General features: G+C 42.3%; 3 protein-coding genes across 6 annotated transcripts in view; 1 reads left to right on the forward strand and 2 right to left on the reverse strand.

Moving 5' to 3' along the window:
- LOC121924044 (protein phosphatase 1E-like) overlaps positions 1-1,871 on the reverse strand; it is a 14,420-nt gene extending 12,549 nt beyond the window's left edge. The window contains exon 1 of the mRNA XM_042455096.1: positions 1,837-1,871. Within this exon, the coding sequence (XP_042311030.1) occupies positions 1,837-1,856 (20 nt within the window). The 5' untranslated portion in view covers positions 1,857-1,871. The remainder of the gene's footprint in view (positions 1-1,836) is intronic.
- A 10,627-nt stretch (positions 1,872-12,498) lies between these two features.
- Positions 12,499-42,390, forward strand: ANP32B (acidic nuclear phosphoprotein 32 family member B). Of its 3 annotated transcripts, none has more exons than XM_042451732.1 (7): positions 12,499-12,805; positions 24,376-24,525; positions 30,510-30,632; positions 31,834-32,020; positions 34,235-34,347; positions 34,715-34,748; positions 41,643-42,390. In XM_042451732.1, exons 1-7 carry the CDS (start codon positions 12,752-12,754, stop codon positions 41,714-41,716), a joined length of 735 nt encoding a protein of 244 aa, XP_042307666.1. In that variant the 5' UTR covers positions 12,499-12,751; the 3' UTR covers positions 41,717-42,390. The 3 variants fall into 3 exon arrangements, with proteins under 3 accessions (XP_042307666.1, XP_042307664.1, XP_042307665.1); XM_042451731.1 differs by having other exon boundaries at positions 12,500-12,805; positions 34,232-34,347; positions 34,688-34,748; XM_042451730.1 differs by lacking the exons at positions 34,715-34,748; positions 41,643-42,390 and having other exon boundaries at positions 34,235-34,371.
- Positions 42,391-50,308: 7,918 nt separating this feature from the next.
- The window catches only part of CORO2A (coronin 2A), a 73,856-nt gene continuing 64,616 nt past the window's right edge, over positions 50,309-59,548 (reverse strand). For both annotated transcript variants that reach the window (XM_042454935.1, XM_042454936.1), the window contains exons 7-12: positions 58,029-58,133; positions 56,528-56,624; positions 54,655-54,767; positions 54,458-54,548; positions 53,262-53,515; positions 50,309-51,788 (exon numbers count right to left, since the gene is read on the reverse strand). In XM_042454935.1, the coding sequence (XP_042310869.1) occupies positions 51,657-51,788; positions 53,262-53,515; positions 54,458-54,548; positions 54,655-54,767; positions 56,528-56,624; positions 58,029-58,133 (792 nt within the window). In that variant the 3' untranslated portion in view covers positions 50,309-51,656. The remainder of the gene's footprint in view (positions 51,789-53,261; positions 53,516-54,457; positions 54,549-54,654; positions 54,768-56,527; positions 56,625-58,028; positions 58,134-59,548) is intronic.

Here is a 59,548-nt window from a genome sequence, read left to right on the forward strand (position 1 = left end):
CTCGGCCTGGGAGCCGGCCTGGGCTCCCTCCCAGGCCGGGAGGAGGAGGGGGACGACAAGGTTTAAAAATCTAGGACTTTTTTTTTTAATTTCCTAGCCAGGAAATTTTTTAAAAAATGTCCTACATTTTCAAACCTTGTCCTACATTTGTCCCGGTTTCGAGGTCCTCCATTATGGCAACCCTAGTGCAGACAGGCAGAAAGTTCTAAGTGGAAGAGGCTGAAAAAGCTGTATTTATTTCACTATGGAGTTTATCACATGGGAGAAATCCTGTATAAAACTGAGGGTTTAAATTGGGGGGAAAACAACCCAAAAAGCAGGTTGATTTTCACACAACATTGTTGTTAAACTAATGTTAACCCAACATGGAAAGAAAGTAGACAAAAGCCACTTCTTTTTACTTTCAGAAAATCTTGAAAGTAAAATGGAGCAACTTTTGTTTACTTTCTGGTTGGGTTAACATCAGTTTAACAACAACATGTGTGAAAAGCAACCCGCTTTTGTGGGTTTTTTCTAGCTTTTAAATCCTGTTTTTGCATGGGATTTCCCCTGTGTGACAAACTCCTATGATTATATCCCACCTTTCTTCCAGTAAGCTTCTCTCCCCACTCATGTAAGTTGTCCTCTCGCCAACCCTGTGTTGCCCAAGAGGGAGCAATTGGCCCAAGGTAACCCAGAAGCCATTCAGAAGTCACTTTTTTTAGTGCAATGATGCAAATCATCTCATTTATGCATTCCAGGTTTGCTATTGACACTATGGAACTGCATTGATGCACGTCTCTGCAAGTTCCATCGCTCACACATGCAAGCATTCAATTAAAGATGGAGTCGACGATGTGAAGGCATTTGAAACATGTTCAAGGCATGGAGAGTTTTAACCTGGGTCTATTTGCATTGCTTATTGACACTACTAACAATGCAGATCTGTTAAAACAAACCTCAGGGGGAAACCCAATACAGTATTGATTATTCCAGATTGAGTGGGGGGGGGGGGGTTTGGCAGCCACCCCCCAACTTAATTGGGTGCATTCAGGATGCGTGCAAACAACGGAGATTCAACCCAGCTTCATCTAGATTATTTTCACAGTTAGTGTGAATAAGCCCTCAGTGTGGTTGAGTGGAGATGTAAACTGGGGGCTCCTTAGTCCCACTGCAGAAACAGGGAAATTTTAAAGGTGGCAGAAAGGACATGACTATACATGCTTTCTGCCTCCCCCCCCCCCTTAAAATGTCATTTCTATCCTCATCCTTAGTATGCTGGTGCCTGAAGAATCCTGCTGCAGGTACACCAACTATGGAAAAGGTATCCACAACATTTCCCTTCAAAGGTGAATTATGAACAGAGTTTTACCAAGCTTGAGTGCTAGAAAGCAGGGAGAACTGAAGTGCATACAGTTCTAGCAAAACTATGGGCCCACATTAAAAGTTCCCCTTCCCAGCATAAAAATTATTACCTGGAACTGCATACTCCTCAGCCATGGCTGCTGGCTGCTGTAGATCTCCAGAATACGAATGGTCCTTTTCTAGGCTTGCCATTTGCAATAGTTTATTTTACATTTATATATAAAAAGGAGCTTTTCCCTCATCTGGCTCATCTAAGGCTTTAGTGCAAAATGAGTGTTTCCAAAAAGAAAGAAAGAAAAGAAAGAAGCTACCCGCCCAAAGCATCTTATCTACTGTGGACACTGGTATGTTAATACTACATTTCCTTATCGTTTTGCAAAGGTGTTTAAATTCATGTTCCCAGAGAGGCATGTCCCTGCCCAAATATGAACATGTTATTTCTCTTTGGCAGCAAAGACTCCCTCACAAAAAAAAGGACAGACCATTTCCCACCGTTTTGAGCTTGGGACCATCTGCTAAATTTTATCAGCTTCACTGATCTACGCAGCAGCTTCCGAGGCAGGAGTCCAAAGTTCTTCTTCAGTTATGTCCATTGACCCCTCTCCCTTCTCTTTAGTTTAAGTTGCATAGCCTTGCCTAAAACTCGTGACAGCATTTACTTTACAGAACCGATGGAACAGTAATAGAAACTAAGAGGAATCTTCCCAACAGCATCTAAAGCACTTGAACTGAAATAAAAGTGCCTTTAGAACCAAAAGGACATGAACAGAAAATGGGAAATGGAAATAAATCATTTCAAATAACAGCATCACCACTTCTCAAAGAGCTTCTCTAGTTAACAATAGATGGGGAAGAGACAACCAGGGTTCCCATTTCCATAATATTTGTGGGTGACATCATAATGAGAAGGTTCAGAAAACGTCTGTTCACAGTGTGTGTCTGTGAAACTCTGCTTGCTTGGTGTAATCCCTGCTATTAGGTGGTGTGAAGTGGATTCCTTCAGTAGCAGATACTAGATAGCATGTAAGGGCAGTGACTTACATGACTAGAAACAATTATTAAGGAAGGTCAAAGAAGCAACTGCAAACACAGGCTTGCTGCTGAACAGAAAGAAAACAAAAATAATGACCAAGGAGGATCAACATCTATTCTGCCTAGACAATGTGGAAATTGGAATAGATCAGAACGGAGACTTCAGTCAAGAAATCAGAAGAATAGGAATGGGAAGGGCAGACATGAAAGATCTAGAAAAGAAGCTAAAGAGTAATTATATACAACTGAGTACAAAAGTTAGAACCATTCAAGCCATTGTATTCTCTGTCACCATGTACGGATGCAAGAGCCAGACAGTGAAGAAAGCTGACAGAAAGAAAAGCAATTCATTTGAGAAGTGGATCTGGAGAAGAATGCTGAGGAGACCATAGACAGCCCAAAAGACGGACAAATTAATCCTTGAACAGATCAAGCCTGAAATTTCCCTGGAAGCCAAGATGATCAAATTGAGACTGTCATACTTGGGTCACATCATGAGAAAACATGACTCTTGGAAAAGACAATAATGCTTGGAAAGGTGGAGGGCAGTAGAAAGATAGGAAGACCCTATGCTAGATGGATAGACTCCATTAGTGAGGTCATGGGTATGAATTTGTAGAACCTGGAGGACGGAGGGGGGGGGGCCTTGGGAATGTCTCATCCACAGAGTCGCCATGAATTGGGATTGAGCTGAGGGCAGTTTTTAAAAAACCTTTTCCTTATTATATCTTTATTTCCAGTAATAGGGGACAGAGTGCTTGCAGGATTTTTCAGCTTCACACATCAAAATAACCTATGGCCGGAGCAAACAGGCAGGAAAAAGCAGTTCAATCCTCTTTGTCCAAAAGCGGGTCAAAACCCCGCTATCCACATAGCCCATTCCCAAGGTGAGCCAAATACCCACAAGCAGACTGCACAGCATGGCATCAAGCCATTGCACTGGGTAATATTTTTGTTGCCTCTACAACATGCATGCACACCATCACACAAACACACCACCTGGAACCTCCAGTTACCTCCCATGCCCTGCCTCGATGTCATCACATTGCATGGCCGCTCCTTTGATTGCCCCCACAGCCACACATGTGATGCTCTGCTGGTACAGGCATTGGGGCATCAGTGTGCCAGTGATACAATCATGGAGGACCCCCTTCACCCCATGTCTCTCTATTCAACTGTCTGGTTTGTGTACATTGTAATTATATCCATTGGACTTGTTTCACTTGCATTTTTTTGTGCTTTGCCGCAGCCCCAAACTGGCGCCAGGCAGTTTATATGCAAGTGCAAAGATGCACATTTTCTGAGCCAAGCTAGAAAATCCTGGCATCTTTTTGCTCCGGCTTTTAGCCCTGTAGTGTGGCTTTGTTTCAGTTTCTATCAGCTTTTGAACCGTGCATCATATAAATGCCCCCCTCTTTATTTTGCCCGTATCTTTCACCCCATAGCTGTCCTTGAATAGTATTATCCACCTTGAGTTGAGTAGATATGGGTAAAAGCCTATAAGGCAACTTGTTGCTACTCCTGAGGCAGCAAAAGTCCTTCCCTGGTTGCTTAAAATGAGTCAAAAGGCTGAGCCTGACATCCTGAATGGAATTTCCAGATGGTGAAATGGGGTGAAATGGTTTCCTCCATTTTGCCTCTACATGATGAGATTTATCTCCCAGGCGACAACCTGTAGCATTTTACAAACATTCATGTTTATCACATGAAAATGACTTTACAAGAATGTAAAAATTACAGGGAAAATGTGAGTTCATGTGGTGACTGTTTCGAATGAAAAGCCAAATAATTTTTTCTAATATCAGGGGGAAAAAATTCATAACCAGCCAGGATTAAGCCCAGGATGATACCATCCGGGCACTTTCTAGTTCATAAACCCTAGCTCTCTGTTGTTTTCTCCTTTCCTTTTCAAAGTACACTCCTGTCAGTTGCTTTACTGAAATGTTTGCAACCTTTCTGCATTAGTATCAGCACTCTCCCCTAATCTTTTGGATACTTCCCTTGTACTTGATGCAGGTTATTAGGCTGCTCTGGGGAAGTGGGGAGACTTCAAAAGTCACAATGACAGCAGAGAACCAAGTGCAGCTCCTGTCTTCTGTGATAGCTGGGATGGCCTTACCATAAGGCAGGGTGAGGCAGCCACCTCAAGCAGCTGATTTGGGATGACATAGAAAAGAAGGAGGTGATTGTGGGATGTGCTTTGGGCATTATCTTTGCTTGAAAGAAGAGGCATTTCTTGCTCTTTCTCAACATCTTGGGTCAATCCTGTGTGGCAGGTAAGGGCAGGACATTAAAGACTCACTGAATGGCCAAGAAAACACCCTCTTCCTTTACAGAGAGAAATGAAAATCCATCCTTGCATGATTAGAATCAACTGCTATGATTTCTATTTTCTAAATAAACCACCCCAGCCATTTTACCTATTTCAGAATTAGTCTAAAGATTTTAAAAAGCTATTTTTGCATGATATAGAATCCTAGAGTTGGAAGAGACCTCAAAGGACCTTCCAGTGCAAACCCTGACATGTAGGAACACCAAATGGAACACCAAATCAAAGCGCCCCTGACAGATGGCCGTCCAGCCTCTCTTTAAAGACCTCTGAAGAAGGAGACTGCACCATTCTCTGAGGGAGCATTTCCACTATTGAACAGCTCTTATTATCAGTAAGTTCTTCCTAATGTTGAGATGGAATCTCTTGTCCTGTAGTTTGAATCCATTGCTCCGTGTCCTATTCTCTGGGGCTGCAGAAAACAAGCATGCTCCATCTTCAGTATGACATCCCTTCAAATATTTAAACAAGGTTTATCATGTCACCCCTTAACCATCTCTTCTCCAGGCTAACATACACAGTTCCCTAAGTCTCTCCTCATAGGGCTTCCTGGTTTCCAGCCCATTCACTATTTTGGTGGCCCTCCTTTGGACACGCTCCGGCTTTTCAACATCCTTTTTGGATTGTGGTGCCCAGAACTGGACACAGTATTCTAGGTGAGGCCTGACCAAGGCAGAATAGAGTGGCACTGTTACTTCTCTTGAACTATACTTCCATTGATGCAGCCTAGAATCGCATTGGCCTTTTTAGCTGCTGCATGACAGTGTGTGATATACTAGAATGCCATAACAATAGCAATATTCCATTAGTCTGTTTGATAGTCAATGTAATGTTACTGTATCAGACTAGAACTAGAGACTGCAAGATTTAAGTCTTTACTCAGCCATAAGGTTCTTACTGGGCAATGAGAGGGCAGTCACTGTCTTCCAGTTATACCTCTCACAGCTAAGGTGTGACTAAATTAGGAAGTGGACGTCTATACACCACTGCAGGAACATTGCTGTACATATTCTAGAAACAAATAAAACCCACACCTTTTCAGGGCAGCACTGTGGGTTAGTTAAGCAAAGGAAAGCAAAATATCTTAGCTTTGACTTTCTGTCACAATTTAAACTGTTTACATCCTTTCAGACTGAATGGTCTAGAATTCAGCTGAGAAATAGCGTAATAATAGACACTCAACGTACTGTAAATTTAATTGAACTTAAAATAAGAAAGTTGTTTTACTATACTCTTCAACACGAAAGCCTCCTTGACACCCTTAAAAGCACAAGAACTGAGCTCTTTCTACAGAATCTGTTCAGGGATGATAAGTACATTATGACTGTGACTCAGCAACATTTGCGAAGTTGAGAGATAAAGACTAGATAATCTCTCCCTCCTGCCTATGAACATGAACATGCACCTCTCCAAAATCCACAAAAACAGTGACACCTTTATTGGAGCAACCAAATGCAAAAAAAAAAAAGCATGTTGCAAGCTTTCAAAGCTTCACCGGCTTCTTCAACAGGCAAAGATGTTAAAAATCGTCCCGGGGGGGGGCGGGTGTCTCAATCTTGGATCTCTTTTTGTCTTGTAAATGTAACTTTTAAAATCCTTTATTTCCTGAAGTACCCACATGGCCAGGAGGAGAAGGAAGCTGCCTACATGAATTTCCGTCCAGAACCATCTGAACTAAGAACAGCCACTTCTTGACAAAATGCAGGCTTGGGACTAACATGGTCTTAACTTTTTTACCCCTCCTGAATGATTGTTAACATCTTTGCCTAATGAAGAAGCCAGTGAAGCTTCAAAAGCTTGCAACATGTATTTTTTGCATTTGGTTGGCCCAATAAAGGTACCACTATTTTGTGGGTTTTGGATGTTGTCGTACTTTGCTACATGGCCAACACAGAGACCCTTGGATATGCACCTCTCCAGTCCTAGTTGTATGTGTTAAAGTGACAAAAAATGTAACCAGCAATATATTCTACCAAGTTTATTTAAATCTGCACATTCTCTGGAAGTCTATGCACAATATCTTCCCCAAAAAGTTGGGCTCAGAAGTCTCTTGTAGCTGTTCAGTTGCTTCTGGTGAAGGAAAAGCTCACTTCTCTAACTACTCTCTCTCTCCAACATGCTGTGTAAGTAGAGATTTCCCAAGTGTTAGCAATGGAATTACCGAGGTAAAGGTAAAGGTCGTTCCTTGGCATGAATGTCTAGTAACCAACTGTAGGGGCGGTGTTCATCACAGTTTCTAAGCCAAAGAGCCAGCATTGGCCGAGGACTGCTCTGGTGGTCATGTGGCCAGCAGGACTTCGCCAAATGCTGTTACCTTCCCACTCAGAAGTGGTATCCATTTATCTACTTGCATTTGCATGCTTTTGAACTGCTAGGTTGGCAGAAGCTGGGATTAGTGATGGGAGCTCCCCCCATCATGCAGCACCAGAGGCCTTGAGCTACCAGCCTTCTTATCTTCAGATCATCAGAACTGGTGTCTTAACCACTAACCCACCGCATCAAGGAACTACTGAGAGAAGGTTGTAAATAGGAAGGTATCTGTTAGAGACTATTGGCTCTTGCAACCATCAGCTAGATACTTCTGTTGAAAGGATGGTTCTTTTTAGGCCTCCTGTGAGAATCAAATTGAGGTTATATTGCTGGATCTACTTTCCTGAGTTTTATCTACTGCTTCCCAGATTATAAGAGGTGAAGTGAGAGGAAGATTGCTCATATGTTCCTAAACCGGTTATGTGCTGTCAAGTTAGCAACTATGAGTAAGAGATAGTTTTTTGTGGGTTTTTCGGGCTATGTGGCCATGTTCTAGAAGAGTTTCTTCTTGAAGGTTTGCCAGCACCTGTGGCTGGCATCTTCAGATCTGAAGATGCCAGCCACAGATGCTGGCGAAATGTCAGGAAGAAACTCTTCTAGAACATGGCCACATAGTCCAAAAATCCCACAAAAAACTATGGATGCCAGCCATGAAAGCCTTTGACTCCACATATGAATAAGAGACCTCAAGACCTTACTGACAAGCAAATACTGAAGCTTGGAAAGTAATATTCTGATTAGAATATTGTTCATGAGATGTAAATTATAAAAGGCATACTCTAAGCATTTATACATTCCAGCATCAAGCCTCCCCTCTTTTTTTGCAAAAGTACATACATAGTAATACCAACATGTAACATGAGCACCACCTCCTGGTGAAAACAGTGACATAACAAGTTCCCAGTAATTATTAGCCAAGTCCTTAAAAGAGTAACCAGTTTTATTCTTCATATAGGGTCTCCTAAAAAGTGAATGTGTAAAAAGTTGCACCTGATTGTGGAGATATAGGCAGGTTACAGACTGCCGAAAAGAGGCGGCCTGTACCCGCCCTTTCCCCGGGGTATTGGGGCCTCAGCAGCCAGAACGGCAGCCGCTGAGGCCCCAATCTGCCGCTTTCCGGGCTGTGGGGAAGCAGCAAAAGGCCGCTTCCCCGCAGCCTGGAAAGGGGTGTCCTTGGGGCTTCAAGCCCCAAGGACACCCCACGGCGGTGGGGAGGAGGAGAAAGGGGCCGCTTGGCCCCTTTCTTCTTTGGTCCACTGTGCGCAGTCGTGTGAAGGCTGCGCCCAGCGGAACAAACCAGGAAGGAGCTCCAAAACGGAGCTCCTTCCTGCTCCGCGCTAAGGGCGCACTAAGCACCCTGGTGCGGAGCGAGGATGTCACGTCCGCGCCGCCCCGTATAGAACGGCCGCCACCATTTTGTGCGTGCAGAGCGCGCACTAGGGTTAAGGGGTGCGGAAGCACCGCCCCTTTCTAACCGTAGTACGTGCTCCACACGTACTTTCTGGCCCGTTTGTAACGGGCCATAGTAACACTCATATGAAAGCGTAACACTCAGGCCAAACCAAAGACAGTGCCTGAGAAGCAAACAGTTTGCTGTGGCCAATTTCTATCTTGAATAGAATTGTTGGCTACTGCTCTCTTAAGGAGCCAAAGTCTCCATAAGATAAACACAAAACATTGAAGTACTGTAATAATTATCACCTGGAAGTTTTTATGGTATATTTTATGGTCATCATTGATCCCCAAGTGCATGATACTGAGAACATCAGCTTATTGTATCCTTTATTTTTGTTACAGGTTGTGCCAGAAGAGACCAAAGTGTAAGATGGAGAAGATTGAGGCTCACAGCATGATCAAGTTCTTGCATTTGAAGGGAAATAGTGCCTGGCAAATTCATGAGAAGATGGTAGTTTATAGAAATGATTGCCCATCTTATGACACTGTTGTGAAATGGAAAAGGGATTTCCAAACTGGCCACATGTCCCTCACAGACGAGCCAAGATCTGGAAGACCATCATTGATGGACAATGCAGCCACAGTGAAGAAAATAGAGTGTTTAAATCCTGGAAGACAGACAACCAACCATCCAAATGATCATGAATTAAACTGGTCTCAGTTATGGCAGTGTGTGGAAAATTATTCATGATGTCTAAGGTGTCTGCACACTGGGTTCCACGTTTACTAACCCTTTCCCAGAAACAAATACAGCGTGACCTTTCAAGACAGATGTTGACGCTGTTGGAACAGGATGAAGAGTATTTTTTGGGTCATCTGGACCAAAAAAATCTTGGATCTATCAATATGATCCAGAGGCCAAACCATGAGCATGGAGTGGAAGCACGCTGACTCTCCTCCCCACAAAAAGGCAAAGGTGCAAAAGTCAGCAGGGAAGGTCAATTTTTGGGAGCTGTCATGGAGTCATTCTCCCAGATTACCTTGCAAAGGGACAAACCATCATTGGCACACACTACAGCAATCTTCTGGACAGGTTGTGAGATGCTCTGAAAAAGAAATGCCATGGTATGCTCTCCAGAGGCATTCATCTCCATCCTAGCTGACAATGCACCAGATCACTCATCTCGAGTTGCAGTTAACAAAGCAAGGGCATGTGGCTTTGAGATTTTGCAGCACCCACCTTATTCTCCCGACCTCGGCACCAAGTGTTGTTTTTTTTTGTTCCCAGAAATGAAAAATCTGTTGCGGGGTCACCGATTTGACAAAACAAATGACATCATTCATGAAGTGGAAGAGTGATTTAAGACACAATCTGCAGACTTCTACAGTAACGGTATTCGGAGGGTCAAGAAATGCTGGGGAAAATGTGTAAATCTGGATGGCAACTATGTAGAGAAAAGTTAACAACTACAAATCAAAACAAAGTTTCTGTCAAAAAAATTGGAAAGGTGCTAATTTCAATTTTAAAAAATAAGATTTAAATTACAATTACAGATCCATGTAACAGTTACTTTGTCTAGCCCACATTTTACAAGCTTGTTTGCAAGAATGTCATGGGAAACCTTGTCAAAGGCCTTACTGAAATCAAGATATACTATATCCACAGCATTCCCTTCATCTCTTTCCTCTTGCTGCCACTCCAAGTTGAATAGGAGCAATCCTGATGCCAAACTAGGATCAAACACCAGCAGAGCCCCTGTTCAGTTTGTCATAGGTGTAAGAGAAGCAGTGTTAAAATCCTGAGTGGATTCACTGTCCCTATGGCAGTGCAATAGGAAGAAAATGTTTATAGTAAATTAAGGCTGGACAATTGGGGAACACTCCATTGTCTCCCTAAAACCCACTCAGGCCATGGCCTAGCTCAGATGCTGCAACCGTGGATCCAAACACACTGCAGAAATAATCCAGTTTGAGACAGCTTTAATTGCCTTGGTTCAATGCTATGGAATTCTGGGAACTGTCCTTTTGAAAGACATTTAGCCTTCTCTGTCAGAGAGCTCTGGTGCCACAATAAACTACAATTCCCAGAATTTCCTAGCACTGAGCCAGGGCAGTAAAAGTGGCCTCAAACTGCATTATTTCTGCAATGTGCTTTGGACCTGTCGCTAATAAATTAGACTACAGCTCTGGAAACCAGTGTCCCATTCCCACTGGGCTATAAAGCGAATCAAGAATTATAGGGACATTGTTCCGATTTGAACTCGCATTCAATCCTTTTTTAAGGAAAATCATTCCGATTTGAATTTGCGTTCGTTCCTACTTTGATCGATTGAAAACCCAAATCAGCAGTGGATAACCAGGGTTATCCTGAATGCACTTTTGGCAGCTGCCGTGTTGGATCCGGGGCTAACTAATGGGAATGACAGGGTGTCCGAATCGGTATTTTACGAGGGGAGGAGCAATGTTAGAGACTTGGACAGTGGGGCTGCATTTAGTCCGGGTGACCAGATGTCATAACCACAAAGGAGGACAAGGTACCACAAAATGTTGAGCATTCAAGAAAAATGTAGATTATTATTATTATTATTCTGATAACCTAAAGAACACTCATGTAAATATAAACTCATGTTTCTTAGCCACATTCAAAATGGAGGGTATTTTGGGACTTCTCCTGGACAGAAGGCTGAAATGTAAGACATGTCCTGGAATAGGAAGACATCTGGACACAATTGGTTCAGTTTTCGCAGGCTTGAAGGAGAGCATGGTGTAGTGGTTTGACTGGACTAGGACACTGGGAGACCAGGGTTTGAATCCCTGCTCATCCATGTAAACCCACTCTCTCAGCCTGAGAGGATGGCAATGGCAACCCCCTCTGAAGAAATCTGCCAAGAAAACACCCATGACAGAGTCCTTAGTGTCACCATAAGTCAGAAACGACTTGAAGGCATGTAACAACAGCAATAAAACTTGACTTTTAGCCAGTTTTGGGGCGCAGAAAATGAAACCTCTCCTCTTCTGTGGCTCATATTCTGCGCAAGAGCCACTGAAACCTGACAGGAAACTTCCCAGAGGTGGAAGTTTGAGTGTTTTTTGCAGCCATGCTGAAATGGCAAAGTGAAAGACTCAAATTTGGTTCACAATTGCATGTGCACCGTTTTCATAGGGCACAAAGAAAAGTGCATGAAATCTTTTTTTTTATGTTGTAGAGATCTTGTAGCAGCTTTGAGACTCACTGAAAGAAGTTGGCAGCATGAGCTTTCAAAAACTTAAGTCTATTTCCTCTGATGCATATTATTATTGTTAAAAGATATAGCCATGCTAGTCTATGGAATCAGCATAGAGATCTTGTATTATTATTATTAACCTTTATTTATGAAGCGCTGTAAATTTACACAGCGCTGTACATGCAATCTTTTGTAGCACCTTTGAGCCTGATTGAAAGAAAGGTGGCAGCATGAAGCTTTCAAAGACTTGTCTATTTCCTCAGATGCATCTGAGGAAGGAAACGTAAGTTTAGAAAAGCTTCTTTCAGTCAGTTTCAAAGCTGCTACAAGATCTCTCGGCATACTGTTTCTGCAGACTAACATGGCTATATCTTTGAATAATAGTAATAATAATAATAATATTTATTTATATGCTGTTCAATAACTGGGAATCCAAGCGGCTTACAACAGAGGGGATGATAGACGTGTCGTGTCTTTTCAGGCTTACAATCTAAAAGGACACGACTCAAAAGAAGGGAATATGCATCTGAGGAAGTAGACTGAAGTCCAGGAAAGCTCAGGCTGCCACCTTCTTTATTTCAGTGAGTCTCAAAGGTGCTACAAGATCTCTGATTCTACAGAGTAACATGGCTATATCTTTGAGTCTGTGTTGTGTGAGGTAAAAAAAAAGGCCTCTTGTGTAAGACTGAAGAGGCGAGCGCCATGGCGTCTGTGGCGAACAAGGCCGTCGCCTCAGAAAGCGCGGCGTTTTGGCCGAAAGGAGGAGGACACGAGGGATATGGGGCGTCGTTTCTCCTCCTCGTCGTCGTCAGCGACCGAGGAGGGCGCGGCCATGACAAGAGGTTCCGGGGAGTCTCTTCTTCTTCGGCGCCTCCGCCGCTCCCCCTGGCGGTCGGTCGGTCACTAGTCGGTCCGCCATCTCGGCTCCCTTCAGGCCAGGCCCTCGTCGCCAGTTTAACTGCAGTCCAGGCTCCCGCCCTCCTCCTCCTCCTCCTCCCTCGACTCCCCCTCCGCCGCTGCCCTCTGCGAGTTAACTTGGCGCCGCGCACACTGGGCCTCAACCCGGGCCCGCGACGCTTATTATTATTATTATTATTATTCCTCCTCCGCCAGCGAAATGGACATGAAGAAACGGATCCACTTGGAGCTGCGGAACCGGACCCCGCCGGATGTAAGCAGGGAATGGAAGGCGGGAAAGCCGGGAGGGAAGAGGACAGCCGGGGAAAGCGCTGCTCCGCTTTTCCTCCTCAAGGAAAAGGGTCTTAATTGGGGGTTAAGGAGGAGGAGGCGGCGAAGGGGATCCTTGCGGGGCCATAAAAGGTGGGAAAGGGGAGCGAGCGAGCGGACGCAGGGCGAGGGGAAGAACAGCTGAAACGAGCGAGAGAGGCATGGCGTTGCGGCCGCCATGTTGTCCCGCTGCTGCGTCTCATACTGAGAGAGAGAGAGAGAGCGCGTGGGCTTGCCCTCAAAGAGAGAGAGAGAGAGAAGAGAGGCGGTTGGCGCGGCCAGCACGCGCACTCTCTCCCTCACGCGCGGCGGCGGCGGCGGCAGCAGCAGCAGCAGCAACGGCGGCGTTCTTTCCTTCTCAGGCGCGCGCGCGCTCTCAGCACCAACCGTCATTTGCGGCGCGCGCATACGCACGTTCTCCCTTTCCCCCTTTTTCTTAAGCGCGCGCGCGCGCGTTCTTCCCTGATACACAAGCGAGAGCGCGCGCACACACCTTCACGCGCTCGTCGCTCTGAGGCGTTCTTTGCCAGTCATTCCCTTCCCTCCTCCTCCTCCTTTTAAATGGGCGACAGCTGCAGAGAAGGGAAAGAGAGGGGGTGCGCTCTCGCTCGCTCCTCTCTTTTTAACCTTCGTTCCTCCCTCCTCACCCGCTAAGGAAAAGCTCGCCTTCCCGCCAAAAAACTTGGGCTCTTCTCTCTTTCGCTCGCGCCCCCGCCTCTTCCCTCGCGCAGTTCAACGGCCGCGCGCTCTTTTTCCGTCGGGCGCGCGCCTCCTTCCCCCTCACAAAACAAAAAAAAAACTGAAGAGAGTGTTGTACATGGCAAATAACAAATAAATAAATAATTGTAAAAATAAATAAATAATTCTGATAATCTGAGAAGCCAGTACGTTGTCGTTGTTTGAGCGTTAATCTATTAATAATAATAACTTATTATTTATATCCTGCCTCTCCAACATTAAAACACAGTAAAAACATCATAACCTGTAAACCCTCCCGTCCACAATAAGACTACATTTATAAACTAAACGGGGACAGTTGAGGGGCAAATTGATGGGGAGGCCACTGAGAGGCTAGTCTGGGAAAGACTGCTGGAAGGAAGAGAGATAAATAATGAGGTTGATGGACTGTGACTCTGTGGAGATCAGGGTTCGAATCCTGTAAACTCAGCCTTAGAGGATGGCACTGGCAAACCCGCCTGTGAGGGAAAATGGCCAAGAAGACCCTTTGAGAGGTTCACAGCCTTAGAGTTGGTCCCCCCCCACACACACACATAAACACACACTTATAAAGACACACAACATGATGAAAACGACTATTGATTTCAAGGAGAGCATGAATGAGTCATACATTCTTCTACCTTTCGACTTAACCCCTTCCAAATACATGTCTTTTGAAGCAAACGACATCATTTCAAACAACATAGTAAAAAACTGTAAAACGCTACAAGGGAAGTTTGATTTCCATTAGTCACAAGGAGATTAGAACTGTTCTCTTTGTTAATGGCCATCAAGTCAGCTTTGACTTAATGTGGACCCTATGAAAGTCCCCCAGCCATCAACAACCCTGGGCCGTGGCTTCCTTGATTAAATTTGTTGTTGTTGTTGTGTCTTGAAGTCATTTCTGACTTATGGAGATCCTAAGGCGAAACTCTCATGGGGTTTTCTTGACCAGACTTGTTCAGAGGATGTTCACCATTGCCTTCCCCTGAGGCTGAGAGAATGTGACTCGGCCAAGGTCACTCTGTGGGTTTCATGGCAGATTTGGGAATCGAACCCTCGTCTCCAGAATTGTAGTTTTATTAGTGAGCCACCTTGCGTCCCTTTCTGGGAGAAAGGCAGCATGGAAATTAAAATACTGTACAGTACTGTAAATAGTCCAACACAAAACCACTATGCCATGCCAGTCATTACTGTTGTTTGTAACAAGTCACGTTTTCTCTTGACATGAGTCTGGCCAAAGTTGAATTAGACTAAGTTCAGACATTTTGGCTTTTAGGGAAAATTCAGGTTTAATTTGCTCTCGCACCCTTTGATGCAGAACTCTTAGTGCAGAACTCTCCTCCAGCTCCACATTTCTAATGAGTTAAATTTTCTCCTGTTGGGTTCCTTCACTATCCAGCTTTCACATTTCTGGCTCCACATTTGTAATAAGTTAAATTTTCTCCTGTTGGGTTCCTTCACTATCCAGCTTTCACAACCATCTATAGAATCAGAAATACATAGAAATCATATATTTTTTTCTAGCATATGTTCCTTCTCTTCATTAAAATAATTTCCCCCTTGCTCTGTGTTTTCAACAGCAAGAATGCCATTATGTGAATTAAAATGAAGCCTTCTAACATTTATCACTTTCATCTCTGTGCCAAAAAGCTTCATCTGTTTGATTTCTGCAGAGACTGGTTGCTGTTAATAGAACAGAAGGGCTTGTATGTACTGTATATGTTTATGTATAGGAATAGCCCCATTCAGGGGACCAAAATGCTATGGGCACTGGTTATAATTGTTAGGTGTTTAAACCTTGTACAACCTGAATATATGATTTGTATAGGCCAGGGATGTCTGAAAGACTATAAATGTGTTGGTAAAAGAACAGGCAGTTTCTGCCAGTTGAATTCCTCTCTTTTTCTCTAGTGAAACTGGAGGCCCCTCTCAGTCGATACAACATAATCAATACAGTGGACCCTTGTTATACGCTGGGGTTTGGTTCCAAGATCCCCCATGTATAACAAAATCCGTGTATATTCAAGTCCCATTAAATATAATGACATAGCAAAATGGTGTCCCTTATAAAAAATGGAAAATCAAGATTTGATAATTGAAATTTATACTTTTTTGGAACATTTTCAAACCGTGGATGCTTGAATCCGTGTATAAGAAATCCATGTATAAGAAGGGCCGACTACTAGTGTCTGTTACTCCACTTTTTTACACACATCTGTTCCAGAAAGGTTTTGAGACCAAGTGTCTCTCTTGACAGTGAACTGCTATTTAATGCTTGGTGGACTGCTCCTATGTTTGTGAAACTGCTCTTTTTAGCTACTGCTGTTCCAAAATGATGTACCTCTTTTATAAACCTCAAATGAACCTTTTATAAACCTCTTTTTTTAAATGAAAGGATTTCCATTAAACCAGCTTTATTTTAGCTTCTTTATTTTATTTAGCTCTCTGTTTGCTCTGTTCTCTGCTAGCACTCACAAGACAGCTTTGCGTGTATGTTAATATTCATATGAGTGCCACAGCTTCAGCAAGTAGTAATCTGGCACAATTGTTTTTAGTATTCTTTAGGATGACTGGTGCTTTGAAGCAGAATTGCACAATCCTGATCTGTGTTTCCTGGTTCAACAATGCATTTACTCCTGGGAGTTCCTTATGCTGTTCTGCTAGCTATATTTTTTTAACCGCACAGTGCTTGTGGCATAGTAGTTTGAGCGTAGGGCTACGACTCTGGAGACCAGGGCTTGATTTAACTATGAAACCCATTGGGTGACCATGGGCAAGTCACATTCTCTCAACTTCAGGGGGAAGGAACAAATCTTTCCAAGAAAAGTGTTGCCATAAACCAGAAACAGTGTTTGGATGTTGCTTAGTCAGTGCATAACCTTACCTACTCTTCATCAGTTGCTTTTTCCAGAAACATCTCCATCAGTTTCTACACATATTCCATGCCCACTGAAATTAGATGATTAATAAATAATAAAATTTATTTATATTTCCCGCTTCTCCCTTTGGATTGGATTAGGACAACATATTTGAACAAAACTGGATCAAACCGTTTTAATGACTGTTTGATATATGGACGGAGGGAAGGCAAGGAGAGAAAATGAACTGCTACTGCCATCTGTGGTAAAATGAAAGGATGGAAATGAGGACTGTGTAAAAAAAGTTATTAATCGGACAGCTAAACACAATTTCAGGATTTTCAAAAATTAAGACTAGTTCTCAGGCAGCAAATGTCTAGTGCTGTCCTTTTGTGCTATTCCTTTAGTAATTTAGAAGTCTGAGAAGCAGAACCATGTTTAAAATCCCTGACAAATGTCTGCTAATATCAGATAGACATGTGTAGCTGCATATCCCTTGGGATATTTAGGATATTTGGAGCATCATTTTTGTAGAAAATGAGTTCACGGATTACTGTGATAGATGCTTACGGAGGCAAGGTATTGCCTTCCCATTAGTCTGGATCATTTCTTTTGTGGCAATGGCAAAATACATGTTACATAGACTTTTTAGCCCATCATAACAATGTTTTGTACAATCTGTTCACTAATAGATTGTACAAACATGAATTTTATACAGTTCTACCAATTGTTTTCTTTAGCATTGGGTTTTCATGTGTTTTAAAACAAAATACTAAGAGTAAAATACTGCATAAGGGGCAGCGAATTCTGCACTATATTAAATGGCGGGTGAGATTTGCTTTCATTGTCAGGGCTGCAAGTGTAGCAAACTAATATATGGTTGGGCATCTTTATTTTTATGGCTTAGCTAGTTCTCATGAATTAATAGTGAAATTATACTGAGGCATGCATCCTACTGCAATACAAACTAGCCCTTGAAGTCAGCTTCAAAGGGTGAGACCAAGTTTGGCATGAGCAGATAAACTCCCCAACACACCCTTTTGGTTGATAAAACTAGTATTGTTTTGTCTTCTGGACAGGTCTTCTTTGCTGGAGAACCATGGAGAGAGCCATCTGCCTGGTTTAAAGTACATTTTAAATGCAGTGAGCTTTGTTTTATTAATAGCAACTGCTAGTTTGATTATTTAATTAGAATCTTTCAAGAAATAAAGAGCCGGAGTCAGGGCTCTCTGAGCTCCATACAGTCTTGTCACTCATCCCTTTAGTCTTTGTAACTGCATGTTTTGTACAGAAGTAAACTGTTCTTAATAAACGGTGGTTCTGTGTTCCTTCTTTTAAACTTTATCAGGGTCGTCTTTCCCTCCCTAGGAAGGGGAATATATAGCATGCTTCATGGGGTTGAATTACATTTCAGCCAATTGATCTGTATGTAAGATAAGATCCCATGCTCAGCCCAGAGTAACAAGTTATCATAGCCTCTGTATATTTCTGCAGTAACCTTGTTGTCTTCCCTAAGATCAAGGCTGTAATTCTAAAGACATTTACGAGTAAATAAGACTCACTGAATGCACTTAGATTTCCTTCTGTGTAAATAAGTGTGTATGAGCCCTTCAAGTCGCCTGTTGATTTCTTATGGCAACCCCATCAATTTCATAGGGTTTTCTTAGGCAAGGAATACTCAAGAGAGCATAGAATTACATTATCAGGGTTCAGTTTCATGCTTAGCATGGAGTGAATGCCACTTGGTGCAAGAAAGGGCCCTTGCACTATTTAAAAGATTAATAGCTTCTTCTAGAAGCTTTCAGGAGAGGCAGTCCACCAGGGTTGTTTGTTTGTTACCAGAAGAATAGTGGTGCTGCAAAAACAACATTTTGCCCTCTCCTGATTTCCTTCAACAGTCTGTTTCCAATGGAAACTTGTCCTACCTTTTTCATCTTTAACTCCTATGACATCAAAATTTAGATTCCAAGCTGCTTTGACCAGGAAGACTCCTGTTTATTCCATAAAGTGGCATGCATTATAAGCCCTTAACTCTGGTTTTATTCATGCAAGCTTTTAATACATAATCATGAGATGGGTTTTATATGAGGTGTGTGTTGGTGTGCTGTAGTTATGTTGTTTTAAAAATGTGTAATCTTATACTGTTTTTTATTTCATGTTTTTAATTGTTTTAACAACTTTTATTGTAAAAGTTTTTTAAAAATGTTTTTTTATCTGTGAACCTCCTTGGGTCCCATTCTGAGAAAAAGGCATCATAAAAATGAAATACATAAATAATAATTTAATGCCTACCATATATACTCGACTATAAGTCAACCTCATGTATAAGTCGACAGCAGGTTTGGAGGGGGGGGTAAAATTATGGATTTTGATATGACCCTTGGATAAGTCGAGGGTAAAACTTAGGTTCATGCAACAAAGGACCTAAATGATGAAGCAAACAAAAACAATGCCAAAGAACCTACAAAATTATGGCAAGCATAACTGTTTTGGCTCACGCTAGAGGCTGGATGGAAGAGAGAGTAGAGGGAGGTCAGTGCTTCCAGGACAGATTGCACTCTTGCCTTTAATCAGGGGATGGTTCCCTTTTTAATAAGAGTTAAAGTACTGTATAGTATTTACATTGACCCATGGATAAGTCAACCTAGGTTTTTGGGGTCAATTTTTTGACTAAAATTTCTAGACTTATACATGAGTATATACAGTACATTAAACTTTCTAGAAAAAGAACATAAAAACCTTAGAATGATAGTTTGTCCAAGTGGGAGCATGCATTAAAATGGCTGCAGGATAGAGTACTTCTGTTCATAGTTCCAGCTGCTCCATGTCTTCTGTCCTATGAGGAATAACTTAGGAAGCTGGAGATGTTTAGCCTGGAGAAGAGAAGGTTAAGAAGTGATATGATAGTCCTGTTTAAATATTTGAAGGGATGCCATATTGAGGAGGGAGGAAGCTTGTTTTCTGCTGCTCCAGAGAACAGGACCCGGAACAATGGATGCAAGCTAAAGGAAAAGAGATTCCACCTCAACATTAGGAAGAACTTCCTGACAGTAAGGGCTGTTCGACAGTGGAACACACTCCTTCCTCAGAGTGTAGTGGAGTCTCCTTCCTTGGAGGTCTTTAAGCAGAGGTTGGATGGCCTTCTGTCGGGGATGCTTTGATTGAGAGTTCCTGCCATGGCAGGGGGGTTGGACTCCATGGCCAACTCTATGAGTCTATGATTCTGTGATTGTACTTCCCAGCCACGGCTGGTCTATTTTGGATTCCCCCCTGTGGAAGGGTGAGGTGGACAGGACACACTACATTTAAATCCCCAGTCCCAAATACATTCAAATCTTTGATTTCTCCGTTGATGTCAGTGGATAAATCTTTCTGCTGTCCCCAGACCAAGAAGAAATGTAAGAAGAGATGCGTCTTCCATAAAGTCTTTCCATCCCTTAAATATGTGCCAGTCTTTTTCTTCTTCATTTTCCAGTAACTCCATTCTTTGCCTCTCCCATCTGGTTGTCAAGTTTGCTTCTTTTGTAGCCTCTTTTGATCCTTTAAGGGGTCATTCAGATGTTGGGTTTTTGGTTTGGTTTGGTTTGGTTTTTTAGCATGACGGTGCTCATACTCACTCATCCTGATTTTGTTCATACTATGGAATCACACCTGTGCACGTCTCTGTGAGTTTGGTTGCTCGCATGTGTGAGCACTTGAATAAAGATGGAGCTGACAATGCAGATGTATTTGAAACACATTCAGGGCATGCAGTGTCATCCCAGTTTGTACCAGTCCATTCACACCAGTTATTCACACTGCCAGCGATACGGATCTTATTAAAAAAAAACCTCGGGGTGGGGGTGGGAATTATATCAACCCAGGTTTTGGGGGGCTTTTTATTGCTTGCTTGCTACATCTTCCTCCCATTACTTACATCCAGAAACATTAGTCATGCTAATATTGCCTAATACAGTATCCCCAAAGTGAGAAGCTTTGAGCTTCAACTAGCACATGTCCTTGAATGTAACAATTGTAATAATCCTGGAAATATAATTTGGAGAAATTCTTTCCCTGCATACTGTTGTCTTTGGTTGATATGCATTATCTCTAGTTGGAACAGGCACCCACCCAGAAAGTTGTGTTGCAGCCTTCTTCCTACCACTCACCTCTTTGCTCTCCTTGGCATCATTTATTTATTTTTATCCCGCCTTTCTCCCAAAGTGGGAACCAAGGCGGCTAAGATACATAACATCATCAGGTAATGAGAAGAGGGTAGCAGGGAAGTAGTGGTGAGGGAGGGCTACAAGACACTTAGTTCTCTTTGAGCAATTCCAGATTTGGTAGTTGCTCCAGCAAGTTAAAAGTTTCTATATACATTGATACTGATATACACGGATAGTGATACACTTGCTCATGTGTCGTTGGCTTTTACTGTACTGCTTATAGGCATATATATGGTAAACACAGATATGTATTTTCTTAAGCGCTTACATAGTAGCCCATTATTTCCCCACTAGGTGTTGCATGGATAAAACATCCAAAATACAGTTGACCCTCCCCATTTGCGGCTTTGACTTTTGCGGCTTTGATTATTTGTGGGTTTGATTAATATGCTCTCTCTAGGAATCTGAGTCCTCCAGCACAACTCAGTCAGAGGTTGACCAAAGAAGTGTGCTAGAGAACTTAGAAGTTCCTAGAGAAAACACATCTCTAGGCATTTGTAGGTCCTCCAGCACGATTCTATGATCAACTTATGGCAGATGTTGACCACGGAGTTGTACTGGAGGACCTGGAGATTCCTAGAGAGGTTTTCTCATGAGTAAAAAAAATATTGCTTTTTTAAATTTGTGGTTTTTTCCACATTCATAGGGGTCTTTTACCCCTATCCCCAATGAAAATGGAGGGATCACTGTACTGTATAGGAATATTGATGTGTAGCACATTAAAAGCACTTTAGAAAGTACTATTCTTCACACCTTGATTTAGTTTTTTTCCTCTGGCTCAGGAACAGTCTTGTGGATGTTACTTAATCTCTCTGTTGTCCTAACATTATAGTGCAGGACATATTCCTATCTTTCTCCTTTTGTTTGTGTATGTGCGTGTTTTGTTTTGAAATTGTAATGTTCTCTATCTTGTTCAGTGAGACGTTGTTGTTGTTGTTGTTGTTGTTGTGTGCCTCTCCAACTTATGGCAGCCCTAAGGGGGGTTTCTTGGCAAAATTTATTCAGAGGAGGTTTGCCATTGCAACCCTGAGGCTGAGAGCATGTGACTTGCCCAAGGTTATCCCATAGGTTTCATGACTGAACTGAGAACTGAGCCTTGGTCTCCAGAGTTGTAGTCCAGCACTCAAGCCACTGTGTCACACTATTGTACCATTGTAGCTCTTCTCTGTTGCCTGATGTTGTTTCCTGTCTTCGTTAACTGGGACATAATGGCCAAGATCTGTCAAGCAGGACAAAGGTACCTATCTTCCCTCAGCTTCCAAATCCTGCTCTCCTCCATGCCACCGTCTCCTCCTGCTCTCCAACAGGGAGGCAGTAGCCATGTTGGGAGTGGATGGGTGCATCTGAAAGTTCACGTTTGGAAGGTAATGGAAGGCAGAGACTTCATTTTGCTTGCTGCAGTTTTGCAGTACATTGTTTTGCTTGTGATCTCTTAAGGAATACATTTATAGGAACTCTATCCCAGATCCAACGTGGCAACCCTAATTTAAAGGCACTTAGTTAGTGCCAAAACATAAGGTGCCTTAAATATCATTTGATTTGGCATAAAACTACCATGTTTGATATAATAACTATAGTTTATTGAGAATACAATAAAAATTGAACTTAATATAATTTGTGGGTTTTTTTTTTATTTATATACCGCTATTCCAAAGATCATAGCGGTGAACAGCAAGTAAGCTAATTTGCCCCCAACAGTCTGGGTACTCATTTTAGCGACCTCGGAAGGATGCAAGCCTGAGTCAAGCTTGGGCCCTTTTTCTGGTCTTGAACTCGCAACCTTGTGGTTTTGAGTGAATGGCTGCAGTACAGGCATTTAACCACTGCGCCACCAGGGCTCCCTATTTTAAAATGTTGTTATTTGTCACAAATGGAGCTAGAGTCCTCAACTGTAAGGAACACTTGAGGTATGATGAACCATTTTGGTTCAGATAATTTGAAGAGCAAGCAACCAATGCCCCCATTCCCCCCCCCAAAAAAACCCTATTAATATTAGTAAACTAATAGAAACTACAGGTGGAGAACCCCTTATCTGAAATACTGGGGACCAGAAGTGTTCGGTGATACCTGTATTTGCATTTACATAATGAGGTGAGAGAGAGACTGAGGATCTCTAAAATGATGGGAGGCATGGATTTCTGCCATTTTACAGATCCATGTATCTTCCCAGCAGTTGAATTAATTGTTGAATGGTGAGTCAACACATTAAGAGGGTCTCTTCTCATTGGAACTAACAGGATTCGGACCATTGACCACAGTGAGGCTTACTTCTGAGTAAACATTCAGAAGGATGCATTGTAAAGGGCTTTACTAGATTGAAATAAAATTATTATTATTATTAACCTTTATTTATTAAGCGCTGTAAATTTACACAGCGCTGTACATGCAATCTTTTTAGTTAGACTGTTCCCTGCCCTCAGGCTTACAATCTAAAAAGACATGACACAGAAGGAGAAGGGAGTGGTGACGGGAAAGGGTAAGAGGTCCAGCAGTTCCTCTCAACCTCCGAGGTCTGGACCAAGGCAGATGGACTGGAGGGAGGGCTTGGCTTCAAAATGGAAGGTTAAACATTATCCAGGGGAAATGCACCAAATCAGTTCCAAAAGGATGTGCAGAAAGATATTCTTAGAAGCTGGTCTTCAACCTTGAAAGTCCTTCCCACCAAAACCCAGACTTCTAGTGGCAAGACATAGGCTAGTTACAGACCGGCACTTGAGACATCCTCAGGACGTCCCATTTTAAAAAGGGGGCGTCCGCTTTCTGATGCCTCTGGCTCTAATACGGACTCTGTCTGTAAAATAGGGCACCGGCCGTTCCACACGGCCGGCGCCATCTTTACATATCGGATGCTGTGCGTCCGAATGTGTCGCGGTGCTAATGACATCGTGAGTGCGCCAGCAGTGCCTCGCGACGTCATTAGGGCGCTGCAGAAAGAAGCTCTATTTTGGAGCTTCTTTTTTGCTCTGCAAGGGAGCCGCGCGGTGTGGCTGCGACGGCTCCCTTATGGAGCAAACGGCAGCGGCGGCAGACTGCCTCAAAGCGGCGGTCTATAACCCGCCATAGACAGGGGTAGGCAACCTTTTTGAGCCGGGGGCCAGGTTGCTGTCCCTCAGGCAACTGGTGGGCCGAAGCCAATAAATAAATAAATAAGGAGGGAGGAGGCCGGTGGCAATCGCTGGCAGCCCCACGCGCTCCTTCTCGGCCTCTACGGAGGCTTCGACCTTCGCAGAGGGGGAGGGGGAGGCCGCCGCCGACTGGCCCCTTCCCGGCCTCTGTGGAGACTTCGGCCTCCGCAGAGACCGAAAGGGAGGAGGGAGGCCGCGGGGAGGTGGGGAGGGTTGTGCGGCCACGCGCAGGAGGCACCGCCTCCACCTTCGCCTCCTCCACCCCAGGCCTCGCTGCCCTCCTCTTCCTCCGCCTCCTCCGCGCGGCCATGTGCAGTGGAGGAGGAGGAGGGCAGCGAGGCCCTGTGGGCACCCGGAGTGGTGCAGAAGCTGTGGCGGGGGCAGCAGGACCGGGCTGGGGCTGGTCCCAAGGCCTCGGCAGGCCGGATCCAGCCCGCGGGCCGTAGGTTGCCGACCCCTGACATAGGAGATGGTGGTGGTGATGGTTAATCAGTGTATCTAGTTTGGGATTTTTGTGTTGTTTTACTAGGTGTGATTCTTTCTACACTGAGGTATTAGTTGCTGTCTTTTTAAGAATGTGTGTGTGTCGTTTTTGTCTTGCTCTAGGTTCAAGAACTTGTTCTTGACAACTGCAGATCAAATGAAGGCAAGATTGAGGGGCTGTCAGGAGAGTTTGTCAACTTGGAGTTTCTCAGCCTAATCAATGTCGGACTGACATCTGTATTGAATCTCCCGAAGCTCCCCAAATTAAAAAAGGTAAGGCCTCTGCTTTCCTTTAATTTTGAAGAATGGGTGGGAAGCAGACATGGAGAATGGAAGGTTATGCACAGCCCCACTGATTTCCATATCCATACTGAGAGGATTGTCTACTTGTTTTATTTGTTCTGCAAAATCAAAATTTTTACCTTCCGTTTTTACTCAATTATAGCTTGTTAGGGCTCACCTCAGTAGTAATAATGGATTACATATGTAGTGTAATTCCGTGTTGCTGCTGCAGAAGGCTTCCCGCTACAACCCACTATCAACTCTACACCTAACTCTTCTTTTGGAGCTCTAACCAAATATATAATTGGCTACAGTGAAAAAGTAGTCAGAAAATTTCTGCTCCAAAATACCCCTGCAGAATTTGCCAGTTGGCTGGTATATATATATACTTAATAAAGTAGGAGAGCTGTTAAAATAGTAAAATTTTCCAAAAGGAAAGTGTAGAACAGTGGTCCCCAAACTTTTTCAGAATACCACCCCCTTTCCTTTTGGGTGACAACCCTAATGCTGCCCCCTCCCCCATGCTAGCTAGCCAAGGCAAGAGGGAAAGGAGAAGAGCTCTTGCGTGCCTGCCATCCCTTCCCTTTTTGTATCTCAAGCCAGCTAGCCAAGGCAAAAGAGGAGAGTGGGGAGCACACACAAGCTCTCCTCTGTTCCCTCTTGCCTTGGTTAGCTGGCTTGAGCTAGCTAGCCAATGCAAGAGGAAATGGAGGAGAGCTTGCACGCGCTTGCTCCCTCCTTTTCCTTTTGCTTTGGAACCAGCAGGTGTCTTTCTGACCTGAAGAGGCACCATTCGCCCTGTTCCAGGACAAGACAAAGCTGGATGAGCCATGCTGGGTCTCTCACCTCACAACCTGGACAGATAGCTTGTTCCCTGAGCAGCTCTCCGTTTGGCCTCCCTCTGTTCTGTCCCAGAATAGTGCACAAAAGAAGTTTCATGCAAACCTCATCCCACAATTCCCTGCTGTCCCCCCTTTCCTCACTGCCCCCTTGCTGTCCTTTTTTCCCCTCAGAGTCTCCCTGGGGCTTTCTGGAGGGGGGGGGGCTATACAGCCCACTTTGCAAATCACATGTAGAAGAAGACGAATTCATGAAAAGAAGGAAGAAGACACACAGTGTCTCTGAGGGGTGTGATGACCAAAAGTTAGAGAAGGAGTTTCTTACTGTACCTGTTTCTGATGATGTTAAGTGCACTCTAGATAGGGATAATGCAAGTCCAAAAGCACCTTGTCATTAGTAGGCTTTCCCTCTCTGAAATGATAATAGCAATAGAAATGGAGTGGCATCTTTCAAAATACTTGCAATTAACTACAGAGGTGTGGTTTAGCAAAATGTGGTGGTATTCCTGGAGTATATAATCCTGTTATGTTTAACTTTATTTGTAGTTCTCCCTCTTTCTTTTCACTCCCCCCCCCCCCCTTTCCCCTGCTCATTATGTAGACAGTGGCAGAATGAATCTTTTGCAAACATATTTGCAATAAATGAATGTCTAAGACAAGCATTAAGGCACATGAGTAGAAGGTAGACTTGTGGAATGGAGCTTAAACCAGCATGTACCAGAGACATGGGGAAAGAAGTCCTAAGTTTATGGATATCCAACGTCTGTCTTGGTCACTCCACCACCAAGAGTTGAATTAATCACTGTGTAATCACATTTTTATAATCTGTTGTAAGATGATTTGGGGAATAATCTGATTGAAAAGGCAGGTTGTATTTTTAAAAAATAATAACACATTTGTTCAGGTTACAGCTCCCATCAAGACATTACTAGTGTATGGAATGGAACATTTTCAGAAAATTTTCCAGTGGTTAAATTTGGTTAGCATTTAATTTAGCATGTTTGATTTATATTCAGCATGTCCTATCGATTTTATGTGATCTGTAAATTGTCTCCCATGCCCTCTTATAGAATTGGATCCTCTGGGATTCTTGAGGACCACCAAAATAGTTCATCAAGGCTGCTTCCTTTTTTCCTCTTTCTCCCCTCTTTATACATTCACTACCTCCAGTTCATCCATCTCTTCCTCTCTTTGTGTCTCCCCACTTCCCATACTTTACAAATCAGCCATACCTTTGCTTCCTTCAAAACCTTTCATTCAGATCAAGGCTTAGATATCACATAGCCAGCTAGTCAGAACCCATCTGGAGAAATGAAAAGGTTTGTGCTGACAGACTTAAGAAACAGAGAAGGAGAAGTAAAAGATTCTGCTCCTTGACTGGAAAGTAGACCTAAAAGAGAGTTAAAGTGGGGGGGGGGGAGTGCTGAGGGGTTGAGAGTTGAACAGGGCACTGGTTTATGTGGCAAAGAACAAGCAAAGACTTTGTGTGGAAGGGTGGGTGGGCCCCAAACACATTTGGGCCTGGTGCATATGCTCCTCCTGCACCATGAATAATCTGGTCATACTCATAAACCTTTCCTTAAAAAAATTAATGTATGTATGTATGGAGGGGTTGTTTTTTGCCTTGAAACTTGCTCTTTCTCACATGGTTAAATGTAGGAAAATTGATGTTGCTCTTGGCACAAGCAAGTCTATTGATTTCATGGAGTTCAGTCATTTTTCAGTTATATAAGGTTTTTAAAAGTTAAGGCAGGTTCCTGTTTCAATTTTACATTTGTTCATTAATAGTTTTCTTACTCACCTAAGTTAAAACAGCAGTTGGATCAAGGACAAGTTTTGCAACATGGCAACTCCATGGTCATGATCTCATCACATTTAAGCACCTGGTAGCCCTGTTGATTTCACTGAAGAAAATCATACATGTTTAGTTGTACTGAAATCTATGGTGTTTGAAAGTGCTTAACTGGTTAAATTATAACCCACATTTCTTCTGTATCTTTCATTAAAATTGAGGTTGCAATCTTATACATGCTTTCTAGTGAAGAAGCCCAGTTAAATTCAGAAGGGCTTACAGTCATCCCTCCATATTTGCGGCTTTGATATTTGCAGATTTGATTAATATGTTCTCTCTAGGACTGTCTAGGTCCTCCAGTGCAACTCTGTGGTCAACTTGAACTAAAAGTTGCACTGAAAGACCATTTGTAGCTACTCCAGTGCCATTCTATGGTCAGTGTATGTTGGACATTGACCACAGAGTTGCCCTGAAGGACCTAGAGATTCCTAGAGAGGTTCCTCTCAGGTAAAAACAGTGTTTTGGTTATTTGCGGTTTTTCCATATTCACGGGGGTCTTGTTCCGCTAACCCTAGCGAATATGGAGGGACAACTGTGTTTTCAATTAGCCATGGTTATGATTTATATTTTTATCAAAGAGAACTCTACACTGAGTTGGAAGGGAATAAAAAGTAAATGTTTATTTTACTGGATTAGCTTTCATAATTCAAATTTATTTGAGATTTCCAGTCTGTTTATGGTTCATCAGATGAATGGTTCAGGTGGCCATCAGTAAAATGATGATGATGATGATGATGATGATGATGATGATGATGATGATGATGATGATGATGATGATGGTATACTTCTATTTAGTGAAGAGGCTGCTCTAAGAAACAGAGCAAGAGAACTATATCTCTGTTAAGTGGAATTTGAGAGGTGTGTCTAGTGATGCTATGTATTCTGTTGAATAGGATACAAGGACCTTACAGGACTGATTAGCTTAATTAACTAAGGTTCAAAACCCACTGCAGAAATAATCCAGTTTGAGACCGCTTTAACTCCCCTGGCTCAGTGCTTGGGAATTGTAGTTTTGTGAGGCATGTATCCTTCTCTGTCAGTGCCACAGTAAACTACAATTAAAGTGGTCTCAGACTGGATTATTTCTTCAGTGTGTTTTGGACCTAAGATTGTAAAATCCTGACATCCATTTTAGCTACAAGAATCAGCACCTTCATCAACTGTGCTGAGACAGGATTCATGCAGAGCGGTCAGAAGAATGCTAAATATCACTTATCATGCCAGAGGGTTAAAAATTCCCACAACATTAGTTTCTTTCCCTTGATATCTGAAAAGGATTCATTTACATGCGATGGATTTATTTGAGGAATAGTCTCAAAATATGCAAAGATCTAAGTAATAGTTTATATAAATTTTGCATGCTGAAGTAAAGATAATATTGGAATCTGATTGAGATACCACCTTCACAAAAAAGGAACAGAGAACATATGGCAGTCTCTTCCCTGTAAATCGGTCTCAACAACAGTGAAAGAAAGACAACACATTGATGGCACCACCCACCCATCAAACTATCCTATATAAATATTAATCTGTCTCCACTATCCCGGGAGAGATGCTTTGAAAGGGGTTCACTTCTGCTTATGTTGCTGTATTGCTTCACAGTGAAATTATTTTGGATGGGAGTGTTAAATTTTATTTCAGAAATGTGCAATGAGATAAATTCCCCTAGAAGCAAATTAATAAAAATTATATTCATAAACTGCTTGCTTGTCAGTATTTTCCTTGCAACAGTAAGGCTCAAAACAGCTCGCACAAGAGACATTTAAAGAACCTAAATAATCAAAAATGGCTCAAAAACATGTGGAAAATAGCACTTGATGAAAAATTAACATCTAGGTTACAGCAAATGAGAGACACAGTGACAACTTCAAAGAAATATGGTATCCCTTTATTTATCCTTGCACACAATAAACAGTATTCAGATAGACTATACAAAGAAACCAAGAACTTCTCTATCTTCTCCCTTTCAAGGATGTTATGATGTGCGTTTATGTAAGCATTTAATGCTAGAAAGAATGTGATCTCTGCTATCCATAAATACCATATATGCTCGACTATAAGTCGATCTCATGTATAAGTCGAGGGCAGGTTTTGGGGCCACAATTATAGATTTTGATACAACCCGTGGATAAGTCGAGTGTGAAACCTAGGGGCATGTAACAAAGGATCTAGAAAACGAAGCAAAAGGAAAATGATGCCAAAAAGTTACAAAATTCCAACAGTTATAACAGTTTGTAAAGGCTGGATAGATGAGCAAGTAGAGGGAGGTCATTGCTTCCAGGACAGATTACGCTCTTGCCTTTCACCAGTTCCTTTATTTATAAAAGTACAGAATTTACATTGATGCGTGGATAAGTTGACCCAGGTTTTTTGGGTCAATATTTTGACTAAAATTTCTAGACTTATACATGAGTATATACAGTAACTCCTATCTGTAGTACAGTATTCTACAATATTAGATCACTCTGTGAATCCATTGTACGAGTTACCTATACTTGTACTTTTTCTTGTATATTCATTAAATTACGTTTCATTATTTTTATTATTTGTTTGAATTTCAACTGTATATTTTTTTTCTTTTTCAAAAGATATAAAGACTTGTGTGTGTGTTTCTTCAAGTCACTTGTCAATTTATGCTGACTCCATGAATTTCATAATTTCTTTAGGCAAGGAATTCTCAGAGGTGGTTTTGCCAGTACTTTCCTCTGAACTATAGCTTACTGCACCTGGTGTTTGTTGTTGGTCTCCCTTCCAAGTACTTTACACATGCCTGTTCAGGAGTAATTTTCATTCAGTTTTACTCCGAAACAAATGTGTCTAGGATTGCTATTTCAGTATTCAGTTTCCTTGGGAACTGTATATAGTTCTGTAAAGGGCTGTCTTTAGCAGATAATCTTTTAAAATTATGCTTTCTGTAGTTCTTTGGAAGAAACCATAACAGTTACGCAGGTAGAATATGGAATTAAATTTGTAGTACAGGTTGAGTCTCCCTTATCCAAAATGGCTATCAGAAATGTTTTGTATTTTGAAATATTGGCATATGTTAAATGTAAGGCAACATAATCTGACATCAACACATATAAAAGTGGTTACAAAGTTTAAGCATTTCTGTATTAGTAAGTTTATAAAACGTTTTCTTTTAATTTCGCTAGATATAAGTATTTAATCCTGATGTGTACTTGTTTACAAATATTCTTTCTGTCCCAATGTTAGGAATGTTTCAATTTTAGCCACTCTTTTACTGAGATGTTTAATTTTTTTCCCTTTTATTTTCCCTGTTGCAGCTTGAACTCAGTGACAACAGAATTTCTGGAGGTCTTGATGTATTAGCAGAAAAACTTCCTAACCTCACACATTTAAATCTCAGTGGAAATAAGCTGAAGGATATTGGTACTTTGGAGCCATTGGTATGTCAGTAGTTTATTCAGCTAAGACTTCTGCTTTGCTGTTGTGTACTTTAAAGTCAGCAAGTAAAGTTAAAGTATTAAAGATTTTACAGTCTCAAAACAGCAAAGGTTTTACAGCAAAGGTTTTCTCAGAGAAAAAGTCATTTTATCAGAAGGTTCTAGCGTGATGCTCCATAGTTAGTAACTCTTAATTCAGTTAAATGAATCCATTTGACTTTTAACCCATTTAGCACAACAAGTTAAGATAGGAATAGCAACTGAGAAACAAATAGGATAATTTTATAGAAGAAAATTAGTGATACCCTTTTCATTTAAGGATATCCTAATACCACTTAGTAATACGAAGTTAGGTTAGAGATCAAGAAGTTGTCTTATTCTCTCCATGGCAAAATAAATAAATAAGGAGGAGGAAGAGGAGGAAATATTGATAGAAGTGGTAAGGCTTCCTTTGGAGTGTAATGCTTAAAGTTCAAGAGGCAGTTAGTCTTGTATTTTGAATGCAAGGAAGAACACTTTTTTCCTTTCTTTGTGAGTAGGGCTAAGACTGTTGGGGTTATTCATAATGTTTTTAACAGCAGTTTATTTGATAATTTTGTAGAAGGTAAGTGCAGAAAGATGTAATACTGCAAAGTAACAGAATACTGATCTGTTTATTTCACTAATAAAATTATGACCCTTTAATGGCAGAATTTAATATGATGGCAATATAATAATGATACTTAATTATGGTATACATATAGGGCTTTAGAGTGCTTCACATATATAGTCAGTAAAGATTACAGAAAAATTGTAGGTAACTACTATCTTCTACAGTTGAAGTCCTGAAACTAAAAGAATAAAGCCATCTCCAGCTGAGCCAAATCCTGAAGTAGGGATTCTCAACTGATTACAAGTAATGAGGGTATAACATGTATGGGGAAAGTGTGGCCCTTCAGCTATTTTTGACTGAAACTCCCATTATCCTTGATTGGCCATGCTGGCTTCGGCTGATAGAAGTTCAAATTCCACAACATTTAGAGAGCCATTGGTTCCCTATCCCTGGCATGTAAGAAGAAGTATAGGAATTAAGCTGAAAGAGGCCCGGGGTGGGCAGTTTGAGTTTGAGGTAGATTTGGGAAATAAAAGTTGTTCGGCTCTGATGGTTAAATCAGCTCTTCTGTCCTGTGTGCATAATATTCAGTTTTGCTTGTTTCTAATTTAGAAAAAATTGGACTCTCTGAAGAGCCTTGACTTGTTCAACTGTGAGGTAACAAACCTAAATGACTACCGAGAGAGCGTCTTCAAGCTTCTTCCACAACTTACCTACCTGGATGGATACGATCAGGAAGATAAAGAAGCTTCTGACTCAGATGCTGAAGTAGATGGTGTTGATGAAGAAGATGAGGAAGGTGAGGCTACAGAGTGTTTATGGTGAGCTGGAGCTGGTGCCTGGCTATGACCAGCCTAAAAATTGCATGTGGCTCAGTTTGATCTAGAATTTAACTGAAGATGTGTTTTAAAGAACTGAGTCAAGATGGCCTACTTTATATTCTCATTCATCCAAAATGTTCTTTGTACCATAACTGAAAGAACTGGTAAAACAGCTGCTAAGAAAAGTCATTCTTAAGTCACACAGTAAAGAAATACAAATAGTGTGTGTCCTGTTCTTGACTGTACAGTTGAACTTTAAAAATGGACAAATTGTTTCATTCTAGAAATGTAACTATAATACCCACTATTAAATCAAAGGTCTACTGCAGGGTTGGGAATTCAGATACTGTTGCATCTCAACTCTTAACCCTAGACAGCCTAACCACTGGTGACAAATGGTAGGAGGTGCACTCCAACAACATCTGGAGGACCACATAGCTTCAATCTCTGATATATTACTACTCCAGTCAAACCTCATTTGCAGTGATTAGGGATGAGGACTGGACAAAAGTTGAAAAAACTGCAAATATCTCTAGGCCTCCCCAAACTTTAACTTTTTATATCTGATGCTAGCCACCACGTCTGCCTTCAGAATGAATGAGCACAAGTGTTTCTGAGACCCTACTGCAGCATCTCGGGGTTGGTGGGTTCCCACTGTCTCTGTCTCTGGGAAGCATGGCTATTGCCCCTTTTGCATTTGGAAGCAGCAGGGAGAAGGGAAAGGCATTTTTCCTTACTACTTACAAAGCCAGAAGCCAGTGACTGGCACCCCCTCCCCCCATGGACTTCTGACTGGCCTTTAGAATGGGCAAGGAGAAGAAGAGGGGGCAGGCATGATCCTGGCAGGGTGGGAGGCCAGCAACCATCTACTTCTGCTTTTGGAAGAAGCAAGTAGAAATGCCTTTCCCTTTTCCTCAATCATTACAAAGGAAGGTGTGGCAGCTGTTATGGAATCAGCAGGAAGGGGGGTAATAACATTTGGTGGCTGCCTTTGGGTAGGCAGTGATTGATGGAAAAGCTTGTATGCACTTAGCTTGCAAGTTGTGCACCCCTCATTTAGATTGACAAATGCATACTATTTCAGATTTAATGTACAGTAAGAATGGCAGAGTAAGTAGCGGCAGGTTACAAACCGCCAGTTACGACGTGCTCCGCACATGCTAGGGTTAGGAAGGGGCGTGTTAGGGTTAGGAAGAGTCACCCCTTCCTAACCGGCCCCAACACACGCAGAGCGCGTCGTAAATGTCGGCGCCCATCCACATGGGCGCTGCCATTTTTATGTCTTTGGCGCATAGTGTCCAGACGTGTCGCAGTGGAAGTGACGCCGCGAGGGCACGCTTCACCCCTTGTGGCGCCACTTCTGTGTTTTGAAAAGGAGCGCCATTTCGGTGCTCCTTTTTCGCTGCGCCGGGAAGCCTCGCGGCCTGGCTGCTGGGGCTTCCCTCCGCAGCGAATGGCGGTGGTGGGAGAACGGCCGCTTGAGGGCGGTCTGTAACCCGCCATAGTCAGCTTTGTATAGAAATCTATCTGGAAGCCAAGATGCTGAATCTGACGCTGTCATACTTTGGTCACTTCATGACAAGGCAGGACTCATTTGAAAAGACAATAATGCTAGGAAAGGCTCATGCCAAATGGCTGGACTCAATCAGGAAAGTCATGGGCAGGACCTAAGCAGAACAGTAGAGGATAGGCGGGCTTGGAGATGTCTCATCCACAGGGTCACCATGAGTTGTGGCTGACTTGAAGGCAGTTAACAACAAAGCATAACTAGTAATTGTGTGGAGATTACATGCCCAGATCAGGCAGTTGGCATCCTCCACACAATCACTTTCAGTGCTGGCCTTCACACTTGGGAATTTTGCCATGGAGACTTTAGTTGTATGGGCCATCATTTTCTGTTGAATTAGTTGAGGTTGGTCCTGGTGGCTCTTACTGGTATCCCCATCCCCTACCCCATGTGTCAAGCCCTCTCTAATGAGAAATTAGGTTTAGATCTCCTGATTTCATTGGTTATGTCTCTGCAAAGAGTTTGGAAAATTGAAGATGTACCACCAAGTGATGTCCTCCAATCTATACTGTGTGTGTGTGTGTGTGTGTGTGTATCACATGGATCCTTTGTATTCATGTTTTGGGAATGGCTAGCACAACTGGATTTCAAGGAAAGATGTGTGAACGTGGTCTCTTTTCAGAAGGTGAGGAAGAGGATGAAGAAGAGGAAGATGGTGAGGAGGAAGAGTTTGATGAGGAGGATGAGGATGAAGAAGGAGAAGGAGAAGAAGATGAGGAAGATGAAATCAGTGGAGAGGTTAGTTAAAAGTATCTCCAGCCTTTTACTCAGCCTCTGCTGAAATCATTAGGTTTTTATCAGTCAGCTAGCATAAAGAGTAACTGGACCTTGATGTTGAAATTCCTGAAGTTGATGAATATTGAGTGAACTGTACTATTAATTTATGTTGTCACAGTGAGCAGTCTGTCCATCTTCAAGACAGCTGAAATAATGACACTTGTAGTTTTGGATTGCCAAATTTATGTTCTTCGAATTTCATTAACCCAACATAAATTGAGTAACTGCTCAGGAATGATTTTGCCAGAGGATGAAAAAGTCCTACTCCTTCACTGGTAACTGTGCTTTTCATTTTTTTCAGGAGGAGGAATTTGGACGTGATGGGGAGGAGGAAGATGAAGAAGATGAAGAAGAGGATGAAGGTGTGTTAAATTCTTTTCATATCAACTCTTTTAATTCTAGAAAGCCTAAAATTCCTAAGGATAAGGGAAACAATTGTTCTTGCAGACATTTTAGGAATTGTCTGCAAGGGCTTTTAACGGTGAGCTGTTTACAGTGCGTTGTTCTACAGACTTTTATCTTTTGTTTGTTAATGGGTCTCTTAAAGGGTTTTGTATTGTTTAGTTATAGTTTAATAACTTTATATGTATCTGTGCCTCTTTTTGTAACTGTTTTAAATGTATTTGTTTTAACTTTTGTGAGCTGTCATGAGTCCATAGTATTGGGGAAAGTGCAAGATATAATTGATGATGGTGATAATAGTGCTGGTAGGAAGGTTTGAAAGGTGATTGTAAATGTTTTAAATACATTGGTCATCAATCCAAAACACTGGTATAGGTAACAAAACAGAACACAGTTAAGTGTCCTTCACTCTTTTTTGCCCTTAATTCTGAATTTTGGTTTTTATATTATATATTGAGTTTGTGAGTGATTTAGTTATTGATGAACATTATAAAACTGATTCAGTTCCATTGCTGTGCACAGCCTAGAACTAGACCATTTTTAGAAAATCAAAGTGTTGCCATCTGATTCTTCTCCATGGTTTTTATGATTCACATAAATGGGTTATCTGTTCCTGTGCAGTGCTTCATTCAGAACCTTTAGGCAGCCCTATCTTGGTTCCCACTTGAAACCTTCAGTATCTTTTTGTCTGCTACTGTAGCACCTTTGCAAGGAACACTTCTGAGCTTTAACTTTCATTTTCTAATGTGTTAACCGACCTCAGACTGTTTTTAATATTCTGTTCTGACTAGGCTCCTAATCACAGTTTTTAGCTTTGACTTCCTCACCACTCTTCGTTTCCAACAGTAAGCACAAGAGGTGGTGCTAAAATCCCAGATTGCAATGGGCACGCTTGCTGCCTTCTCTACTTAGGAGAGTCCCACAATGCCACCTTCTATGTGCATTGCAAGGCCTTCACACGGCAAGCCCACAAAAATCGCTCCTCCTGACTCAAGGGTTTCCTTTATGAGCAGCCCTTGTCCATTACTGATCACCCTTCAACATCACAGCCTACCAGACTCCATCATATCACATCAGGCTCCTCCATCTGCACAGCACTGAAGTGGTCTCTCCAGGATTTGACTCTGTATGTTACCACTGCCAATAAACACCTTAGGATCATGGAACATTTGATACTGATCACATCATTATAGTCATTCTCCCACAGGATGGATGCACTCTCAGACAGGTCCTCTATTCCAGGTCACTCCATCGACCTTCAAGATATTTTGCATAAAGAGAAGAAACGACATCACAAAAAGAAGAAAACAAGCATTCAGAGGATTCTAGACATCTCTCCCCCTCACCTCCTACCTCAGCCATCAAGCTGAGCAGGGCTCTCCTCAAGACTTCTTCAGTGTGTGACATCGTTGAATTTCCTCCACCTCTGGAACATTTCCTGATCCAAGTACTGTCAGTCATGGAGGTCCAATCACCAAATGGAGGAAGTCAAACTACCTCCAGTATCCCCCCCCCCTTTGTGCTGAATCTCATGAATCTGTCTAATTTCTGCAACATTGGGATGGTTGGATTCTCCATCCCCATCTCAATCCTGTTCTCTAACTAGAAGAGCTCATCCACAGTTAAGACACCATGCTTCTCAACACAGAAGATGCCCTATCTCTCACCGTTCCCCAGGAAAGGCATTACTACCACTCCCAACACATTCTCCTTGTTCTTCAGACCACTCCTCCTATGACTACAGGGACAGTGATTATGGCCCCTATACTATTCGTATTATTATGAAGACCTCTACCATCTCCACAAGGGACACTATCCATTCCAGCACCACTACAGTGCTCATCAACATTCTTGGGACCATCAATATTCTTTAGATCATCCTTCCTACTACACTCTGATCCCACTCTCTGTCCTGCACTAAGACCTTACAGAATGACCAGATGGATCCACCACCAACCAGTTAATACAACATCTGACCTCTCATTACGATTGAAATCCTTCTGTCAGAGACCTCCTCCTCCATCTCGCTCCCCCTCCCCAGTGGAGTCGGGACATGAATCTCCAGCTTCATCAACTACATCAGATATCTCCTGACCTCACTCTTTACCATGCACCCTTGCCCATCATGACTCCACCTTGCCTACCGTCAACGTCAGGTCTTTTGCAGAACAGATGGTTCAAATGGCAAATGCCCTACAACTCAGTGCTAAACAACCAGACCTGGAACTATCGGACCCTGTCTACAAACAAATGCAGGACAAGGTCCCTACTCCTGCTTCTATTCTGATCCTCCCATCCCTCCTGAAGGTAGCCTGCAGATCCTTGATCACCCCATCTACCATCCAACCTACTTTTATATGAGTTGATGGACTGTATTGTGTCCTCCACTCTGACTCAGACTGGCTCCTTCATCATCCTAAGCACAATTTCATAATAGTGGAGGCTTCCCAATCAACCTCCATTTATACCAGACACTGAATACCTGCTGACAAGAAGGGTTCCTCTCCAGATTCAACCCTCGTGGATTCTCCACACCTCTGCCTTACTATAACAAGGTCTGTCAATTGATCCCTCGCCTCATGGCTCCAACCCAGAAAAGTATATGCCAGGATGACCTTCCTCTCTCGACCCAACACGGTCATCATGATGGACACCTTCCTTGATGGATGAGGAATACACTTCGGACTTTGAACACCATAGGATCTATGGATGAAAGATGGTTTGTAGAAATATATACATCCATAACTGTAAACAATTAAGCATAGTTCCCTTGCCCAGGTTTAGCTCCATGCCTCCCCACCAGGAAACTGAGAAATCTCCACCCCTGGTTAATCCCTTTGACCTTTGTCTTTCTTTACAGTATTGATGCATATTCACAGGCTGGTACTGCCTTTGGGAGGGCTGTCCTGCTCTCCTCATTGGCATGACCTTTCAGATCACCTCTTCAGTTCCCTTTGGCATGACACTCCCTCCCCCTCTGGTGAGCTAATCTCCTGTGTGAGTCACAGAGACCATGAAGGAGCCACAGTTGCTTACCTGTAATTGTAGTTCTTTGAGTGGTCATCAGTGAACTCACACAGTCCCACTCATCCTCCCCTCATAGTGTCCTGCTTATTCTCAGTTCCATGAATGCCTTGCTGTGGCATCCATGGAATGGAGGGTTTCAGGCAGGAACCAAGGGATAGGGCTGCAGGGCCACAGCTAAAGTTCTATCTATAGCTCTAGAACAGCGATTCTCAACCTGTGGATCACAACCCCTTTGGAGGTCGAATAACCCTTTCACAGGAGTCATCTAAGACCATCAGAAAACATATATTTCCGATAGGCTTAGGAACCAAGATACCGCTATCTTTCTCCAGGCAGGTCCACCCATATGCAGATATGCCCACACACGAGTACCCAGCGTGATGACATCATTGCACTAACCCCATTACATACACCCCGTACAAATATAGATGTATGTGACAGGGTTGGCACCATAATATGGCGGACCAGTCACACTTGTGTAGAAAGCAGCTGCTGTGTAGAAAGCAGCAATATTGGAGGTAAAACGACACTTCATGAATTGGGTAAATGTAAATTCATGTACTGTAAAATCAACTACAGTGGACCCTTGTTATACGCTCTGGTTTGATTTCAAGATTCCCCGTGGATAACAAAACCCGTGGATGCTCAAGTCCCATTAAATATAATGACATAGCAAAATGGTGTCCCTTATTAAAAAATGGTAAATCAAAGTTTGATATTTGAAATTTATATTTATTTTGAACATTTTCAAACCGTGGATGCTTGAATCCGTGTATAAAAAATCTGTGTATAAGAAGGACCAACTGTAGTGCAAAAAAACCTGTACCATGGGAACTTAATCTGGATGCTGATCGGTCTTTTTATATTCAGCTGTGGTTGATGTGAATACTACCCCCTTGTGTTAGTAACAGGTATGTAAAAAAACCCAAAGAGAATGGTAAATCATAGGAAACTTTAATGAACTGTATTGACTGAATTTACTGTATGTATCATCTTTTGTATTATTAAAGCTATTATATATTATTTTCATTAGCAAACCATCCTATGACAATAGATCCTGTAGAGAAGAACGTTAAGAAAAGAAAATATAGTGAGAATTTTTTACAGTATGGCTTTACCTCAATAATTACAGCAGGAATTGAGAAAGCACAATGCGTTATTTGTCGTGAAGTTCTCCCAGCCAAATCTATGAAGCTGAACAAACTAAAATGCCATTTTGATAGCAAGCATCCGAGCTTTGCTGACAAGGATACCAACTACTTTAGAAGCAAAGCTGATGGACTTAAGAAGACCAGACTTGACACGGGTGGCAAGTACCACAAACAAAATGTAGCAACCATTAAAGCTTCATTACCCGATCGGGTAATCCAGGAAATTAAATCTGCTCCACTTCCAATATTTAGTATCCAGTTTGATGAATCTACAGACGTTGCAAACTGTTCACAGTTACTGGTTTATGTGAGGTATATTAATGATGGCGACTTTAAAGATGAGTTTCTTTTTTGCAAACCTCTTGAAACAACAACTACTGCACGTGATGTATTTGACACAGTTGGTTCATTTCTGAAAAAGCATAAGATCTCTTGGGAAAAGGTTTGTGGTGTTTCTACAGATGTTGCTCCAGCTATGCTAGGATGTTGATCTGGAGTTCAACGTTTGGTACTGAATGAGTCACCAAAAGTCATCGGAACTCACTGTATGATTCATCAGCAAATATTAGCAATGAAGACACTACCACAAGAGTTACAAGAAGTAATGAAACATTTCATAAGTTCTTTGAATTTTGTAAAGGCAAGTTCTTTAAACAGTCGACTGTTTTTGCAATTGTGCAATGAGTTGGATGTGCCGAACAATGCTCTGCTATTTCACACTGAAGTGAGATGGTTGTCGAGAGGAAAGGTTTTAAAATGTGTTTTTGAGCTTCGTGATGAACTCAAAAGGTTTTTTAATCAGAAAGCAAGACCAGAGTTTGAAGCACTTCAGCAATAAAAGTGAACTACAGAAAATAGCTTACTTGGTTGTTATCTTTGCCATCTTGAATAACTTAAATTTATCACTGCAAGGACCAAACGCAACATGCCTCGATTTGTCTGAAAAGATCCGATCATTCCAAATGAAACTTCAGCTTTGGCAAAAAAAAAAAAAAACCTGACTGAAAATAAAATTTACATGTTGCCTACCTTATCTGCTTTCTTTGAGGAATATGACATTGAACCAGACAAAAGGCTTACAATGATAATTTCTGTGAAAGAGCACTTGCACATGCTTGCAGACAAAATTTCATTGTACTTTCCAAATCTACCTGACACCCCATTTGCACTTGCCAGAAGCCCATTCTCAGTCAGAGTTGAAAATGTTCCTGAGCCAGCACAAGAGGAGTTCATTGAACTTATTAACAGCGGTGCAGCGAGAACTGATTTCTCTACAATGCCAGTTACAAAATTCTGGATCAAGTGTTTGCAGTCATATCCTGTTCTGTCTGAGACTGTTGCGCCTTCTTCTTCCATTTCCAACAACATATCTTTGTGAAACAGGGTCTTCCAGCTTGTTGGTTATCAAGTCTAAACACAGAAATAGACTTGTTGTGGAAGATGATCTTCCTTGTGCAAGAGCAAAAAGAGTCTTTGCAAGAGCAAAGACTGCCCCGAGAATTTCTGATCTGGTGAGAAAGAGGCAATCTTAGCCTTCGCACTGACGCTGGCTTTTTATGCATACTGTCACAAAATGTAGCAATGTAGTTTATTGTTGTTATATTAAGACAGTTACCCATGCTACACCATGCTTCAAGACAAAATTTCATTTATCATTAGAAATAAATATTTCACAATATATAATTACATATTGTTTTTGTGATTAATCACTGTGCTTTAATTATGTTCGATTTGTAACAATGAAAATACATCCTGCATATCAGATATTTACATTATGATTCATAACAGTAGCAAAATTACAGTTATGAAGTAGCAACAAAAAATAATTTTATGGTTGGGGGTCACCACAACATGAGGAACTGTATTAAAGGGTCGCGGCATTAGGAAGGTTCCCAATGAAGCACTTGCACAGGCGGAGATAACCCATTTGTGTGAGTTCACAGATGACCTCTTGAAGAACTACAATTACAGGTAAGCAACTTGTCTTTCTAAATGCTGTCTGAACTTCATTTCTCACACAAAAATGTAAAACACAGCAATACACAGTCTTAGTTTCTTATAGAAATCTGCAAGCTGCCATTGGAAATTGAAAGCTTCTCTGTGCCCATACATTATTCAGTATGGGCACAAAGTGGTGTCAACTGTGCCTTGTTAACTATCTGATGGTAACGCTGTATACTTTCCATTGGAATGGAAATGTAGAGGGAAAGCCTTCCATTTAGAACTGAAGTGCAAATAAAGCCTGCAGTGATAATGTTGTTTTTTTTAAAAAAAACTTTGCTTCTTAGGATATAAGCTCCAGTGTTTATGGTGAATGAGTAGCTTTCTGATTCTTATAGCACTAAGACATACTTAGTCCTTGTTGGTCTTCCTTCAGCTGAGGGTGTGCTGCACCTGGGAAGTCGGTTTTCTAATTGCTATGCAGTCCTCACTGTGAAAGGATGTCAGTGATGGTTGCAGATCAGAAAGGACTGCTCTGTGCTGCTTCTAAACAAGCAACATCCATTTTTTTTTTACTGTTCTCACTTACAGTGTTAGGGTCTAACACTAACCAGTATTTTGTTGACTTGAACCTTTTCTTTTATATAGCTTATAATGATTTCTGGGATAATACAGCTATGTCTCTATCCTCTTGACAATCACTTATGGAACATTTTCCCCTGTGTTACTGTATAGATGAAGAGGAGAGTGGAAAAGGTGAAAAAAGGAAAAGAGAAGCAGATGATGAAGGGGATGAAGAAGATGACTAAGGCCTTCTGTGCCCACAAAGGACTGTTCAGTATTGCTTGGGGCCCCCCTTGGATGATCTGTAACTTGAGGAGCATGTGAGGCACATCTGTAGTCGTCTAACAAATCCTCCCTCCCAGTTGCAGCACTCAGAAGATCCAAAGAGTCGGCCATTCCTGTGACATTCCACACACCCTGCAGCTGATCTGTCCCGGTGGTTACAGATCTAGCCCTTTGGGGCTAGCACCTTCACCTATCCTCTTGGGGTTCCCAGGCCTTCATCTCCCACTGTTGCCATAGCAAGAAGAACAAGTGTGATGGGTCAGTCCTGATTGTCAGGGGCTACACACTACCCACTGACTGTAGTCCTCTTTTTACTTTCTGTGCAACGAGGCTTTGTAAATAGAGTCCTGACGTTTTGAGGACTGTTCTTCATGCTTTGCTTTCCCTGCCTTCCTTTTCCTTTTCTAAGCCGTTGGATATTTTTTACATTAGGATGTTTTATGCAACAACAGAAAAGTATTTTTAAGAACTTGAATGAAATAAATGTTATTTGGTAAACTAATCTTGTAAAGTTGTTATGTTCAGACTTCAGTCTGAAATTCTTGTGGCCTTTTCCTTTCTTGAAAACCATGCTAATGGCAGGGTTGTGTATCCTATACTCTGCACTTCAAAATAAAATTCTGCCCCAGCAGGAGCTTGATTCTTTCACTGATTTACAGTTTTAGATTACATAATTTATTCTGCTTCTGCAAGCCAAGAGGAGGACCAGTGAATTAAAACCATGATATTGAAACCATGACCATTGGAAGTCTTAACAGTGTCTTCCTTTGATTTTATACTGTGCTATGCTTTGTTACTCAAGGCTCAGTAATCATAAAGATCAGAAATTGATATCAGAAATACCAAGTTTTTAGATATTTGGGGTTTGCACAGAACTACAGAATACAGAAAATGTAGCTGTATTTAATAGGTGTTTCCCCCTTAATCACAGTTCTCCATTTTGCTGTAAAATATTTATAAAAATTCAGTATTTCAAGCTATATTGCCTTCTTCATCCACTAAAGGAGGTTGGTTAAAGACATTCTTGTACTCTTGTCTCCGGGCATTATCTTTTATCAAACTACAGCGGTTTACAGACCGCCCTTTTGGGGCGGCCTGTTCCCGCCCCTTTTCTCGCCAGATTGGGGCCTTAGCTGCCACAGTGGCAGCCTCTGAGGTCCCGATCTGCCGCTTTCCAGGCCGCGGGGAGGCGGCAAAAGGCCACTTCCCCACGGCCTGGAAAGGGGTGTCCTTGGGGCTTCTTGCCCCAAGGACACCAGACAGCGGCGGGGACGAAGAAAAAAGGGCCGCTCAGCCCCTTTCTCATTTGTGTTGCTGGCGCAGCCGTTTAAAGGCTGTGCCCAGTGACACAAATCTGGAAGGAGCTCCGTTTTGGAGCTCCTTCTGGCACTGCGGAAAGGGCGCCCCAGGCGCCCTTGCGCAGCACCAGGACGTCACTTCCGTGCTGCTCCGTTTGGAGGCAGCGCGGCCGTGACATCCCAATAGCATCGCCCATGTAGAATGGGCGCCGCCATTTTGTACGTACTAGGTATGTACTAGGTTTAGGGCGTCCAGAAAGGACACCCTTTCCTAACCCTAGTACGTACTTTTTGTGCGTCTGGAACGCGCCTACTTTACCTAAATGAAGACCAACCCACAGCCACTAAAGAGTGAAAAAAATCACAAGGCCAGACTTTTAGTACACAGCTGGAAGGTCACTCTTAATGGTGTGTTCCTGTGCAAGTAAGGTGGTTCTAGCCCATCCTACTGTATGTGCATGCACATTACAGTACAGTACTATATCACAAACAAGCTTCATTTATATACCATTTCATACCGCCTAAGCAGTGTCTAAGTGGTTTACAACTGTAAGCTAATTTGCCCCCCAACAATCTGGGTACTCGTTTTAGCAACCTCAGAAGGATGCAAGCCTGAGTCAAGCTTGAGCCACCTTAGCTGGGATTGAACTCACAACCTTATGGTTTTGAGTGAGTGGCTGCAGTCCCGGCATTTAACTACTGCGTCAGCAGGGCTCACAGCAGCAAGTCAACCGATCATTTGTTTGTTGGCACATATTTATGGACAATAAGCACTGGTGTAGCTGCTCTTGCTTTAAAAAACCATGTTCACAACTGGACTGTCAACCTATACTTGGTTTTTTAATAGATGGCCACACCTTGCTCAAGCCTCATAGCAGGGGGAATGCAACATGGTTATTAACGTTTACAGCACAATACTGTTCATTAGGTGCAAATCTATGTAATGAAGATATTCATATGTTTTATAATCAACTAAGCTTACAGCTCTTACACTGAAGTACTGATACCCCTAACTCACCTAGGCATCTTAATAAGGACTTTCATCCGATTTCTCATACGGAATGCAAAATCTCTAGCCTTCAGTCAAGATGACCTCTTCTTGTTGTGTTAAAACATTTTTTCTGCTCTACAACTTAAGACAATTGGAACTAGTTGCTGTTCTGAAGCCAGTATCCAAACGTTGAAAGGGCTGATGTGTAAATTATACTACTTTTTTAATTGTCATGCTTTTAACTTTTTTATGGTGTGATCTTTTAGCTGAATATATTTAATAATTCTCAGACAGGAGGCTGCCTTACACTGGTCAATTTAACCCAGTATTATCATTGATTAGCAGCATCTTTGTAGGGTTTCAGGCTAGATTCTTTCCTAGCTCAACCTAGAGATCCCTGAGATCCCCTGGTTGTCTCCCATCCAAATACTGTCGGACACATCCTAGATTTGCTTTCAGAATCAGAAAGTGGTGTGTCCTGGAAAATATGATGGAGTTGATCTTTGTAAGTTACCATTGTGTCTGCAACAAAAATATTAATTCTGCACAAAAGGCTAACTTCTGTAAGCTACGAACTTTTCAGACTACATGTTCAGAGCAGTTTTTAAATCTGCAATCCAGCTGTTTGAGAGGAGGGACAGGGGCCTCTACAGCACTCCATTGCCCACTTCCCAAACAGCATGTGTGATTCTGGCTTTATAAAAAATCTCTGTGTTCACATGCAGTCTGACTTGATGGGCTGCCGTACACTTAACAACATTTGTGTGTATGTTTCCATCCAAGGGATGAAAAGGCAAGCAGCTTGTCACTATTCACTCACTTCTATTCCATCCAGGTGGGCAGATGCAGAGTTGTTTCTTAGAAGGACAAGTGCATTTGTGTTCAGATTGATGTACCAGAAATGATTCATTGGTGCGTACACATTGGAGGCAAATTAAAAATGGTTGTGGACTAACAACTATGTGGACTTGATGTGGCTGGTAGAACAGGTCTAGGTGAATCAAGATGGTAGACATTTTGATACCTTGGTCAAAACCCTGTATCACAGTTAAGAACGCATAGCCTGGAGTTACACACTCATGACTGTTACGTAGTCATGATCCCTTTGTTGTTATTAATCGCCTTCGAGTCTCGATTCATGGCAACCCTGTAGATAGATCAAGACTCTCTATCCTGCACTGCTATGCTTAGTTCCTGTAAATTCATACCCTTGACCATAATAGAGTCCATCCATCCAGCATGTGGTCTTCCCTCTTTCTACATCCCTCCACCATTCCTAGCATTATTGTCTTCTCCAGTGAGTCGTGTCCTATGATGTGGCCAAAGTATGACAACTCCAACTTTATCATATTGACTTCAGGGGGATCTCTGCCATGATCTGTTCTAGGACCCATTTGTTTGTCTTTTTGGTCTTCCAGAATATCAGCACTCTATTCCAGCACCACATCTCAAATGAACTTATTTTCTTCCTATCTGCTTTTTTTACAGTCCAGCTCTCACATCCATACGTGGTGATGTGGAATACAATCGCTTGTATGAGTCTAACTTTAGTGCTCAGTTGTATCGCTTTGCTGTTTAGGATCTTTTCTAGTTCTTTCATAGCTGCCCTCCCCATTCTTAGTCTTCTTCAGATTTCTTAACTGCTGTCCCTGTTCTGATCAATGTTTGATCCAAAGTATGGGAATTCTTTATTATTTCTTTTTCAGATCCCTATGTAGCCCCTAATTTAGGGCCTACATAGGGATTGTGATAGTCCCTCAATCTCCACTCACCAGACAGCAGCTGCTGCGATCAACCCATGTGGAAAGCAGCTGGCTGTTGCTCCCATCCCACCTTATATGAACTGTCTCTGGTGCGAGGAGGAACTGCAACGGTGAGCCTATTTTACCTGTCCTGGTGGAGATTGCTCACAGGAAAGAGTGGAAACAGCAGCTTTCCAGACTATGGGAACAGAGCTCTGTGGGTCGCAGCAGCTGCTTCATGGTAAGTGGAGATGGCAGATGTGCTGGAATTCAGTGCATAGACCTCTAAGTATGGTTCTTGCACATATGTAAAGAAATTACTGGAATCTCTCTTTTTTTTTAAATGCTCAAATTGAATCCACTTTCCAATGAAGTTAATCAGGTATTAACAGGGTTTAGGCATACCTGGATCATTTCCGTCAACTATGGAATCATAGAGTTGGAAGAGACCACAAGAGCCATCCAGTCCAACCTCCTGCCATGCAGGAACTCACAATCAAAGCACCTCCAACAGATGGCCACCCAGTCCCTGTTTAAAGAGCGCCAAAGAAGGAGACTCCACCATTCTCCAAGGGAGTGTGTTCTACTGTTTAACAGCTCTTGTTGTCAGGAACATCTTCCTAATGTTGAGGAGGAACCTCTTTCCCATTGCTTCAGGTCCTACTCTCTAGAGCAGCAGAAACAAGTTTGCACCATCCTCACTATGACATCCATTCAAATACTTAAACAGGGCTATCATATCACCTCTTAACCTTTTCTTCTTCAGGCCAAACATACCCAGCAGCCTAAGTCCCACCTCATAGGCTTCATGGTTTCCAGACCCTTCACTACTTTGATCGCCCTTCTCTAGACATGCTCCAGCTTTTCAATGTCCTTTTTGAATTGCGGTGCCTATAACTGAACATAGTCTTATTCCAGGTGAGGCCTGACCACAGCAGAATAGAGTGGCACTATTACTTCCCTCGGTCGAGCCACTATATTTTCATTAATGCAGTCTAGAATCGCATTGGCTTCTTTAGCTGCCGCATCACTGTTGGCTCAAATCTTTCAATTATTTATTTCTCCTTTCACTATTGCATGCAGGATTTTTTCCTTCTTTGTAAGCAGTGATAACAAATCAAAACAAAAATTGAAAATGAAGAAAAACTCATTCATCCTTAAACATAATTAGGCACTGTTTAATAAAGCATAACTGGTTTACCATTACTCTTTTCTCTCCCTTGCCTCCAGGAAATGTACACAAGTAAAGCTTTGCTTTGACATATATTATCTCAAAAGGTGTTTGTTTTTTTTAAATACAGAAGCAATAGTTTCAAAGTAATTTTCAAGTGATGTGATTAGATCACCTTTGTTTGCTGAGAAAAAAATGCAGTCAGTACATATATTTCTGTTTCAAGTAGTTTTGGGATTAATGGATCCTTTGGAATAATGGCTAAGAGATCTATGCTGATCAGATCAATGCATTAAAAAAATCAAGAATGGAAAAATCAACATACACTTTGAAAAAAGCATTTTAAAACTTCTCCCTTTGCCATAGCGGACAAATACTTTGAAGTAATATATTTTGCATGTAAACAAGAAGGAAAAAAGTTCCCCACCCATTGCAAGATGTCAGTTCTTCAGCACATCTGCCCTGACAAGCCCAAATGCCAAGATTACTTAGTACCTCTGCAAACAAATGCTGCATATATGGTTCCTCGCTTCCATCCCTACATGTTCATAGCTTCATAAATAGAAATGCTGTACTTTTATTCAACAACTGTTTGAGATGATGACCCAAAAGGCCATAATCCCCACCAACCCAGTAACAACAAGGCTCCAGATACATAGCTTTGGATGCCAAAATCATATTGCTCTACTGGGAAGAAGCAAAACTCATTATTCAGTTTTGGGGGGGAGGCAGAAGAGGGAGATCTCAATAGACTGGTATCTGAGGTTACCAGTACAAGATGAATTATGCACTGGTTGTTCACATACACACACTGGGTGTCTTAGAGATAACCTGGAAAGCAATATCCTCCCCTCAAGAGATGTATTTCTGTGTTTTTCTGTTTTACTTCTACTTCTCTAGGCCAGCCATCTCCAGTGGATAAAATAATGGTCTATTTGACTGAAGACAGGCTGTAATCTAGGTAAATTGGTAATCTAGGTAAATTGGTAATTTTTAAAAAGCCTTTTTTTTACATTCCATGTGAACTTTGTATAAAATATTCATAGCATTTACAACAGGAGTGTAAACGCTGCTATCCAAACATTTGTCTTGTATGAGTGTCATTGTTGTCTATCCATTTCATGCTGCCTCCTGTACTGTTCTGAATCTCCAGAGCCAATTTACACGAGTAGAGAATCGAGCCATACAGCTTTCCCTGGATATTATCCTCTACAGACTGCAGGTAGGGAACCGCCCCTCTGAATGCCTTCCCGAAATATAAAAATGTACACATACAAAGCTATTATGACAGAGATAAAACCAGGCTAGCCATTTGTCACTTTCATGGCTGTTCGCAGACATCATCCACCATTCCCTCCCCAGATCCCACTTCTAGGAAAACATTCAACTCACCCATCCACCAGCAAAAAATAGTACCAGGGAAAATGGCACCACTTGTTTCTGTTCCACACACATAAATTGGCTATAGGTGTACTTCAAGCAACAAGTAGTGGCAGATTAAATGAGAAGTAATAAGCGCAGAAAAGGACCATCTGGGGCGGGCAGACATGCCCGGGCAGTTTGATCGACCCACAGGGGCATACTGTAGAGGCCAATTCAAAAAGAATGGTACAAAACCAAATAAGAACAGCTTTACCTTTGCACTATTCTTTCTGAATCACCCTGTAATTAAAAAGATTATTCTGGGGAGAGGAGGTAGCACTAATCACTTTTCTTTCTGAAACGTTCCAAGGAAGATGAGCAAAAGGATGACTTCCATTAGCCCCATTTGCGGCTTTGACTTCGGCAGATTTGCTTATTTGTGGATTTGGTTAATATGTTCTCTCTAGTAATTTCTATGTCCTCCAGCACAACTTTGCTGGAAGTTGAGCACAGAGTTGCTCTGGAGAACCTAGAGAAAATAAGAGGAAAACACTTCTATGGTCAACTTCTGGCAGATGTTGACCACAGAGTTGTGCTGAAGGACCTAGATTCCTAGAGAGGTGTTCTCTTTTTTTTTTCTCTCTGGGAGCTGAAGTCTTTATTTAATTTTTATAATATTTCCATATACAAATATATCCCTACATTCTATTACATTTTAACAAATTATTTTATATACCCCTCAGTGCCCCCCCTTCCCTGGAGCCATTTCCATCCTTATATTCTATCCAGAATTTCAGTTCATCTTGTGGAGGTAATCTTCCATCTTCTTTTCAGAGGTGTTCTCTGAGGTTAAAAAAGTTGTTTTTTATTTGCAGTTTTTTGACATTCCCAGGAGTCTTGTGCCCTGAACCCAAGTGAATATGGAAGGCCCACTGTACTATAGGCTCTAGTATAGTACTATACTATGCTATCTATACTATACAATTTACTAGTAGAGTATATAGTACTCTGAAATAGTACTATAGTACTGGAGCTCGAGGTGAGACACTGACTAGGGCAGAATATGCTCTCCTCATTCACAATCCTGTACTAAACGTTTCCTGCCACAGTCCTTGGTTTGTTAACTCAGGCTGTATCCACACTGCAGAAATAATCCAGTTTGTCCCCACTTTAACTGCCATGGTTCAGTGCTATGAAATTCTGGGAATTGCAGTTTGTTGTGGTACCAGAACTCACTGACAGAGGAGGCTAAATGTCTCACAAAACTACAAATCCCAAAATCTCACAGGATTGAGCCATGGCAGTTAAAGTTAAAAACTGGATTATTTCTGCGGTGCAGATGCATGCAGCCTTAGTCATCTATGGTTACATTCTAGCCTTATGTTCAGCATTTTGCTTTCAAGTCTTGAAGCAAATCTTATGTTGGCCAAAACTCTCCAGGGGGTTTATTATTTTTATTACAAGTTGTAACAAGCTGGAGGAACTCACCCCGGTGGAGCTTACTGATGGAAGAATAAGAAAGCCTTCTGTGCCAGCCAGAAGGGAGGAGTAGGGCCAGCCAAGCTGGAGAAGATAGGAGGCTGCTCCCCTGACTGTTGGCTTAAGCAGAGTAAACTGCAGCAGCTGGGAGAAGACATAACAACAGCAGCAGCAAACAGCTTAATACAAGCTGACAGGTGTGTGTGTGGTTTGTGTGTGCTTGTTAGGGGTAAGAGAGAAACAAGCAGAAGCAGCTAGCTTGGCTTTACCTGCAGACTACCCAGTCAAGCCAATCTAACAGGCTTGGCTTTACTTGCAGAGTATCCAGTGGGGAACCCAATGGAACAGGCCAGTCTGTTTGTACAGGGATTTCCTCATTTTTGCAGGGAAAAGCAAGCAGCCACTAAGAAAAGGTGGATAAAGTCGGACATGCATTTCAGGATCCCATAGCAGGGAGGGAAAAGAGACAGGAAAAAATGGGATTTGTCTAGGGCCCACAACCTTTTAGTGTTCTCTTCCTGGAGAGACATCACATCAGTATTTCTTCAAGCTGCCAGTTGTTGTCAAGGGAATGTGACTACTTTTATTTGCTTGTCAGCATGTCCAGGGGAAAGGCAGAAAAGTAACAATATGCTCATGAGATTCCAAAAGACATCTCTCTCCCTCTCCCCAGGACTTCACTATCCGGACATTTGAGATAGTCGACCCTGAGATTAGCCAAGGATAATTGTTTGGATGGCAGTGCTTCGCATAGACAAGCATGAAAAGGAGCAGGCAAAGGAACAAAGGGGAAGGCTGGGCAAAGCACTCGCTACTCGCTCAAAGCAGAAGATGCAAAACCATTGGAAGGAGGAACACTGTGATCTTGCAGTGATAGAAAGCAAGAAACACAGAACCTGAGGCTGTGAACCTAGCAAAACAGAGACGGCTGGAGGATGATCAGGATTACCTGAAAGTTGGTTTAGTTTTTTTCTCGATACCGCAATGTCCCACACTAGTTTTGGCAGAGCCTACGGAGCCACTGAGAGAAGCAGTGATCTGGAAGGCTAAGCTTGAGGCAACGGGAAGGAAGCCATCTCAGAGAACTGGTGATCAATCTCCACAGTTGATTTAAGGCATGAAGTGATCCCTAGCAACATTTACAACATTTGTGGTTGAAATGAGAAGAGGGGTGTGTATGGACTGGAGTTACAGACTCCCCTCTCATTGTGACTTGCTCCACTTCAACAGAGCTGGGCTATTATCCAATTCTGAATGCTCAACTGGTAAGCATTTATTTCAGAATCCCGGCTGTTTGATTTTAGTTCCCCCCTTAGAAGTACACATTCCTGACTTCCCATTTTCAGATTATCAACTCCAGTTTCTTTGTTCCTTACCTCTTGGACAGAACTGTTCTTCTCCCAAAGGAAAACTGTTAAAAGGAAGGTGACACATCCCACCCACCCTCACCTCTAAGGAACAAGAAACACAACTCAAGGCTGAATCAGAATCATGCCACCCCTCCAGCCAAGTCTGGAAGGAAACAGGAGAAAGTCCTGAGTTGCTCCTGGTGGCTTTGTCTTCCTCCCGCAGCCAGTTCAGTGGAGCAGGCAGCCTTGTAGACCCCAGACACTGCCAACCACAATTGGGCACTGAAGTTGGAACATGAAGGACGTCTTGCACCTCAAGCACCAGGAACAAGGAGGTACAAGTAGGTTGCTGGCCTTGGTCTTCCCCTTGAGAGTTCTCCAACTCAGAATGAATCTGGGATCACTTTTAAATGAGGAGTTCCTTGCAAAGAAGGTGATTGGTAAACAAAGCACTAGAAAGAGCCCCAGTGGCCTCCAGCTTGTGGGAAGGCAGCCAGAGGGCATCCTGTCAGAACCGGCCCGAATCCATGTGAAGGTTTTTGATCTCCAACTCCAGTTGTTTGATCTGGACATCCCGCTGGATCAGCACTTCACGGAGCCTCCGGATTTCTTCCTGCTGTCGGTAAAACATCTGCAGCAGCTGGAAAGCAGAGATTTCATATGTTAGTGTCCTTATCTATCAAGCATGATAATGCCATTTGAAATGGTATGGAACTCAGAAAGGGTGGCGGGGGGGGAGAGAGATAAAAAGACAGTGAACAAGTACATAAAAATGTGAACTGGGAGCAAAAGGAGAGGCATGCCACTGGAAGATGATGCAAACACCAACACATAAAGGCTATACTGGAAAAAATGTGCGATATGTTCTGAAAATTCATCACTTACACAGTTAATGAGCAAACCCATACACACACACACACACACACACACACACACGGATCCATTCCGGGGGGGCATCAAAATAAAGGCTTGCGCATATTCAAGCCTCAGAGGCTTGAATGGGGCGTACCTGCCATTCGAGGGCACAGATCCCTGTATATGTGTGTGCGTGTGTGTGTATAATCAGAGTCAGTATGGCATAGCGGTTCCAGTGTTGGCCTATAACTCTGGAGACCAGGGTTTGAGTTCCAGTTTAGCCACAAAAACCACAGGGTGACCATCTCTCAGCCGCAGGGGAAGGGAATGACAAACTTCCTTTGAATAAATCTTGCCAAAAAAGCCCCATAATAGGGTCGCCTTAGGGTCATAATAATAATAATAATTTTATTTATATTTTCCCGCCTCTCCCAGGTGGATCGAGGCGGGATTACAACCCAATATCAATATACAATATACAAGTACAATTCACAACAATAAAACCAACAATGTAGTACAATAAAATATAAAAATAGATAACAGTTAAAATGATACTAGCTAAGCAAAAGAGGAGAGAGATGTTTCAATCTAGATCAAAGAAGTAAAATATGTCTTATAAGAGATTAGGTGGGTAAACTCGCCGGAAGAGATCCATTTTAACTGCCCTCACAGATCAGGAATGGCGTAAAGGCATATAACAACAACTGTATAAGTGTGTGTGTGTATCCCCCCTTGGTTCACATTGTCTCTCTCTCTCACACACATGCACACACCCACACACTCAAGCTCATACTTCCATTGGCACATCAACGCAGAGGACAGTCCCCAGACTGCAGCCCATACAATGTTGATGGGAGCAAAAAAGTCCCTGCATGCCTTCCAAACTCTTATCCAGCCTCCATCACACACATTTGCTATAACCTACTGGATCCTGGAGCCCAAGGAGAGAATAGGCCTCTGTTGTCCATAGTGCCTGTTCCTTCATGTATTAAGAGCTGTTACCTTTCTTGTTTTGAAACTGGCGAGGTGGTCAGAGGTAAAAATATGAATGCAAAATAATTGCTTATGGTGTCTATTAGGCCCAACTGAGCATCTCTGTGCTCCCTGTGATACCGCCTGAAGAAATGGGTTCCCTTCTGGACTTAATGTTTTCTGTGGGTGGAACTTAACCTTCAACTCCCACTTTGAACTACCAGGCCTGGTTACTTAATAATAAAAAAAAATCACCAATGTGTTTTCTCTCTGTCATATACCATACCTCGTTTTCTGTCTTGGGCGGAGGGCACTCAAATACATCGAAGCCATTAGATAACCCCACTGGCTTGTCTTCCTTTCTCTTTTCCTCGGATTTCCAGTAACCCCATTTTTCTTGGATTCTGCTTGACTTGGGGTCAGCTATTCTGCCCTGGTACTGGACAGGCTCTGTTCCTTCGAAGGATGGCTCTTTCTCAGGAAATGGTGGTAAAGAGTTAAAGATTACAGAGCCTGGCCTGAGAGACATCAAGACAGGACCTGAAGGCAAAGAAAGGAGCACAAAGATCAGGTAATACAAGTGTGACTTGTAAAAGACTAAGACACTTTAACCAACAACAACAAAAAAATAATCCTAAACTTCTGCACCAAGACAATCAAGACAAAAGAAAAAACGGATAGCTAGACCTGCATTGATTATTTGAATTAAGTTGTTTTTAAGTATGTTCTGGGTTTTGCTGGACATAGGGAAGGGCAAGTTGCTATAAAACCTCTCCCATAAACAAAGTGATGAGACTGTGGGATACTCATTTCCTGGAGATAGGAGCAGAGAGCCAACATGGCACAGTCGTTTGAGCATTGGACTGTGACTCTGGAGACCAGGGTTTGATTCCAGCTCAGTCATAAAACCCACTGGTGACCTTGGGCAACCACACATTCTCAGCTTCAGAGGAAGGCAATGGCAAACCTCTTCTGAAGAAACCCCCCCCCCCCAAAAAAAAACCATGATAGGTTTGCCTTAGGGTTGGCAGAAGTCAGACTTGACTTGAAGGCACATAACACACACACACACAGAGGCACCAACAAAAGATCTGACAAAGAGGGTCTTTTCTACTTCCTATCCTCATTATGTCACACTCATGTTTGTGTCTTGCTTTTCTTCTAAAGAGCTAAGAGACCATTGCATCAGCATAAAAACCCCAGGGTACAGGTTAGACCAAAAGGGACTGGCGGAGCACACACTATGAACACCATTCCTAAGAACAAAAACAGACAGTGTCACATCTTGAAAGCAATATCCTAGCTGACTTTTATACATTATTACTAGCAGTGTGGGTCCTCCTTTTTGGTAGATGTTGGTTTGTGGGGGCAATTTTTATCCAGCTTTCATGGGTAGATCTGCAGCTAACATAATGTGGTATATAGACCGGACAGCTGGGGCAATTATTTTTATTCTGTCTTTCATACATTAGCAGTGCTGACCTTTATTAGCACCACTTAGCCACTCCTGTGCTGTCAGCGCTGGCTGAACTCCAGCTGTCATCGGATAGATGTCTTCCTGGTATGTTTCAGACTGCAAAGAGATAGCAGAACAAACTTATTACATCTGAGCAACTAGCCTCCACAGCAGCCCCATCCTGTTCAAAAGCCACTTCTCCAAAGTGGAGACACCTACTTACCCGCCGAGGCACAATCATAGAAACTGGCTCAATCAGGCATTTGACTGGTATCAGTTTATAGAATCGGAAGATCTCGCAGGATGAGACATCCAAACCCCTCTTTGGCATGATACCTGAAGATCAGGAAAGGTGGGACTGTGATAGGACCAAACCACATGTTCAGTTGTCACATGGGGATGGGAAATTCTTCACTATTCCTGCTCTTCTGCAAAGGGTCCGGGAGACAGGCAAGGAAGAAAGAGGACTGAGGGGGATGCCTGACTGCCTGCCACCTGCTTTTCTACCACCATGGCCATTTCCTAATCCTTTTCTCCAACTGACAGAGAAAACACATTTCCCTCTGGGTGTGACTTCTATCTTTCTATATTCATTAGATAACAATTAATAAAGACAGGAGGAGGAAGTCACTCACAAGAAAAAAATCAACTCATTTGAGATGTGGTGCTGGAAAGGAGTGCTGAGGATACTATGGACAGCCAAAAGGACAAAATGGGTCCTCAAGCAGGTAAAGCCAGCCATACCTCTGGAAGCCAAGATGGCCACATTGAGGCTGTCATAGTTTGGCCATATAATGAGAAAACAAGACTCATTGGAAAAAACAATAATGCTGGGAAAGGTGGAAGGAAGAAGAAAGAGAGGAAGACCACACACCAGATGCATAAACTCAATCAAAGAGGTTATCGGTCTAAAGTTGCAGGACCTAAGCAGTGCAGTGGAGGACAATGGGCCTTGGAGATGTCTTATCCACAGGGTCGCCATGAGTTGGGGTCAACTCAATGACAGTTAACAACAACAAGTGGGATCACCAGGTAACAATGGCCCTGGAGAAACGGGTCCTGTAGCACGTCCTGGCGATGCGCTAGGGTTGCCTCCAGGTGCTGTTTCTAGACACCCCACAACCCTAGGCCATCACCAGGATGTCGCAGCTGTGCGGCACCATATACACGATGTGCACACTGTGACGTCACTGCCACGCGCCTTCCAACAGTGATGTTCTCACGCCACCGCAGACAGTTTGCAGCAGCGTGTAAAGTAGCGGTCCTTTTGCTTCCGCATAGCTGCGCCACGCAATTTGGATGCTGCAGCACGGTTATGTGGAAAAGAGAGGCGGACGCTTTCTGGTGGGCTGTACCCCGCCAATATAGAAAGTTCTGTCTCTTTCACAACCCCCTATCTTACTCAGTAGGTAAGCAACTCTGGCCCTTTGGTTGGAATTGCCAATGGGACCTGCAACCCAAAAGCAGCTGGAAAGTCACAGTTGCTCTCTCCATCACATTATTCCATCTAGGCCTGCTATGGTACAAAATCTTGGAAACAACATGGAACCGCTATAGGAGGGGAGAAGGGATGACAGTTGCATTGTCTTCCACAGATGCAATGCTGTGGAAATAGGGTTGTCATAATTCTCTACTAAAAACCAGGACAAAATGTAGGACAAACTTTAGACCAAAATATAGGACAATTGTAAGATAAAATTAAGCCCAAATTGTAGGACATTTAAGGTCCTCAATTTTTCTTAAATGTCCTACATTTTGGTCTAAATTTTGTCCTACGTTTTGTCCCGGTTTTTAGTAGAGAATTATAGCAACCCTATATGGAAAAGACAGAACAGTTCTCCTAGCTGTGGTCCAACAATGCTGACTATGGATGGTGGGGTTGTAATCCAACACGTATGGAAGGCACTGGGTTGGGAAGCTGTTTTAGGGAAACCAAAAAAGAAAAAAGAAAGGAGAAAAGCTGGGCTGCACAGCTGTGACAAAACAGAGGCGAGAGAAAACAGGAGGGCCTGTTATCTGCCCAGGACCAGCTGTCCCTCCCTTGTCATATCAGCTGCTCACAGGCAACTTTTTATCATTATCCACAACATACTCACCAATTCCTTTTTGGGGCAAAGGAGAGCGGTATTCCATCAGGTAATTTAGGTATGGCTTCTCCGAACTTATCTCATAGTATCTGATATTCCCATCTCCCTGGAGATAACATAAAAGACAAAAGAAATAATTACAGCATTTTTATAGGGTTTTTTGTGAGTTTTTTGGGCTATGAGGCCGTGTTCGAGAAGAGTTTATTCCTGACGTTTCGCCACGTTTCACTGTGGCTGGCATCTTCAGAGAATGCTGGCACGGAAGGGAGTGGGGTATATATCAAGGACCTGTGCCCATTGACTACAACTGTTTCTTTCGTTCCTGGAAACTCATTGAGGAACAGCACCAAATATTTCATGGACTGGCTCTGGTCACTTTGAGAAGCGCTGAAGCAAAGCATCACCTGGTTAATTTTTTAATGCATAGTATCTTCCTGAACATCATATATTTTTGGACAGTGATAACTGACATTTCAGCACAATGCCTTTAAGAAGTTTGCACTTATATGCTTAACTCACATAAACACCAGTTCTTATGCAGGAGGAGTTTTTTAAGCGGGTGTCAGTCCAGAGAAAGAAATTGCAAGTTACTAATTTGACTGTGGTCTTCCAAGTTTGTTGCTGTTATTGTGTGCTTCCAAGTCATATTTTGATTTATGGTGACTTTAAGGTGAACCTATCACAGGGTTTTCTTGGCAAGTTTCTTCAGAGCGGGTTTGCCACTGCCATCCTCCAAGGCTGAGAGAGAGTGACATGCCCAAGGTCACCCAATGGGTTTCATGGCCATGCTGGGAATTGAACCCTGTTCTCCAGAGTCATAATTCAATACTCAGACCACTACACCATACAGGCTCTCAAGCTCACTACTCCCCAAAACAATGTTCTAGCCTAGTAATGGCCAAATATACACTTGAATCCTGGGAGGCATCCCCATGTACAACTATAGCAAATTAATACCATTCCATCCTATCTGGAGTTTGTAGTGCAGTGAGGTATTTAGAATGATTTAGTACTTTTCCCCTAAACTCCAGCATTAGACCTCTTTAGCGGAGAATTATATCTCTGTAAACTACAAATCACAGCATTCCATAAGATAGAGCCAGGGCAGTTATAGTCTTATCAAAATTATAATGGTATGGAGATGTATCTAATTTTAGTAGGCTAAGAGTTTTGTTTTTTCAGGACCAAAGGGACAGAAAACAATTAACTGTATCTGTTGGAGACCTTTGTGGGTATAATTTAGTGATTCCCAAACTTTTGTCCTCCAGGTGTTTTGGACTTCATCTCCCAGAATCCCTAGCCAACTTGGCCAGCAGTCAGGAATTCTGAGAGCTGAAGTTCAAAACATCTGGAAAGCCCAGGTATAGTCTTTAAGGTCATTGTTTTCCAAGGGAGCAAGAGATGAAATATGGCAGGAGTAAGACAGAAGGTAATTCCAGTATCTGGAAACTGTCCACTCATCACACCCACACACCCTGATTTAGACTTTGTGCCGAAGATAAGAACTCACCTTGCCCAGGACATAAAGCATGTTAGTGTCTGAATCATAGAAAGGAAACAAGAGACCCGATGAGCCGTCCACATCCTCCTCGAATAAAGGCACAGAAAGATCACCCTGCATGGAAAAGAGGAGACAGAAACTGCTGCTGTAAGTTGAGGACCACAAAAGCTTTCAATTACACGATTCCGTTCTATCTGCAGTCTGAAGCTGTGAAGAAGACCAGATGTCACCATATCAGCAAAAATGTGGCCTTACTGTATCTGAGGACATAATATCATTCTGCAGCCCAAATGTCATTTCAAGTGGAACAGAGTAATGCTATGTATAGTAGACAAGAAAGCTTACACGTACTTCCCAAACTGCTGCAAATGCAGCCCTCTTTGAACCTTAAATAACAAGTGGCCACTGGTCTTCTTCATCTTGCCATAGTTCAGGCATCCTGCTTAACTCTTCAGTTGTTGGCCTATAGCTTTTGTTTGCTTACATACAAAATTGTTCTGGGGAGTGTGAAGAGATGGTTCTTAGTCATACCATTGGGAAAATAAATCAGGACTGTGCATTATTTGTATTATTTCATTTATATGCTGCCTTTCTCCTGGAAAGGGACCCAAGGCAGCTCACAGATAAAATCAGTTCAAAACTTTATAATAAAAAATTAAAACCATCTTGTTAAAACAATATACAGTAGGCTATTGGTATCTGCTGGGTTTGGTTCCAGGATCCTCCAGGGATACAAAAATCCATGTTCCATTAAATACAATGGTATAGTGGAAATGGTGTACCTTAGATAAAATGGCAAAACCAAGATTTGCTTTTGGAATTTATATGTTTTTCAAAATATTTTCAAGCCATGGATACTTGAATCCATGGATAAAAATTCCATAGATGCTGAGGGACGACAGCAAAACTAAATTAAGCATACAAAAATGAAAAAAAAAAAAAAAACCAACATACTTCCACTTTAGCTTAGCTGATTTCTGCTTTAAAATGCAGTGGTGGCTGGCAGCACCTATGTCAAGGGAAGGGTAAATCCACTCTGGGATGTAATCTGAATTTAAAGGCCCTATCCAAAGTGTCAAGCCATATCTGTCAAGGAGGTATCATATTTTGGATAGTTCTTATTTTATTTTATATGTTCAGCATCCTTTAAGGTTTGCACCAACTGTCCTGGGTGCCAACAGCTGCCACAGTTAAACTGTGCAGAATTATGTTTTTATGTAATTAGATTAATACGGTAATAATAAATGAAGTGGAGTCGAGAAAACAATGGGAAAAAGTGAAGGCCCTTTAGAACAGCCCACTACAATAACAACAACAAAAATCCTCCCACTCATTATTTTTAAGACTCTGTGCTACAAAGCTTGGAAAAGTTCACCTTGATTTTCCAAAACTTGGAGAAGTTTATCCAACCTGAACTGCATAAATAAGGCAATTTGACACCACTTTAACTGCTATGGCTCCATGCTTTGGAATCCTAGGATTTGTAGTTTGTTGTGGCACCAGAGCTCTCTGACAGAGAATAATAATAA

Source organism: Sceloporus undulatus, chromosome 2 (genome assembly GCF_019175285.1).
Source record: "Sceloporus undulatus isolate JIND9_A2432 ecotype Alabama chromosome 2, SceUnd_v1.1, whole genome shotgun sequence".
Classification (NCBI taxonomy): Eukaryota; Metazoa; Chordata; class Lepidosauria; order Squamata; family Phrynosomatidae; genus Sceloporus; species Sceloporus undulatus.

Excerpts from the sequence above, each read along its gene's own strand:
- ANP32B (XM_042451731.1), top strand. The coding sequence starts at position 12,752 with ATGGACATGAAGAAACGGATCCACTTGGAGCTGCGGAACCGGACCCCG. Across the intron at positions 34,348-34,687 it reads AAGATGAAATCAGTGGAGAG|GAGGAGGAATTTGGACGTGA; the intron begins GTTAGTTAAAAG and ends CATTTTTTTCAG. Across the intron at positions 34,749-41,642 it reads AGATGAAGAAGAGGATGAAG|ATGAAGAGGAGAGTGGAAAA; the intron begins GTGTGTTAAATT and ends GTTACTGTATAG.